Source organism: Carlito syrichta, unplaced genomic scaffold, assembly GCF_000164805.1.
Source record: "Carlito syrichta isolate Samal-C Ts95f unplaced genomic scaffold, Tarsius_syrichta-2.0.1 Scaffold304409, whole genome shotgun sequence".
Lineage (NCBI taxonomy): Eukaryota > Metazoa > Chordata > Mammalia > Primates > Tarsiidae > Carlito > Carlito syrichta.
Window position 1 is genome coordinate 259,661 of NW_007248505.1, and position 67,302 is coordinate 326,962.

A 67,302-nucleotide genomic window follows, 5' to 3' on the forward strand; every position below is an offset into this window, starting at 1 on the left:
TTCCCGTGCGGTGTCACCAGGGGGCGGGGAGGGCGTGGGGGCGGTGTGGGGACGTCCCCTCTTCGGGGCAGGCCTGGCCGGACCGGGAGCCGGTCGTCTCTCCTCGGGCGCCTGCGGCTCCGCCCTGAAACTTGGTGCGAGGACCCGCAGACCCTGGCAGCGGCCGGGTGTTGAGTTGGCTCCCTTACAGGCCTGGGGGCTAGTCTGCGCCCTCAGCTCTTCGAGGCACGAATCTCTCCAGGGCTTCCCATATATCATATGCAGTAACGTGCATGCCACATACATGTGTAAAGGGTAATTCATAAGACACCCAGAGAAAAACGAGCCGTGCCGTCACCCTAGGACTTCCCCACCCGTACCCTGAGTTCCTTTCTGAACATTATTCTCTTCCTAGCCTGGCTTCTGTGATAATCCCTCTTGCTTTCCCTTACAGCTTATTCAACTAGGTACGCATGCATGGATTTCTTTTGCCTGTTTTTGAACTTTTGTGAATGGGATCATAGTGTGTTTGTCTTGTGGCTTTCAATTAATATTGAATTTGAGCACTATATACTATAGGCAATTTTCATTGCTGTCTAGTGTTCCACTATGTGAATATAACTGTATTCATTCTACTGTTGGACTTTTGTCCTGGTTTGGGGCTACTGAGCAGTGCTAGCCGTTCTTTCACCGCAATGTACAGCAAATGTGCTGGAGCTTCCAAGACATACGCCCTGGAGTCCTAAGAGAATTGTCGATTCATAGGATGTGCATACCTACCAGATAATGCCAGAATTTTATTTGTAGTGCCACAAAGTTAACATCTCAGGACACATCTTCGCTTTGGTTTGCAGTTCCTGGCACCTCCCCCATCCTCGTTTTCCTTGTAAGGTTTTCTCACTGAGCACTCAGATCTACCAAGACAGCATTTTTTGATGATGCTTTACAGAGTACCAGCAGTTCATATCTGATATACCATTTTGTGAATGTAAAAAAATCACACGAAGTCTTCTCAGTGGTCTTTCTTTTTTTCTTTCCCCTACTGAGGATTCCCCCCCTCCCACCGTGGTCTTTCTTTCAAACATTCTCCCCTATACCAGGTACGGAGAAACCTTTAGAAATTATAAATATGTATCTCACCTACCTGTGATTTCTCTCTTGGTTCCTCTGGATCTTTGTCAAACCAGAGTCCCTACATTCCAACCCGATTGTTTCTGTAGAATCCCCATCACTTTAAGTGGCCTACATACCCTTGTTAGGCAAGTGAACGAAGTTCAGAAGTATAGTTAACACTGACTTAAGTCTGACTATATACAGTTTGTCTTTGGTTGTGGAGACAAAGTGTTAGGCTTCTGTGGAATCACTGTAGCATGATTAGCATCTTTACTCCAGCCACTCAGATTTTCATGAGTTTAACACAATTGACCTAAAGCCTCCTTTTACAAACTGGGCTGCTTATCTACAGTTCTTTCTTGTGTAATGTCACAGTGTTCTCGAGGTTTCATTTTGTAGCTCCAGTTACTCTTTATGAAGAAAATTATATTGAAAGCTTCCTAGATGTGACTAATTGTCCAGAAGCCATAGGCCATCAAGTTTCTACATGTATCTGGGTTTAAAAGACAGAGTTTCTCTCCTTTGTTCTAGGAAGTCTTGGAATTTCTTATTTTTCTCTGTGTGGTTTCTTTTTACTTCCCTGAAAGCTTTTAGAAATGACCAAGGAGAGATGAGTTGAACTTGTCTTACCAACTCTCATGAGGCCAGTTCTCATCCACAACTGCTTGTCAGATTCAAGTGGACACTGTACTGTCCTGTGTGGCAGTGCTCCCAAGTTTATTGTCTTCTCAGGAAACACATACTTAGAACTTTGATTAAAGAGAGTTTGAGATGCTATATACTGCAGCTATAGGGAGGCATGGCTATGTTTTATCATTGTTCTGTTGATCACTTGACAGCTGTTAATAGTAATCAAAATGTTTTATGGCTTTTGTTTATGAGAATCTATATATACAATGTACCCAGAAATATGTTAAATGCTTTACCTTTGTTGTCACATTGTAAATTCCACAAGGCAATGATTTTTTTTTTTTTTTTTTTGAGTTGGAGTCTCACTCTGTCACCCAGACTAGAGTGCAGTGGCCGCTTCCAACCACTGTAGCCTCGACCTGCTGGGCTCCAGCGATCCTTCCACCTCAGCCTTCCAAGTAGCCAGAATTACAGGCATGCGCTACCACACCTGGCTGATTTTTTGATTTATTGTAGAGATGAGGTCTTGCTGCCCAGGCGGGTCTCGAACCCGCGGGCTCACGCAGTCCACTCACCTCAGCCTCCCAAAGGCGTGGGATTACAGGCTGAGCCACCGAACCCAGCTGATTTTTTTTTTTTTTTAAAAAGAGAAAAGCCTTGCTCTGTTGTTCAGGCTGGAGTGCAGTGGGGTGATCATAGCTTACTTCAGGCTCAAGTGAACCTCCCACCTCAGCCTCCTGAATAGCTAGGACTCAGGTGCACACCACCACAAAAGGCCAATTTTTAAATTTTTTTGTAGAGATGAGAGTCTTGCCAAATTGCCCAGGCTGGTCCAAAATTCCTGGGCTCAAGCAGTTCTCTCTTCTTGGCCTCCAGAGTGCTAGGATTACAGACAGATGTGAGTCACTACACCTGGCCCTTTTTTTTGCCAAAGAAGTAGAAGTTTGATATAGTTGAACCTAGTATATGAGGAAGCTGAGACTCAGCTTTTACATAAGTCCATGGTTGTCTGACTCCAAAGCTTATGCCTCTTTACTATATTGAGCTAGTCCTCTATAAGACTTAGTAGCCAGCTAAGCAAAAAAAAAGCCAGTTCCTCTTCAGGCTTACACTACATGGTTTCTGTTTCCAAGATCTATGGTGTCTTGTTTTATAAATCTCAAACATTTATAAGCAGTACTGGCAACTCTTATTTTCATATTTGACAGTATCCCATGAAATAGATTAGATATATTCTATACATTTAATAACCTTGTTTCTGGGTTTCATGTAAACAACATTTAGTGGCACCTACAATATGTGAGACCCTGTGTACTATTCAAGGGAATAAGATGTCCCTGATTGAAAGGTGTTTTTTTTTTTTTTTTGAATGCAAATTTTACATATTTATAGAGTATATGTGATAGTTTTATAACAAGCATACCATGTGTAGTGATCAAATCTGGGATAAGAAAAATGACAACAAAACCTCAAGATAACATGAAAAAAATAAATAAATAAATCTAGTGAGATGTCATTTTGTATGCTTGGAACAAAATGCTTACCGTTCTGTGATTAATAATAACCATAAGTTTTGAAGGTGAAGCGACTAAGCACATTATGTATATATTCTGATACCTATATAAGCATTATTTTTAGTCATGTCTTAAAAAAAGAAAAGGGGGGCATTCATGATGGAACGAGAGAGTTTAGCAATTGACTTGCCATGTGGTCCAAGTGGATGCCTCCCATTTGCCCTTCACTGAGATCTTCAGAAGGCACTACCAGAAAACTGAAAGTGACCACGTGGTAGGTGAGAATGAACTTTGAATGAGCACTGAAGTCTAATTTGCATCTGAAGGGAGGATGCTAGTATTGACTTTATTTTTATTGTTAAATACAAACTTGAAAGAAATCAGACCATAGAACTGTGTCCTAGGAAAGGTAAAAGTCTGGCTCTTCGAGTCCAGGCCCCCACTCATAACTGCTTTAACCTTTGGTTTTTATCTTGCCTGACTTTTTTCTCTTCCAAAACTCTGAATCAGAGAAATGTAGTGGTGGAAGGAACCAAAGAAATCAAGTCCAACTTTAACATTTTGAAGAAAATGAGCAGTCCTGATTAAGTGGGGTTACAGTTGTTAACCTAAAATAATTTAAAAGGTCAGAATCTAGTTTTTAAAAAGTGTAAATTGTAAAGACTGAGGATGGACCACCCACCAAAATATGGATTTTTAAGAATGGAAGCCAGTGTTCTAAAGTGTAGAAGTTTCAGATTGTTTATGTAGACAAAGTTTAGGGACATTTAACAGAATTTTAATATCATTTTACGTAAGGCTTATTGTAATGATCTGGTTAGTTGAGATGGTCTTTTGGGGAGGTAAAGATATATTTAACAGTTAACACTAAAGATGTAACTGTCCCTGTTTAAGTACCATCTGGTCTGAGTCAAGTACAGGACAATAAAGGAGGCAGTTAATCTGTAATAAAGATCAGTGATGGGAAGGGGGAATCTGGTCTCTGGTCTTTTTTAGTGATTATAGAACAAGAACAATGAGGAAGAGAGTTAAGCTATATCTAAGAAGCAGAATTGCAAACATGCTACATGACTCAGATCACGGTAATTTCTCTCTCAAGGTTCAAAGTGTTTTTGAGGTTCCAACAGCTCTTAAATGTTACTTATTTTTACCCAGTTGTAGTAGCAGAATTGGAACTAAAATCCAGGGCTCTTACTGTCTAAGCTGCAACTGCTTGGGCTTCAGTTAGAGCTTGTGCTACTGGACAAAATCAGCACTGTGTAGTTCTAGACAAGCACCAATTATGAAAAACAAAAGTTGGAGAACTCAAGTCCAAGCTGATTTTAGAATTAATTTTCTTTTTCTTTCTTTTTTTTTGAGTCGGAGTCTCCCTCTATCTCTCAGACTGGAATGCAGTGGCATGCTCATGGCCACTGCAGCCTCAACCTGCTGGGGTTAGGAGATCCTTCTACCTCAGCCTTCCAAGTAGCTGGAACTACACGCATGTGCTACCACTCCCAGCTAAACTTTTGATTCACTGTAGAGATGAGGTCTTGCCATGTTGCCCAGGTTAGTCTGTGGAATTCATTTTCAAGACTGAGGTATTATGACATCTCAAGTAGGAAATTTTGTTTCTTTTTATTGTTTTTGCTTTGTAGATGTAAATCAGACCAGTCTCTTTCCAAACTGAGTCATTAGCTCTTTGAGCCACTGGCTCCTACTTTTTTTTTTTTTAAGTAGTAGTCTCATTCTGTTGCCCACCCTTGAGTGCAGTGGCATGCTCACAGCTACCTCAGCCTCGACCTGCTAGGCTCAGGTGATCCTTCTGCCTCAGCATTGCTAGTAGCTGGATCCACAGGCGCACACCACCACACCCAGCTAATATTTTTGACTTATTGTAGAGACTAGGTCTAGCCAGGTTGTCAAGGCTGGTCTTGAACCCCTGGACTCAGGCAATTCTCTTGCCTCCACCTCCCAAAGTGCTGGGATTACAGGCTTGAGCCACCGTGCCCAGCTTTTTACTCCATTTTTAAGAAAAGCTATGGCAGAAATTGTACTCTTGAAGTCCCCAAGACATAGGTCAAACACCATTAGTAGATCTTCATGTGACAACCCTAGGTTTACTTGGGATTTTCACATGACAGAAAAATGCAGCAGACTTCTTCTGTTCTTCTCAACAACACTGGGAACCTCTGCTGTTAAGTAATGCAAAGAAAATTATATGACCATGTATAACAAAGTATCCTGGATCTCTGACCTCTTGGAAGTGTACATGAAACAATATCTTAAGGGTACAATTGCATAGAGGTCAGTTTATATATATATATATATATATGTATATATATGTATCTATGTATGTATATGTATGTATAATTTATACAGTAGAATTTAGTCACATTACCACTGATTACAACTAGAAGGATCTATGTAATGCCTGTTTTTAAAAAGTGCAAAGTAGTACTCTGCCTAAATGTGTAGCATAGAGGAAAATGTGAGTAGTAATAATTACAGTATATTTGTTAACTTGAAAAGCACTTTTGTGCCGGGCTCAGTGACTCAGCCTGTAATCCTGCGCTTTGGGAGGCCAAGGTGAGTGGATTGCCTGAGCCCGCGGATTCGAGACCCTCCTGGGCAACTTGGCGAGACCTCATCTCTACAATAAATCAAAAAAGTAGCCGGGCGTACTAGTGCGCGCCTGTAATTCCAGCTACTTGGATGGCTGGGGTGGAAGGATCGCCAGAACCCAGCAGGTTGAGGCTGCAGTGGCCGGGAGCGGCCACTGCACTCCAGTCTGGGTGACAGAGGGAGACTCCAACTCAAAAAAAAAAAGCACTTTTGCATCTGTTAATTTGGTTTAAGTCTCACTACTCTGAAGTAATTAGAGGCTGGGTATCCTGATGCAGGAAATAACATTTTGGTTATCTGAGCAGATGCAGGTAGTTCTCATTGCCCTTAGGGCTTTTGACACAGCTATTGCATCTCTAATTTAAAAAGAACAAACCTGATAAAATAAAAATCTAAGTTAACTACATGACCCTCCCCTAAATTATTTGAGGCTCTTTTTCAGGTTCAGTTGATGGTTCATTTGACTGTTCTTTTGAATGTGAAAATACTGAAATTAGAGCTTGTTCTCTGAATTTCTTAGTATGCACCTTCATAATGGGTATTTAAAACCTGTCATTAGAAAGTTCATAATGTATCAGGCTATTATGATATGTAAAGTTGATGAAAGCTGTCTTTGATCTATTTGTTTGCTTAGATTTCTTCCCTGAGAGGTAATTTTCTTACTAGCAGCCAGTTCAGATTCTTCTCAAAGATGTTAAGACTTACATTTAATGGTTAATGATGATATTGGATTAAACTCTTTTCAGTTCTATAAGTTACATAAATTCAGAACTTAATTTTAATTAATATGTATACCTAATTGAATATTTTCTTTATTTCCCTTTAGGTGTCTTATAAGACTTTGAACTTTAATGTTTTGTCATCTGAAAAAAATGAATTACCTGTGATATTTGGACTTTGTTGTAGTTGGTCTATCTCCCCTTATACCTATAGGATTGGGTACTACCATTTTTGTCTAGTTGAGAATATGGGAAGGAGAGTTTCATATCCTCCCTTTTCTCTTCATAAGGAAATGCAGCCTCAGAGTGATTCTATATTCTAGACAGTTCAAAAAATTTTGAACCATAAGCTGTGCTTAGTTTCAGGTGAGGCTAATGGTTTTTCAAACACTAGAACGTTTAATTCAAGTAGTTTTAGTATACATATAAATGTCCTATAGCCTAAACGTCTTTTACTTTTCAAATTACTCATAAGTTTGGTAAGTCATTTATTTAAACAAATATATATTAGGTCCTAATGTGTACAGAGTATATGCTAGGCATTCTAGGAATATTTTCAGAAGACTACAATATATTTCCTTTGCCATCCATATATGGGAAATTCCATGAGACATACATGTTCATTTGAGGGAGGAGAGAAATATGATCTACTTGGAGAATGTATTTGGTACTGAGGAGTAAGAAAGGAGCAGTTAAGCAAGGATGTCTTTTCTTAAAATTAAAGAAAAACTTGGTTAAGTTGGAAGTTTTTTTTTTTTCTTTTTTGAGTAGGAGTCTCACTGTGCCACCCAGGCTGAATGGCAGTGGCACGTTTCCAGCTGCCGCGGCCTCAACCTGCTGGGCTCAGGCGATCCTTCCGCCTCAGCCTTCCAAGTTGCTGGAACTACAGACATGCGCCCCCATGCCTGGCTAATTTTTTGATTTATTGTAGAAATGAGGTCTCACCAAGTTGCCTGGGCTGGTCTCACACCCATGGACTCAGGCAGTCCTCTCGCCTCCCAAAGTGCTGAGATTATAGGCTTAAACCACCGCGCCCAGCCCGAAGATTTTTTTACATTTGTTTTTTAAGACTATAAATTACAGTAATTGTTTTTCTTAAAAGAAATAAAATTTTGTGTTCCCCAAAATAATGTATCAATAATGGGAGAATCTTCACCAGAGTTGTACTTAATGCTGCCTACCTTAAGTAGGTGGTACAAAAATTTAAATATATTAGGAGTCAGTTGTATTTTATTGCTTTTATTAGTATATTTCATTTTCACTGTGTTATTTGTAACTTTTGTCTTGTTTCTTCATATTTTAGACCTGGAATGGCCAAATATCAAGGGGAAGTTCAAAGTTTGAAACTGGATGCTGATTCAGTTATAGAAGGAGTAAGTGACCAAGTACTTGTGGCGGTTGTGGTCAGTTTCGCTTTGATTGCTACCCTGGTATATGCACTTTTCAGGTGAGACTAAAGGGCAAAAGAATTGAAATATTATCTTTTTCCAAGTGCTGACATTTTGATGCCTCGTGATGTATAATACTTAATATGGAAAGCAAATAATGGATTTCAGTAATTGTAGATACTTACTAAGGTATTTTATTTTCCATTGGCGTTTGAATGCTGACATATATTTTTCCTGTCATTAACTGTCTTATCAGATAATATTTAAATTCATCATCCATATTTTGAATAAAATGTAAATATTTTCCAGAATATCCCAGTTTTAAAAATTTAATTTCATAATTGAATCTATCAATTTGTAGGTAATATAGATAATAAGTGCAAAATATTTAGAGTTTTTAAATGGAAAAACTTAGGCAAAAAAGACTTGGAGAGTGTAAAGGGAATTAAGGTTAGAATTTATTTAATTTTTTAGGGACATAGTCTTGCTATATTGCCCAGGCTGGACCAAGTGATCCTCCTGCCTCAGCTTCCCAAGTTGTTGGAACTATAGGCATCTGCTGCTATACCTGACTCTAGAATTTATTTTAATTATTCTTAATTAACTGATTATTGTAGGATCAGGAATAATATTTAAAAGTCTCAGATGTCTATATACCAATATGTACAAACCAGGTAATAAAGTAGAAATTTCAGCATTAATACGTGAAGATAAATAAACTTTTGTATAAATCATTGAAGGCAAATAAAAAAGCATAAAGTAGAAAAAAGGTTTATTCCAAAAATTACAAATCAGTGTGTTTCCTGTAAAAAATATACAATGGATTATTAAACAAAATGTGAACACTTAGAAAAATGATAATTAATTTGTTACTCTATTACCTCTGCATTGATAGCCTCTTATTGGTTAATATAGCTTGATTTCAATAGGATATTTTACAAAGTGGTAATCCAGAATGATACTGGTGATATACCTGTGGATATAAGGTAGAAAATGATGATTAGATGATAGCAGAGTTAAGTGACTTCATAACTGGTTGGCAGGTTGTTCTTAGGGGTCCTAACTCATGTTGTAATATAAATCAAAAGGGAAGGTATATTGCTGCAAGGCTCTGTCCTTGAGCCTGTTCTTTTCATTCTTAATGACAATTTGGATAAAAAAGACATAAGAAGCATTCTTATTAAACTGTCACTTGGAAAAGATAGCTAACATGTTGGTACAATAGACTCAGATTTATAAATGGTCAAGCAATATATGTTTGGTCAATTGACAAGGGTGACAAAATCACTCAGTAGGAAAGATTTCAACAGATGGTGCTGAAACACTGGATAGCTACATGCAAAAGAATGAAGTTGGACCCATGCCACACCATATCAACTCAAAACCTAAATGTAAGAGGCAAAATTATAATACCTTTAGAAGAAAACATAGGTGTAAGTCATCACGACTTTGGATTTGGCAAAGGATCTGAGATATGATATCAAAAGCATAAACAACAAAAGGAAAAGTAGACAAACTGGACTTCATCAAAATTAATAACTTTTACTCATCAAAGGACAGTATCATGAAAGTGAAAAAGCAACCTGAAGAATGGGAGAAAATATTTGCAAATTATATATTTGTTAAGGCATTTGTATCTGGTATATATAACAAACTCATAACTCCACAATAAAATGAGAAATAATCCAATTAATATATGAGCAAAACATCTGAATAGACATTTCTCCAAAGAAGATATACAGTGTCCAATAAGCACATGAAAAGATGTTTAACATCACCAATCATTACAAAAATGCAAAATCAAAACCATAATGGGATGCTACCTCACACCCATTAGGATGACTACATTAAAAAAAAAAAAAAGACAAGTGTTGGTGAGGATGTGGAGAAACTGGAACCCTTCGGCACTATTGATGAGAATGTGAAATGGTGTAGCTACAGTGGAAAACATTATGGTAGTTCCTCAAAAGTTTTTTTTAAAAAAAACAATAAACGTGATCCAGCAATTCCGTATTTGACCATATAACCAAAGGAAATGAGAGCAGGAACTTGAAGAGATATTAGCATACCCATGTTTAAACAGGGTTATTCACATTACCACCAAAAAGTGTGTCTAAAAAGTGTCTATCAGCAGATGACTAGGCAAGCAAAGTGTGATATATACACATAATGGAATAACATTTAGCCTTAAAAAGAAAGGAAATACTGCAATTCTACCAAACATTTAAGGAAAAACTAACACCAGTCCTTCTCAAACTTTTCAAAACTTGAAGAAGAGAGAATTCTTCTTAACTTGTTCTCTGAGGCCAGCATTACCATTATACCAAAGCCAGATAAAAATGCTACAAGAAAAGAAGATTATAAGCCAATATCCCTGAAAAATATAAATGAAAGAATTCTCAACCAAATAGTAGCAAACTGAATTCAGTAGCACATTAAAAGGATACTATGCCATAAACAAGAGGGCTTTATCCTTGGGATGCAAGCATGGCTAAATATATGTAAATCAAGAAATATGATACACCATATTAACAAAATGAAGGACAAAATCACATGATTATCTCAATAAATGCAGAAAAAGCATTTGCCAAAAATTCAACATACTTTCATGTTTTAAAAAACTCTCAACCAATTAGTACAGAAGGAATGTACTTCAACAAAATAAAAGCCACATATGATAAAACCACAGCTGACATCATATTCAATAGTGAAAAGCTAAAAACTTTTTCTCTAAGATCAGGAATAAGATAAGGATACTCACTTTGTCACTTCTATTCAACATAATCCTGGAAGTCCTTGCCAGAGCAATGAGGAAAGAAAAGGAAAAGTCATTAGGAGTAGAAAGAAAGAAGTAAAATTGACTCTCTGAGCAGATGACATGATTGTATATTCAGGAAAATCTAAAGACTTCAAAAACTTTTAGAACTAATATATGAATTCAGTAATAGGATGAATTCATGTTGTAAAAACTAGATTTTTTTTTTTTTGAGTTGGAGTCTCACTCGGTTGCCCAGACTGGAGTGCAGTGGCATGCTCCCAGCCACCACAGTCTCAACCTGCTGGACTCCGGTGATCCTTCTGCCTCAGCCTTCCAAGTAGCCAGAATTATAGGCACTCGCTGTCAAGCCTGGCTAGTTTTGGATTTATTGTAGAGATGAGATCTTGCCAAGTTGCCCAGGCGGGTCTCGAACCCGCCGGCTCAGGCAATCCACTCACCTCGGCCTCCCAAAGTGCTGGGATTATAGGCTGAGCCACCGAGCCCTACCTAAACTAGATATTTACATGCAAAAGAATGAAATTGGACCCTTATCTCACACCAGCCACAAAAATCAACTCAAAATGGATTAAGGACTTAAACATAAGACCGGCAACTACAAAACTATTAGAGGAAGGCCCAGCGTGGTGGCTCACAACTATAATCCCAGCAGTTTGGGAGGCTGAGGCGAGATGATTGCCTGAGCCCAGGGGTTCAAGATCAGCCAGGGCAACTTGGCAAGACCTTGTCTCTACAATAAATCAAAAAATTAGCTGGGCACAGTGATGTGCGTCTGTGGTTCCAGCTACTCGGAAGGCTGAGGCGGAAGGATCACCTAAACCCAGCAGGTCGAGGCTGCAGTAGCTATGAACATGCCACTGCGCCCCAGCTTGGACAAGAGAGTGAGACTCCAACTCAACAACAACAACAAAATAAATAAAAGAAACAAACATAGGACAAAAACGTAGGGAAAAACTTTATGACATTAGTCTGGGCAATTATTTTTTTGCTATGATCCCAAAAGCCCAGGCAACAAAAGCAAAAATAGACGAATGGAATTGCATCAAATTAAAAAGCTTCTGCACAGCAAAGGAAACAGCAGAGTGAAGAGACAACATACAGAATGGGAGAAAATGTCTGCAAGCCATATACCTGATAAGTGGTTAAAATCCAAACTATATAAGGAACTCAACTCAATAGCAAGAAAACAAATAACTCAATTAAAAAGATAATAATTGTTAGGGTACGATTAGGGTGAGGGTGGATGGAGAGGCGAGGGGATGTGCAACACCTGTAACCCAGAGATCCAGGTAATGCAAAGAATTGGAACATGTGAAGAGGTAAAGAAAGAAAAGTTGATTTGAAAGTAAATTAGAAAAAGAGAAGGGAGAGAGAAGATTCACTTCCCCAAGGTGGGGAAGAGGGCCAAAGCCAGGAAGTGTGGTGACAGCCATAACTCAAAGAACACGTGGCCACGCCAGAGTCTAGCAAAGCAGTGGCCACTGGCTGCTTGTGGTTGAGTCCTTTTAACCATTCCCCTCAATGGGGGAAGATCATTAAGGTGATTGGGTAGTGGTCTGTCTACTTTATCACAAAGGGGCAGGCAAGCGCAGGTACTGACGTCAGGTGGTGGACAGCAGGCAGGTGGGTGGGTTAGTCACATGATTGCTGCCTTGGTGGGGTTTATCTGTGTCACATAGGTCACAAAGGGCTGATTAGGTTAATTTGGGGATTTGGGGCCGGAGGGGTTTTTTCCTGCAAGAAACTTGTTAGACATTTGCACTTGTTAGACATTTGCAATTCATAGATTCCTTGACCAAAGGTGGTCATATTATCACTTTTATGACTTTGGCCAGCCAAAGGGTGATCTTTGACCTTCAACCTTCACAAGAAACCTAAAAGTTTACTAGAGATTATATGCTAAACAATGAATTGAAAGTTTGGGCTGTCCTGGTCTTAGAGATTTGCCAAGGGGGGATGGGATAGGCTACTGTTTGTCCTGCAGTAGAATGTCTGAATGCTTTCTAAGGGTTATGCTGAGGCAAAAAGACTAAACTAAGAATAAGCTAAGTTTCTTCTAGGTTTCTATAGGTACCACCTTTCAATAATAGCAAAAACATGGAACCAACCTAGGTACCCATCAACAGTGGACTGGATTAGAAAATGTGGTACATATACACCATAGAAAACTATATAACCATAAAACAGAATGAAATCATGCTTTTTAAAGTAGCATTGATGCAACTAGAGGCCATCTAAGTGAATTATTATAGAAACAGAAAATTGAATACTGCATGTTCTCACTTATAAGTAGGAGCCAAACACTGGGTATACATGAGCATAAGGATGGGAGCAACAGATGCTGGAGACTCCTAAAAGGGTTAGGGAGGAAGGGGGGGTAAGAGGTGAAAAACCGCCCATTGGGTACCATGCCCTCCACCTGGTATCAGTAGAAACCCAAACCACACCATTAAGTGATATATCCATGTAACAAACCTGTACATGTACCCCTTGAATCTAAAAGAAAATTTTTAAAAACACAATGGACCTGAATAGACATTTCTCAAAAGATACACAAAAAGCCAAAAGGTATATGAAAAAAATGCTCAACGATACTAATCACCAGGGACATCCAGGTTAAAACTATAATGAGATATAATTTTGAACCTATTAGAATAACCATTATCAAAATGATGGGGAAAAAGATGAAAACTAAGTGTTGGTTTGGATGTAGAGCACAGGGAACCCTGGTACACTGTTGGTGGGAGTGTAAAATGGCACAGTCACTATGGAAAACAGTATGGAGGTTCCTCAAAAAGTTAATAAATAGAGCTACCATATGATCCCAGCTATCGCACTTCAGGGTATATATCAAAAGAAAATTAAGTGAATATATCAAAAGACACCTGTACTTCCATGTTCATTGCAGCATTATTTATAATACCTAAAATATGGAATCAGCCTATGTGTCTATTAGTGGAAGAATGGATAAAGAAAGTGAACACAAGCCAGGCTCGGTGGCTCAGCCTGTAATCCCGCGCCTTTGGGAGGCTGAGGTGAGTGGATTGCCTGAACCCACGGGTTCGAGACCCACCTGGGCAACTTGGCGAGACCTCATCTCTACAATAAATCAAAAAATTAGCCGGGCATGGTTGCGCACGCCTGTAGTTCCAGCTACTTGGAAGGCTGAGGCGGAAGGATCGCCAGAGCCCAGCAGATCGAGGCTGCGGTGGCCGGCAGTGGCCACTGCACTCCAGTCTGGGCGACAGAGTGAGACCCCAACTCAAAAAAAAAAAAAAAGAAAGTGTACACAATGAAATACTAAATACTATTCAGTCTTAAAAACAAAGGAAATCCTGCCATTTGTAACAACATGGATAAACCTAAAGGACATTATAGTAACTGAAATAAGGCAGGCACAGAAAGAAATTACATAATGATCCCACTTATGTGCGAAATTTAAAAAATTTGAACTCATAGAAGCAGAGAGTGGAATGGTGTTTGCCAGGGGCTGGGAAGAGTTTAGTCGAAGGGTACAGAGTTGCAGTTAGGATGAATTAAAAAGAAAGAAAAAAGGAAAAACATCACAAAACCATTTGTGAAGCAGCCAATTATGTTTAAAAGTATCTTTATAAAACTAATTTCATTTAAAAATATTTTTTCTGTTATTTGTTTTCTGATTTCTCTACTATAAGTATTTATTACTTGAATAATAAAAGTTTCCCCCCACAGACTGGACTGATATAAAGTCCAAACTAAGAAGTTTCCATTTAATAAGGCAATTGTATGTACATACCAAAAATTTAACAGTATAGGCTGTTGTATCTAATCAAATAACCAGCATAAGGTCATATCAGTTTGGGACAAGCATTTTAAACTGGAAAACATTCAGGAGATCATCAAAATGGATAAAGCTACGGAAACAAATCATGTAAAACACTTGAAGGAATGGATAAGATCTAGCTTAGGGAAAGGTAACGTTTACATGGTAAAGCTGTCTTCAAAGATGATGAAGCCTTGCTTTGTAAATAATTCGATTTACTGAGTGTGGTTTCATAGGCAGAACCAATGGGTGGAGATAAATGTTGAGATTTTGGCTCCACTTAAGAAATACCTTTTCGGGTTACATAAGGTGCTCCCTATTGCTTGGACATTGCCTTCAGTCTGTCATATGATTGGGTGAGAGGTCAGTTTAGATTGCAATCCAGCCCTTTAGAGTCCTAAGTAGTTGGCAATTGTAGTCTTGCTACTTCAAGGAGGTAATCAATTAATGATGTCTTGGGGGAATAGTAGCATATGTAATTTAAAATACAGACAAATCTCTTTGTTTGTAATTTCTTTGATTATTTCAATCATTATAATTTATTTTTTGTGTGGTGGTAAATATACATAACAAAATTTACGATTTTAACCATTTTTAAATGTATAATTCAGGGACATTAATTACATTCACATCGTTGTGTGACCATTTTCACTATCTACTTCTGGAACTTTCTCATCATTCCAAATAGAAGCTCTGTACCCATTTAAATAATAACTCTGGCTGGGCATGGTAGCTCACTCCTATAATACCAGCACTTCAGGAATCCCAGCACTTTGGGAATCCCAGCACTTTGGGAGGCTGAAGCAGGAGGATTGCTCAAACCCAGGAGTCTGAGACCAGCCTAGGCAACATAACAAGACTTTGCCTCTACCAAAAAAAAAAAAAAAATTAGGCATGGTGGCATGTTCCTGTAGCCCAGCTACTCCAGAGGCTAAAGTGGAAAGATCACCTGAGCCAAGGAAGTTGAGAGTGCAGTGAACCATGAGCATGCCACTGCACTCCAGCCTGGGTGACAGTGAGACCTTGACTCAAAAATAATAATAGTAACTCCCTATTCCTACTCCCAACCCTAGAAACCTCTGTTCTACTTTGTGTCTCAGAGAATTAGCCTATTTTACATACTTCATGAAGTAGAATCAAGCAGTATTTGTCCTTTTGTGTCTGCCTTATTTCATTTAGCATTGTGTTTTTAAAGTTTATGTTGCAGCATGAATTTGAATTTCCTTTTTATGGCTAAATAATATTTCGTTGTATGTATATACCATATTTTATTTATATATTAATCTATTGATGGGCATTTGGGTCACTCCAACCTTTTGGACATTGTGAATAATGCTGCTGTGAATATTGGTGCACAAGTATCTGTTTGAGTCCATATTTTCAAGTAGAATTTCTGGGTCATACCGTAATCCTATGTTTGACTTTTTAAGGAACTTACAAGTGTTTTCCTTAGCAGCTGCCCTATTTTACGTTACTGCTAGCAAGGCACCATGGCTCCAATTTCTTTACATCCATGCCAACACTTATTTTTGTAATTCAATAGCCATCATCATAAGTATGAATTACCTCTGAAGTACCAAATCAAACTGTCATTTTGATGTATATTTCCTTAAGCATCATTTCATACTTCTCTCATCATCTTTTTTTTTTTTTTAAAGAGAGATGGGGGTCCCACTATGTTACCCAGGCTCGAGTATAGTAGCAATTCACAGGTACAATCCCACTATTGATCAGCATATAAGTTTTGACCTGTTCTATTTCCAGCCTGGGCCAGGTCATCCATCCTTAGGCAACCTCGTGGTTACCTGCTCCCAGGTGGTCACCATATTGATGCTGAACTTAATGTGGACACTCAATTGGCATAGCCCAGAACTGGGCTCAAGCGATCCTACCCCCTCAGTATTCCTACTAGCTGGGACTACAGGAGCACGCCACTGTACCTGGCCATTTGTCTGTCTTCTATGGAGAAATGGCTATTCAAGTCTTTGTCCGCCCCCTTAATGGTTTGGAGTCTCACTCTGTCGGGCAGGCTAGAATGCAGTGGCACTCTCACAGCTACTGCAGCCTCGATCTACTGGGCTCGGGCAATTCTTCTGCCTCAGCCTTCCAAGTAGCTGGAACCACAGGCACATGCCACCACACCTGGCTAATTATTTATTTAATTATTGTGGAGAAGAGGTCTTGCCAGGTTGCCCAGGCTGGTCTCAAACCCATGGGCTCAGGCAGTCCTCTCACCTCTGCCTCTCAAAGTGCTGGGATTACAGGCGTGTGTTACTGCGCCTGGCCAGCATAATTCTTAAAGGCCTTAGGATTTTCAGAATGATCAGTAAGCACTGGCTTCAACTTAAAGATACTAGCTGTAGTAACTGTTAACAAGAAAGTCAGCCTGTCCTTTGTAGTTTTTTTGTTTTGTTTTGTTTTTGAATCAGAGTCTCACTCTGTCGTCCAGGCTGGAGTGCAGTGGCATGTTCACAGCCACCCCAGTGTTGGCCTTAAGCCTCAGCCTTCCAAGTAGCCAGAATTACAGGTGTGCACTACCACACCCAGCTATTTTTTTTTTTTTTAATTGTAGAGATAAGGTCTCACCAAATTGCCGGGGCTGGTCTCAAACCCACGGGCTCAGGCAATCCACTCACCTCGGCCTTCTAAAGTACTGGGATTACAGGCTGAGCCACCAAGCCTGGCCTGTAGTTTTGAAGCCACTCATTGACTTCTCTCTACCTATGAAAGTCCTATTGTTATCTTCTTCCAATGAAAAGGTATTTTTCCTACATTGAAAATCTATTGTTTACTGTTGCCACCTTCATAAGTGATCTTAGCTAGATATTCAAGATAACTTGCTATAGCTTCTGTGTCAGCATTTGCTGCTTCACCTTGCACTTTTATGTTATGGAGACAGCTTCTTTCCTCACACCTCATGACGAACCTCTACTAGCTTTCAACTTTTCTTCTTCAGCTTTCTCACCTCTCTTAGCCTTCATAAAATTAAAGATAGGGCCTTGCTCTGGATTAGGCTTTGGCTTAAGGGAGGACCACTGAAGCTTTCTCCATATCAGCAATAAAACTATTTCACTTTCTTATCATTTGTGTGTTCACGAGTGTAGCGCTTTTCATTTTCTTCAAGAAATTTTTCTTTGCATTCACAGTTTGGCTAACTGACCCAAGAGGACTCACTTTAGGCCTGTTTTGGCTTTCGATATACCTCCTTCACTAAGCTTAATCTTTTCTAGCTTTTGATTTAAAGAGATATGCAACTCTTCCTTTCAGTTGAATGCTTACAGGCCATTGTAGGGTTATTAATTGGCTTAATTTTTTTTTTTTTTTTTTTTTGAGTTGGAGTCTCACTCTGTCGCCCAGACTGGAGTACAGTGGCTGCTCCCGGCCACCGCAGCCTCGACCTGCTGGGCTCCGGTGATCCTTCCGCCTCAGCCTTCCGAGTAGCCGGAATTACAGGCATGCGCCACCACGCCCAGCTAATATTTTGATTTATTGTAGAGATGAGGTCTCGCCTGCCCAGGCGGGTCGTGAACCTGCGGGCTCAGGCAATCCACTCATCTTAGCCTCCCAAAGGCGTGAGATTACAGGTTGAGCCACCGAGCCCAGCTAATTGGCTTAATTTAAATATTGTGTCTTAGGGAATGGGAGGCCTGAGGAGAGGGAGAGAGACGAGAATGGCCATATGTGGAACAATCAGAACGTATACAACTTTATCAAATAAGTTCACCATCTTATATGGTGTAGAGTGTGGCACTGCAAACAGTTTTAATAGTAACATCACAGACCACTGATCAGAAATTGCCATAACAACTAAAATAACAATGGAAAAGTCTGAAATATTGTGAGAATCACCAAAATGCAACACAGAGATGAAGTAAGCACATGTTGTTGAAAAATGGCACCAATAGACTTGCTCGATGCAGGGTTGCCAAACACCTTCTCTATTAAAAAACAATATCTGCAAAGGGCAATTAAGTGAATTGCAAAAGAACCCAAGGTTTTCCTGTATATAATTTCCCAATACTATCTCCCATTCTGTAGATTTTCTTTTCACTCTCCTTAATAGTATCCTTTGATCCACATATTTTTTTATTTTGATGAAGTTCAAGTTATATATTATTTTCATTCATTGCCTTTGCTTTTGTCTCATATTTAGGAAATCTTTGCTAGCAGGGCATGGTGGTGGCATGCACTTGTAGTTCCAGCTACTCGAGAAGCTGAGGCAGGAAGATCACTCTAGCCTAGGAGTTTGATGCAGCCGTGAGCTATGGTTGTACCACTACACTCCAGCCTGGCTTGACAGAGCAAGACCCTGTCTCTAAAAGATAAAATAAAATAAAATAAACTATTGCCAAATCCATAGCCACAAAGATTTCTTCTGTTTTCTTCCAAAACTTTTGTTTTTTAACTCTTAAGTTTAATCCTTTGGTGCATTTTGGGTTAATTTTTGGACATGGTGTGAGGTAAAGGGTCCAATTTCATTCTTTTACATATGGATATTCAGTGTTCCTAGCACCATTTGTTTAAGGACTGTACTTTCCTTATTGAATGGTCTTGACACCCTTGTCAAAAGTCACTTGATCATTGTCTTAGTGAATGGATTGTTATAACAAATAACCATAGATTAAGTGACTTACATAACAAACATTTATTTCTCACAATTCCAGAGACTAGAAAGTCCAAGATCAAGGGGTTATCAGATCTGGTATCTGGCAAGAGTCTCTTTCCTGGTTTGCAGATGGCTGTTTTTTTATTGTGTTTTCACAAGGAAGAGAATAGAGCAGGAAGCAAGCTTTCTCATGACCTGTTTATTTCCCAAAGGTCCCATATCCAAATACCATTACATTGGGGCTTACAGACAATATTCAGTAGCTTGGGCTGTTTATTCTTATTCTATGTCTATACTTTGATTTTTCAAATATTCTATTACCAAATTTAAGAATTCCTACATCTTCTCTTTTATAGAAAGAAGCCAAAGGAAAGAATTTCCAGTCTCATGGTTTGTGCCTGTACTATGAAACATCATCACTATATTTTCCCAATGAAAAGAGAATGGGCCGGGCTCGGTGGCTCAGCCTGTAATCCCAGCACTTTGGGAGGCCAAGGCGAGTGGATTTCCTGAGCCCACAGTTCGAGACCAGCCTGGGCAACTTGGCAAGACCTCATCTCTACAATAAATAAAAAATCAGCTGGGCATGTTAGTGCGCATGCCTGTAGTTCCGGCTACTTGGAAGGCTGAGGCAGAAGGATCGCCTGAGCCCAGCAGGTTGACGCTGGGGTAGCCATGAGTGTGCCCCTGAACTACAGCTTGGGCAATAAAGTGAGATTCCAACTCTACTTATTGTAGAGACGAGGTCTTGCCAAGTTGCCCAGGCTGGTCTTGAACCCATGGGCTCAGGCAATCTTCTTACCTCTGCCTCAAAGTGGTAGGATTATAGGCATGAGCACTGTCCTGACCAGCATAATTCTTAAAGGCCTTAGGATTTTCGGAATGATCAGTGAGTACTGGCTTCAACTTAACGATACTAGCTGTATTAACTGTTAACAAGGGAGTCAGCCTGTCCTTTGCAGTGTTTTTGTTTGTTTGAGTCAGTGTCTCACTCTGTTGCCCAGGCTAGAGTGCAGTAGCACACTCACGGCCACCGCAGCCTCGACTTACTGGGCTCAGGTGATCCTTCCACGTCAGCCTTCCAAGTAGCTGGAACTACAAGGACATGCCACCATGCCTGGCTAATTTTTTAATTTGTTGTAGAGATGAGATCTCGCCAAGTTGCCCAGGCTGGTCTTGAACCCTTGGACTCAGGCAGTCCTCTCGCTCAGCCTCACAAAGTACTGGGAGTACAACCATGAGCTACCATGCCTGGCTAGAATGGTTTTCTACTCAAAGAAAAAAGAAATGCCATTTAGCTAAGTATTCGCTAGTATTTAAATGAGGTGGTTCCTGTGATAGATTGCACCTTGACAGAGTCCTTTCATATAGAGGTAGCTTTCTTTCATAGATCATCTCTTCAGTCATAAGAATGTAATTTATTTTAAAATAACGACTTCATATCAAGATTGATGGAGTTTAAGCAGTTCAAGTAGTTTTTTTTTAATATATATTTTTTATTTTAAATTGTGGGGTACAATTAAGTGTTAGGTATACAAATATCCATTGTACAGATACCCTTGTTGATGAGGCAGGTAGTTTCATTACTTTATGTTGATCATCTTCAATATTTGACTTTTTTTTTAGTTGGAGTCTCACTCTTTGTTGCCCAGGCTGGAGCTCAGTGGCATGCTCACAGCCACTGCAGCCTTAACCTGCTGGGTTCAGGCAGTCCTTCCGCTTCAGCCTGTCTAGTAGCTGGAACTACAGACACATGCCACCATGCCCGGCTAGTTTTTGTGATTTATTGTAGAGATGAGTTCTCACCAAGTTGCCCAGGCTGGTCTTGAACCCCCAGACTCAGGCAATCCTCTTACCTCAGTCTCCCAAAATGCAGGGATTACAGGCTGGCCACCACACCTAGCCCAATAATTGACTTCAAATTGCTTTTATTCTTCTTTACACTAATGATTATATTTTGTTAGCTCTCTTTTCTAAAGTTTGCCTCTTTTACTAAAAATTGAACAATTGTAGGATGGATTTCTTTAATTTTCCCTATCCTATTAAGATATTAGAGTTTCTTACCTCAACTTGCTGGGGTCAGGTGATCCTTCCACATCAGCCTTCCAAGTAGCTGGTACAGGAGCGCGCCACCATACCTGGCTACTTTTTTGATTTATTGTAGAAATGAGATCTTGCCAAGTTGTCTAGGCTTGTCTCGAACCCCTGGACTCAGGCAGTCCTCTCGCCTTTGCTGGATATTGGCTTACCTAGAGGGTAAAGGGTCTTCTATAAAATAACCCTGGGATTATGTAGACCTAAAATATTATTGTTTAAGACATTTATGTTTAGACAAAAACATCTACAACCATATTAAATTAAGCTGTGATTCAGATGTAAATCTTCATTTCCACCCCCTAACCTGACCAACACATCTAATTTTCAATATTCCCATGTCTTATCCCATCCATTTTTATCTGCCACTAACTTCTTGCCTTTGATTCTCCATTCTAATTGTTAATGTTAGAATGTTAGTGATATTTTAAGTTTTGGCTTTTCTACGTTATAGTACATTTTAATTTCTACTCTGTTTCCCTCTCGTCATGCCCCAAAATTTAGGAGAAAGACCTAATGAGCCGTGAAAAAGTGTTCAAATGCATAATAATACAATAGAATGATACAGCTGCTTATTTTGGAGGAATTTCACAAAAGAAACAAGTGTGTTAACTGTTCTTTTTATTATTTGTAAACCTGCAATTACAATAAATTTCCAAGGTACTAGGCCTCTTGGTTTGTCATCGCCACTTAAACCTAAAATCATCTAATGATCAGTGATCTCAGAAGAATCACCATAGAATATCCTTTAATGTAAATCCTAGAATTGGAGTATAGTTGTATGCCATCTTTTACATTTACTAAGTTACCGCTAGTTCTAAGTAAAAAGTAGACCTATAAAGAAAATGGATTCATCTGATAATATTTTTTAGTCAAATCTTATTATATTCTGTTCAACAGAAATGTACATCAAAACATTCACCCAGAAAATCAAGAGCTTATAAGGGTACTTCGAGAACAACTTCAAACAGAACAGGTAAAGTATGTGTATTTATGTAAGGAGTAGAATTCCCCTTTCATGTGAAATTGTGATGAAGCATTAATAAATTACTTTTTGCGCCGGGCTCAGTGGCTCAGCCTGTAATCCCACGCCTTTGGGAGGCTGAGGTGAGTGAATTGCCTGAGCCCGTGGGTTCGAGACCTGCCTGGCAGCGAGACCTCATCTCTACAAAAAATAAAAAAATCAGCCGGGCGTGGTGGCGCATGCCTGTAATTCCGGCTACTCGGAAGGCTGAGGCGGAAGGATCACCGGAGCCCGGCAGGCCGAGGCTGCGGTGGCCGGGAGCGGCCACTGCACTCTAGTCTGGGCGACAGAGTGAGACTCCAACTCAAAAATAAATAAATAAATAAATAAATTACTTTTTGGAAACATGGGCTTCTTTCCTGCTTCAAATTACTTTATATTATTCTACAGATTGTATATTTTAATTTTTTATTTTCATTTACCATTTCCATCTTTTGCTATTTCAGATTAGGCAAGTTGCCTAATCTATTCAGATGTTTTCATGTTTGGTTTATTATTAATTTACTTTGAAAGATAACAGTTTTCCTATTATTTATTAGTGCAGAAATAATCACTGTCTAATTAGCCTTAATAAAATGTAGTAGAAAAACTAATTTTTCTTTTTTTGAGTCAGAGATCTTGCCAAGTTGTGCAGAGTGCGCCAGGCTAGAGTGCAGTGGCACACTCAGGGCCACCGTAGCCTCAACCTGCTGGGCTCAGGCGATCCTTACGCGTCAGCCTTCCAGGTAGCTGGAACTACAGGCATGCACCACCATGCCCAGCTAATTTTTTTGATTCATTGTAGAGACGAGGTCTCGCCATGTTGCCCATGCTGGTCTTGAACCCATGGGCTCAGGCAGTCCTCTCACTTCAGCCTCCCAAAGTTCTGGGATTACAGGCATGAGCCACTATGCCTAGCTAAAAACTAGTCTTTCTGACATATGCTGTGTAAGATCTACAGAGAAATGACTAGAACGGCAACTGATTTTTGTGAGTTTTTTTCCTTCAGTTTCAAAGTTAGCAAAACTAGTTACAGAAAAAAACTTTTCTTCAATGTCTCTTATTTGTTTTTTACCAGATGGACTCTCTAAGAACCAGAAATATAAGGTTGAAATAAGTAGGATATTGTACACCTTCATACTGAGATAACTAATATCAAAAATTAAAAATTCAGCTGGGTGTGGTGACTCACACTTATAATCCCAGCACTTTGGGAGGCCGAGGTGAGAGGATTGCCTGAGCCCATGGGTTTGAGACCGGCCTGGGCAACTTGGTGAGAACTCATCTCTACAGTAAATAAATAAATAAATTAGCTGGGCATGGTGGCATGTGCCTGTAGTTCCAGCTGCTTAGAAGGTTGAGGTAGAAGGATTACCTGAGCCCAGCAGGTTGAGGCTGCGGTGGCCATGAACATGCCACTGCACTCCAGCCTGGGTGACAGAGTGAGATTTCAACTAAAGAAATTAAAAATTGCTTTCCTACCAGATCAAACTTTAGTTAATAAGAGTTTTATAGTTTATTTATTCTCCAGATATCTTTTAAACATCTACTATAGGCCGGACATTTTCTAGTTACTGGGAACTGAATTGTGAACTAAACAGACAAAAATTTTCACCCTCGTGGAACTTAAATTCGTTGATGCAAGAATAGTTCAAGCATACTAGTAGTACTCTGTTGTTATCAGTAATTCATGCTGGGATAGTGTTTTATAATTTATAAAGTGATTTCATAAACAACTATCTTATTTAATCTTCAAACATGATAAGTAAGGCAACTATCATTATTCCCACTAATATAGTAGATGACTAAAATTTGCTTAAATTTACACTAGTGATTATATGAACAGATTCAGCTATGTAGGAGTCCCAGACTGAGAGGATCTTCCAGATTTCTTTGCACCATAGTCCCATGCATCTACCTCACATCTTCCTCAGGTATAGCATATGGCTCTTAGAGTTGGAATAAAGCTAGTGGCATAACCTTCTCTGTACTGTCCAATGAACCACATGTAGCTGTTTAAATTTAAATTAGTTAAAATTAAATATAATCTGAAATTCAGTACTTTAGTCACACTGACCACATTCCAAGTACACAGTGGTCACATGTGACTTGAGGATACTGTATTGGACAGCACTGGTAATTTCTTTTTGTCAATTTATTTAAAAAATTAATGAGACAAGGAGAGAGAAACATTAAGTGCTATGCATTTTTCTTTTCTGTACCATTAAAACTGACATCAATGTCTATAACATCAAGATGTGACCTTGGATTACAGAATATTATGGTAACAGGAATTTTAAAGGAAATATGAAATTTTAATTAAGGTTTAATATTGAGTGGCAAAAATCTGATTCAATTAAGAACAGCTTATATTCAGCAAATTTGACAAATTTTTTCTGTAATTAGATGTTTTTAATGCTAACTACTTTATATATTATGTGTTTTGGGTGCTATCAAAGTGGGTTTTGATAAATAAGTATTTTATTTATTTATTTTTTTGAGTTGGAGTCTCATTCTGTCGCCCAGACTGGAATGCAGTGGCCGCTCTCGGCCACCACAACCTCGCCCGCTGGGCTCCGGCGATCCTTCCGCCTCAGCCTTCCAAGTAGCCGGCATTACAGGCATGCGCTACTGCGCCCGACTGATTTTTTGATTTATTGTAGAGATGAGGTCTTGCTGCCCAGGCGGGTCTCGAACCTGCGGGCTCAGGCAATCCACTCACCTCAGCCTCCCAAAAACGCGGGATTACAGGCTGAGCCACTGAGCCCGGCTAAATAAGTATTTTAAAAGGTATACATTACACACTAGTTTTAGATACTTTTCTAGGTCTTGAGGCACTACATTGAGTCCTACAGATAAATTCCTTGCCCTCATGGCACGTACACTCTAGAGTGGTCTTTGAAGTCTGGATGCTTCTTCTACTGGTAATTTTATTAACATTTATATTCAGTCACAACATTGATGCAACTGAGAAACATATTAGCATTTACTAAGATGACTATGAAGGATCAAGTTCAGGTTACCAGTGGTCCTAAATTTTTCTGCTTCCAAGATGACCAAATACTCGTCTCTGAAAGTTTAATTCTGGTCTTATGTGAGGTACAGCAAACATCCAACACTCTCAAGAGGAACTGTTAATACTGTTAAAAGTGAAAAAAAGCTAAGACTTAGAAAATAGTTTGACATTTTTTATTCTTAGCTTATGTATTAGCTCAGTCTTGTGTTACTGAGAATAACTTACTTATTCAAATAGAAAAGAGGAATTCCTGAGTTAATCTAGGTTTGTTTTTTTTGTTGTTGTTTTTTTTGAGTTGGAGTCTCACTCTGTTGCCCAGACTGGAGTGCAGTGGCACACTCCCAGCCACCGCATCCTCGACCTGCGGGCTCCGGCGATCCTTCCACCTCAGCCTTCCAAGTAGCTGGAACTACAGGCGCGCGCTACCACGCCCGGCTAATTTTTTGATTTATTGTAGAGATGGGGTCTCACCAAGTTGCCCAGCCAGATCTCGAACCCGCGGGCTCAGACAATTCACTCACCTCAGCCTCCCAAAGCGCGGGATTACAGGCTGAGCCACCGAGCCCAGCTAATCTAGGTTTTTAATCTTTAAATTGTGTTCAGGATGTCATGCAGTTTAAATAAAACAATATAGACCTGTAAATTTATCAAAATTATAAGACCTTAAATTATTGCATATGTAAAAGTGATGACGATTACACACTATTGGCTGTATTCTTTTTTTTTTTTTTTAAGAGATAGATTCTTGTACTATTGCTGATCCTCCTTCCTCAGCTCCCAAAGTGCTGGGATTACAAGCATAAGCCACTGTGCTTGGCCTGTATTCTTGTGTGTGTGTGTGTGTGTGTGTGTGTGTGTGTGTGTGTGTGTGTGTATGTTGGTGTCTCACTCTTTTACCCAGACTGGAGTGCAGTGGCCGCTCCCGGCCACCGCAGCCTCGACCTGCTGGGCTCCAGCAATCCTTCTACCTCAGCCTTCCATTTAGCTGGAACTACAGGTGTGCACTACCACATCTGGCTAATTTTTTGATTTATTGTAGAGATGAGGTCTCGCTTGCCCAGGCGGGTCTTGAACCCGCGGGCTCAGGCAATCCACTCACCTCAACCTCCCAAAGCACGGGATTATAGGCTGAGCCACCGAGCCCCACTGGCCTGTATTCTTAAATGTAATTGAACATAAGATCATGTTGAGAGCTATTTGTGTCAGGTATAAATATGTATATGTATTATCTTATCAGGATGTACCTGTTGCTGCTCGACAGCAATTCTACACTGACATGTACTGTCCAATCTGTTTACATCAAGCCTCTTACCCCGTTGAAACAAATTGTGGACATCTCTTTTGTGGTAAGCAAACAATGCTATCCTTGGTAAAAATGACTATTTAGACCAAGACGTGTATGTGTACATAGACTGGATTACTAATGTTCTCTTTGTCACATTTTGTATTTTGTGAGTAGGGTAGACTGCTTCTCATGTCGTGCTCTTCTTGTCAACTAAGTTTATTTAGCATCTAAATAATATACTAAATAACATGTATTTATTTCCTATTTAATGTTATTTAGCATCTGTGGATTCAAAGGTTTAAAGAACTTTTTTATTCAGCTCAATAAGCAGATACGTGTTTCTTTCTTTACATAGTAATTCAAGTATATCAGTAGCATGAGGGATTCACTGAATCCTTCCTTGTTCTTCACTTTTTGGTAGTTTCATTTATTATTCATCCTTCCCAGGTTCTTCTCTAAGAATCCTGCCCAAGACCTTCCCTTGGCTCTCACCTCTTTTTTTTTTTTTTTTTTTTTTTGAGTTAGAGTCTCACTTTGTTGCCCAGACTGGAGTGCAGTGTCACGCTCGCAGCCTCAGCATGCTGGGCTGTAGCGATCCTTCCGCCTCAGCCTTCCAAGTAGCTGGAACTACAGAAGCACACCACCACTCCCGGCTAATTTTTGTGTGTGTGTGATTTATTGTAGAGATGAGCTCTCACCAAGTTGCTGGTCTCAACCCCCAGGCTGGTCTCAACCCCCAGGCTGGTCTCAACCCCCAGGCTGGTCTCAACCCCCAGGCTCAGGCAATTCTCTTGCCTCAGCCTCCCAAAGTGCTGGGATTACAGGCTGAGCCACTGCACCCAGCCTAGACCTAGTTTTTTTGTAGTCGTTTCTTTCTGTTAAAACAGTGTGTTCAAGATAGAGTCTTATTGCTTCCAAAATGTGCCACATTTTCATATAAGGACTAATTTAAAATGCAGCGTATAGTGATCCTATAAATTGCTTTCTCCCTTTTGTCTAATTTCATTATATAAAATTATTAAGTCAGTTGTTCTTATTTATGTTGTCGAGGATGGCATAAGTAGTTGAAACCCATAGCATGCATTGCAGGGTTTCTATACCTTGTGCTAATTTAGTAATCCAATAATGATATTTCTTCATCCATTAACTTCAATCTCTTCTCTAAAGTTTATGCCTAAGTAGCTAACAAATTATAAAATATAAAACACTTATTTCAATTTCAGTCTTTTTATTATTTGCTGGAAATGCTAATCAGCAGCAAAATAATGTAAGATCAGATGGGGGAAATTAAATGCAGTCAGAGAAGGCAGATATGTTTTGTTTCTCCTCTCAAACGTAATCAATCTGACACTCTTTTCTTCCGAATCTGAATGTGACCACAGTCATCCTCTAACACAGTACCACACAGGAGAATCAGTGAGGTTTGACAGGCAGGGTAAATGTATTTGCCGGCCTAGGCTTAGGTAATTCACTGAATGGATGGTCCTGTCAGTTGAAAGATGACTGTATTGTGTTCTTGGTTTTACCTCTGGGTCTGAGGTTATAAAGTAGATTGTTTCTGATATTCTGCTCTACTTGTTAGCCACTTTTATTAGTGTCTATAGGGTCAAAGCTTAAAAAATTAGCTATTCAATTTATCAAGCAGAAATGTATTTCTTTAAATAATATTTCAAGTATATTAGTGCCATGTATGTCAAAAGCACTTTGACTTATTTCTATATATGGAACAGCAGCTCTGTTCCATCACAGGGAGTTAGGAATAATGGCAACAACAGATACCACCTTATTTGCATTTGTAACCATCATTATTTTACTTAATTCTCCAGCAGTCTTGTGAGGTCTTATTCACATTTTACAAATACAAATTCAGAGAGATTGTGACTAAGATTAAAGTTATTGAATCACCTCTCCTACCATCCTGTTTAGGTGCATATTTCTCTTTATGGAGGGGGAGAGTTGAGGAAAAGGAAAACATTAAGTGTATAACTTATATATAACAGCAGATGTGTATGAACTAAAGTGTTTGATGCGCTGGGCCATAGTTTTTTAATGCAGGCAAGTGACCGTTACATAAGATTAAATGAGTTTAATATATGTCAAAACACACTGGATGAAAAGGTAGTAGATAAATCTGAGACATCATGACAGATGGTATTAACAATACTATCAGATTAATACATTCTGCTTTTATAAAGTTCCTGTATGAAATTAAATTGTCAAAGTACCTCATAAACATCTAATTAATGTTGCAGTCTGTGAGAGTTAAGATATCAGATAAAGACTGCTTAGCTTTTAAATTTGTCCTTAATTTGGTAGACAAGTTTTTCCCCATAGTTTTTTAGTATCTAATTTGAACAACCTTTGCTTAACCCATCTGTTTGCTCCCTGGTGTCCTCACACATCATTTATTTCTTCCTCTGGCATTTGCTCTTGCTGTTCATAAAAACTGAGGTGTCCTCCCTCCTGTTTTCTGCTTATCTAGATCTTATCTATCCTACAGTTCAGTTCAAATCTTTTCTCCTCTACAAGTTACTCTAATGCATCCCTCTCTGCACTCCTTTTGTACTTAAAGTTAGTATTACTCAGTTCAAGATTTAACTACCCTCCCATTGCTTTAAGTATGTCATCTTGGTCTCCTCAGTTGCATGTTCTGAATTCTGAACGCTTATTTGATCTGGAGGAATCAGAATAAGGAACACAGACGGGCTAAGCTAGGTTGTTCAGACAAGAGAAAGGATAGAGAATCCTGGAGTGATAAGGGAGACTTAGTTCAGCACTTGGCACTTATTTCAGATTCATAATGGGAACTGAATGGTCGAAAATGCAGGTGTCCTGCAGAGAAGAAACTGAATTGACCTCTTCATCACCAAACAGTATTCAAACATATCCCCTCATATGTTATTGGCCTGAAGTTTAGTGTTTATACACTTGGTTCACCTGCTACTTCTTGAAGTCATATGAACTCTTCTTTAGGTTGTGATGCCCATCTTTAGCTGGTTTGCTGCTCATGAATACTTGCAGGCAGAAAAATCAGATCCATCTAGTTCAAGAGTTGATTCAATCATTGAACTGGATTATAAATTTTGTCAGGACAGAGAGCATATACTCTTTGTATCCTTTGATTCCTTGCTCCTACTACCTAATATTAGTTAATACTTTGATAATTTGGTTTTCTAAACTCAAAAAGTAAAATTTGTGTTTTTGTAACATATATCAAATTTGGAACAGAAAATTTATGCTCTGTTTGTTGGTTGTTATAATATTGTTTAATTGTTGTTTTACTTACATTACACAGGAAATGCAATATTTTCTGTGAAGCCTCATAGCATCAAGACAGTTAACATATATTTGTTTTTGATTGTGCAAAACTGTAGCTTAACTAGAAGTTTAAATAAAAAATGGTTTTTAATGTCTGGGAATTGTTACTAGATTTGAATTTGCCTGAAGAGTTAGTTGAAGTAAAAAATACTTTTAAGCAAGGTGATATTGTTAAAATATTTCAAATATCTGAAACTTTCTGAGGATATATGAACTTTAAAACATAAATTTAATGTTTTTTTGGGGTTTTTTTCCCATTAGGTACCTGCATTATTGCTTACTGGCGATACGGTTCATGGCTTGGAGCAATTAGTTGTCCAATCTGTAGACAAACGGTAATGTTTCATATACAGAGGTATTATTCAGGCTATTCATTTTGTACATTTTTACAGTTTTTATGTCTAAATTTTGAATTATTTTTTATCTTTTTTAGCAGAACTTCATCAAAAGCTTCTGTGACATTATTCAATTATTTATTTTTTAAAGCTATCATTAAGATACCACAAAAAAAAGGAAATTCTATTTGAAATCCTGTAGTTGTAGTGAAAACAACTGATAAATGAATCCTTTCCTTTGTAAGTCTTTGTTGAAATAGCGGCAAAAGAATAACTGGACTAGATGATCAGGCTTAAGCATATATCCTCTGTATACATTTCTTTTAGAAAAAAAGTGTTTTTCCTTTTTAAAATTATATTTAACTTGTCCTTTTCCAGTGAAGGTCCAGGTTGTTTTAAGTGATGTATAATAACTTTTTTAAATGTTTCATTTATTTTAGAGACATAAGCCACACTGCATTTTCCAGAACAGATTACACTATTAGAGTCAGTACAGAAGCCACCTCCGGTGGGAGGCAGTAGATGCTATAAATGCAAATCTGAAGATTAAAATGTTAGCACACATGAGATATGCCAGGTTATCTCAATTTCCTTGACAGACTAGAGAAACAAAATACTGAACAATTCTGAGAAACCAAAGTTCTTAGTTTTTAATATGGCAAAATAGGGCCAGGCGTGATCACTCACACCTGTAACTCCAACACTTTGGGAGGCCATGGTGAGAGAATTGCTTGAGCCCAGGAGTTTGAGACCAAACTGGAAAACATAGCAAGACCTTATCTCTACAAAAAATAAAAAATGTAACCAGGCATTGTGACACACACCTGTAGTCCAAACTACTCGAGGCTGAGGTGGAAGGATCACCTGAGCCCAAGAAGTTGAGGCTATGGTGAGCTGTGATCGTGCCACTGTACTCCAGCCTGGGTGACAGACTCCAGCCTGGGTGACCCCAACTCAAAAAGAAAAGAAAAGAAAAATAATATGGCAAAATAGAACATTCTGTCAGTTGTACACTGTTTTTTATAACTTCTTTTATGTTTATTTTTCATTTAAAATAAAAATACAGCCGGGCTCGGTGGCTCAGTCTGTAATCCCACGCCTTTGGGAGGCTGAGGTGAGTGGATTGCCTGAGCCCACGGGCTCAAGACCCGCCTGGGCAGGCGAGACCTCATCTCTACAATAAATAAAAAAAAAAATTAGCCAGGCATGGTAGCGCGTGCCTGTAATTCCGTCTACTTGGAAGACTGAGGTGGAAGGATCGCCAGAGCCCAGCAGGTCGAGTCTGCGGTGGCCGGGAGCGGCCACTGCACTCCAGTCTGGGCGACAGAGTGAGACTCCAACTCAAAAAAATAAATAAATAAAAATAAAAATAAAAATACAGTAGTCCCCTCTTACCCCTGACTGTGGGGAATGTGTCCATACATACATATACATACAAACACATATATAAATACACACACACACATATACACATATACATACAAATACACATACATATAAATATATACACAAACATATGCACATATACCTGCACACATACATCTACATACGCATATGCATAAGCACATACATATACAGTACACAAACATATACATGCATACTCACATAAACACACATATACATGCATACACACATACATGCGCACACACACTTTCAGCCCTATCTCTGGCTATTTCTTGCCATCACTGCCCCCTTGTTTTAGTGCCCAGAGGGAGGTCCAGGGCTCTCTCTTCTTTCCTTCTTGCTTCTATGTTCCCAAATTCTACCTGTTTCACATTTGACTTTTTATCACATGATCAAGAGGAAAACTGATGTTTTTGTGTTGCCTCTCTGCTGATGTGATGTACAAAACAGGCAGTCAACATTGAAGCTTATTTGCTACTACCATCTCTTACCATCTTTTGCCATTGGCTTGTAGCACTGAGACCAGGTAGAAGTTCTTGCATTAATGAATTAGTTCTACCACCTGTCCCTTCTTCTTGGCTCACCCATGCCTCTCATAGGGCATATGTATATTAGTGGTATACTTTGCACCGTCCATCCATTGACTAGAGGCTAGTAAAGTTGTCTTAATATAATAAATATAATAATAAAGCATTTAATCATAATAAAGTTGTCTTGGTTCCCTAACTGCAGATTAACTCATCCTGGAGGCAAGACTGATGGTAGATACCTGTTCCAACACCTGTTTCACTGGTTTCACCTGTTTCACTCTTTTAATAAATGGCCATGGAAATAGCAGTTGCTGCCTCCAACAGGAACACACTGCTCACTTCTCTTTCTGAATGCGTGCACACTGACACACAGTCTACCCACACATCAAGCTTAGCCCAAGTTTTATACTTTCTGGCCTCCTGGGCTAAAGAGGCCTCTTGTAGCATCACTATGACACCTACCACAGTGCCATGTAGGCTGTTTACCAGAATTGCCTCCCCTTTTATATTGGATATTGTGGTCATCCAGGAGCAGGGTCGTGTCTTCATTTTCTAATTTTTTTGTATATCTAGCACAGTGCCCAGCCCACAGTATGTGCTACATTAATGTGTACTGAAAGAATGCATTTTTATTAACAAATCTGTGAAGGAAGAGATAGCTATATATGCTGTTCCTACCACCTGCTGCACATAGTCACTCCTTTGTTTAGCTGTTTGGAACTGAAGAAGGATACAAACAACAGCTAGACGATCTAAAACTAAAGCTACCACTTCTTGCTTTTATCTCATCATACAACTCATCAGTAACTATTTTCTTTTTTTTTTTCTTTTGAGTTGGAGTCTCGCTCTGTTGCCCAGACTGGAGTGCAGTGGCCGCTCCCGGCCACCGCAGCCTCAACCTGCTGGGCTCCGGCGATCCTTCCGCCTCGGCCTTTCAAGTAACTGGAACTACAGGCGTGCGCTACCACTCCCGGCTAATTTTTTTTGATTTATTGTAGAGATGAGGTCTCGCCAAGTTGCCCAGGCGGGTCTTGAACCCGCGGGCTCAGGCAATCCACTCACCTCAGCCTCCCAAGGCGTGGGATTACAGGCTGAGCCACTGAGCCCGGTTAGTAACCATTTTCTATAAAGGTGTTATATTTTTATTTATTATTATTATTATTTTTTGAGTCAGGGTCTCACTTTGTTGCCCAGGTTGGAATGCAGTGGCACAATCACAGCTAATTGCAGCCTCGAATTCCTGGACTCAAGCAATTATCCCACCTAGGCCACCCAAAGTGCTGGGATTACCAGTGTGAGCTGCCACACCTGGCTTATATTTTTAAGTGTATTTATTTTTCAAGGTACTGTCTGTTACCTTCAGAGTATGTATGTATAAACACATTCCCCACAGCCAGGGAAAAGGGAGTACTACTATGTTTTTATTTTAAATGAAAAATAAAAATAAAGGAAGTTATGAAAAACAGTGTATAACTGATAGAATGTCCTATTTTTCCATATTATTTATTTTTTATTTGTTATAAATGCAAATGTGAAGACTAAAATGTTAGCACACATGAGATATGCCAGATTTTCTCAATTTATTTGACAGACTAGAGAAACAAAATACTGAACAATTCTGAGACACCAAAGTTCTTTTTGTTTACTATGGCAAAATAGGACCAGGTGCAGTGATTCACACCTGTAACTCCAACACTTTGGGAGGCCATGTTATGTATACGTACAACTTTTTTTTTTTTTGTCCTCTTTGCCATACTTTGTACCCTTTTTACCACAACCATGGAGGAAGCAGGGTTAAATGTATTATGTTATATAACAGTATCAAGAATTACATTTTTTTTTCTTTTGAGTTGGAGTCTCACTCTGTGGCCCAGGCTGCAGTGGCATGATCATAGCTCACTGTAGTCTTGACCTCCTGGGCTCAGGTGATCCTCCTGCCTCAGCCTCTCTAGTAGCTGGGACCATAGGCGTATGCCACCATGCCAGGCTTAATTTTTTAATTTTTTGTACGGACGAGGTCTCACTATGTTGTCTAGACTGGTCTCAAACTCCTGGGCTTAAGCAGTCCTCTTGTCTTGGCCTCCCAAAGTACTGGAATTGTAAGCATGAGCCACTGTGCCCAGCCACATTTTTTTTTTAATTGTGTTTGAGAGCTGGTCCCTAAAATAACTTAATCTCTGTATTATGGCTAGTACCAATGAAAGATCTTTCAAATAACAGTGAGAATATAGAATAATTATATTAATAGCAAAAAAGAAATTCATAATTTTTCTCTCTCAGAGTGATAGGTATATATTTTATGTCACTTTGTTCCTGAATGTTTTCTCATCCTTCATATATATGCCACTGTGTGTGTGTGTGTGTGTGTGTGGGTGTGTGTGTGTCCAAATCAAAAAAAAAAAAAATATATATATATATATATATATATATATATATATTTTTTTTTTTTTTTTTTTGAGTTGGAGTCTCACTCTGTCACCCAGGCTGGAGTGCAGTGGCATGCTCATGGCCACTGGCACACACAACCACGTCTGGCGAATTTTTTGATTTATTGTAGAGACGAGGTCTTGCCAAGTTGCCCCAGGTTGGTCTTGAACCCGTGGGCTCAGGCAATCCTCTAGCCTCTGCCTCCCAAAGTCCTGGGATTACAGACATGAGCCACCTCACCCGGCCCTTCTTATATTTTTAAATATCTGTTTGTCCAAACAGAGAACTACTGAATTTACCACTGGTGTGGACAGAAAAATATTAGACCAGGATTCAGATATGGTACCTATTATACTTCATAGGAAGTTCACATTACATTCTGCATTGGCTTTTACAGTGAGGCAGTGTTAACTTATTCCCCTCCACCCCAGGTTGCCTTTATTGAAATAAATGAGTGAAATATAAATTCAGAAGCTTTAATTATTTCGTTGAATAGTAACACAAAATGAAAAAAAACATGATTCAGAAAAATTGAAACTATGTTTTTCTGTAATATACAGGTAACTTTACTCTTAACAGTATTTGGTGATGATGATCAGTCTCAGGATGTTGTAAGATTGCATCAAGATATTAATGATTATAATCGGAGATTCTCAGGGCAGCCCCGATCCGTAAGTAATGTTATAGCAGGTACAAATTTAGAGGGAGACATTATATTGTGTATGTATTCTTACATTTTTAAACTTGAATCACCTTCAAAGTACTCTCTGTTTGATGCAATACACCTATCAAGATGCTTTTCTCACTGCTCAAACCCATTTTGAACTCATCAATTTTGATGCCTTTTAGTGTTTCTGCTTTTTTTGGTTTCACTTCTTTCATATCAGCAAAATGTTCCCTTTGAGGACATTTTTCATCCGGAGAAATAAAAATAGTCACTTGGAGCAAGATCGGGTAAATAGGGTGGAGGACAGGGGTCGTGCCATTTTTTGGTTAAAAACTGCTGTATACTTAGTGCAGTGTGGGCGGGTACACTTGTAGATCAACCATCATGAAATGGGCAAACGCATTAAAAGAATCAAAAAGAAAATTTCACTGAAGCTGAATTCAGCCTCTCACAACAACGCTAGGTGGTACACTGATGCTGATAAGTTCCTAGAACACTTACTTGGAAGAGGAAGCCTGTACTACATGGGGCCTACCCACCAAAAGATAATTCCAGATTTTTTGGGTCCCCCTTCATATTGTAATGGGATACAGGCCCTTACTATTTGTTGAAAATATTAGTGAGTTATTTTTAAGATAAGAATCAAGGCCAAGTGTGGTGGCTCATACCTATAATCCTAGCAGTTTGGGAGGCTGAGGCAAGAGAATTGCTTGAGCTTAGGAGTTTGAGACCAGCCTGGACAACATAGCAAGACATTGTATCTACAAAAAAATCTAAGAAATTATCTGGACATGGTGGTGTGCACTTGTAGTCCCAGCTACTCAGGAGGCTGAGGTGGAAGGATTGCCTGAGCCCAGGAGGTTGAGGTTGCAGCGAGCTTTGATCGTGCCACGCGCTCTAGCCTGAGCAACACAGTGAGATTCCAACTAGAAAAAAAAAAAAAAAAGAATTGAAAAAAAATTAAGCTATTAAAATGCTTCAGTATTGGCCAGGCACAGTGACTCCTCCTATAATCTCAGCACTTTGGGAGGCCAAGGCAGGATTGTTTGAGCCCAGGAGTTTAAGACCAGCCTGGGCAACATAGTAAGATCCTGTCTACAAAAAAAACCCCCCAAAATCTAAAATACTTCAGTATCATAAAAAAGTGTGCTCTTACCCCTTGCTCCTTTTTCTGTGAGATCACAGACATTTAAGGGAGTATAGTTTCAATTGTTGTGGATGCTAGTGGGTAGTTTATCATTTTTTTAAAGTATTGAAGCAGTAAGAAAAGAATCTAATTACTATTGCTTTCCATAATTTTTTGGAACTTCTATTTTTTTATCTAGCAATTTTTAAATGTATCTTCCAGTGACACCTGTAGGGTGATTCTTTTAAAATATAACCTTTCAAATTCAAGAACTAACACTGAACTTTAAAGAAATCATTTTAAGATTTTCATGCATATTTTTACATATGTTAACACACCATTGCTCACTTACTACTTTTTGTAGATGTCAGATATTTAATGAGTAAGAAAGGCTGGTATGTAATGAATTACAATATAATAAAGACATTTAAGTCTTTGATAGTCTGCCTCCTTCAAAGATAGAGTAAGTTTACATGAATACACAAATATTTCTTAGTAAACAATTTCATATTTCTTGTCTAATTAGTATAGATTTTGTATAAATGATAATACCATATTAGAATATACATATTCAGTAGCTCTGATAAAGAACAGAAGGGTATTCAAAAAAATGTGCTGTTTGTTAGGATATCTAAAGTCATTTACCATAGATTTTGTGAAAGCTGTAAGGCTGTTTTGCTTTAATTTTTTGTTATTATTGTTTTGGTTTGGTTTTTTTCAGTCAGAGTTTCACTCTGTCGCCAAGACTGGAGTGCAGTGGCACACTCACAGCCACTGCAGCCTCCACCTGCTGGGCTCTGGTGATCCTTCCGCCTCAGCCTTCCAAGTAGCTAGAACCACAGGCATGTGCCACCATGCCTGGCTGATTTTTTTTTTTTTTATTGTAGAGACGAGGTCTCGCCATGTTGCTCAGGCTGATCTCGAACTCCTGGAATCAGGCAGTCCTCTCACCTCCACCTCCCAATGTGCTGGGATTACAGGTGTGAGCCACTGCGCCCAGCTTGTTTTGCTTTAAATATTCATTTCTCCCACAGAGAATAAAAAACTGAAAATTAAGAAGTGATTCTGAAAAGACCATTCTTGTTCTTTTGTGTTCCAAAAGAATCACAATATGATTTTCTTGGTCTGAAGGAGTTTTAAAAACTGTTTTCTCCTCACTTGCTCAATTCTTTGCATTTTTGTCTCGATCTCCCTCTCAACTTATCTGGCACTTGATACATAAAATGCATACCCAAAGTTGGCTTTATGATTTTTATACAGGTTGTTAAAAATAGCAGAGGGAGTCAGGCATCGTGGCTCACACCTGTAATCCCAACACTTTGGGAGGATGAAGGCAAAAGGATTGCCTGACCCCAGGGGTTCAAGACCAGCCTGAGCAGCATGGTGAAAACTTGTCTCTACATAAATCAAAAAATTGGCCAGGCATGGTGGTGCACGCCTGTAGTTCTAGCTACTTGGAAGACTGAAGTGGAAGGATCGCCTGAACCCAGCAGGTCAAGGCTGCAGTGGCCGTGAGTGTGCCATTGCACTCCAGCCTGGGCGATAGAGTAAAACTCTGACTCAAAAAAAAAAAAAAAAAAAAAGCAGAGGGATAACCCTCCACCTCAGCCTTCCAAGGAGCTGGAACTACAAATAATTTTTGATTTATTGTAATGACGAGGTCTCGCCAAGTCACCTGGGCTGGTCTTGAAACCGTGGGCTCGGGCAATCCGCTTGCCTTGTCCTCCCAAAGTGCTGGGACTACAGGCTGAGCCACAGAGCCTGGCCTTCATTGCTATTCTTAAACTATCAAAGCCATCAAAGTCCATATGTCTTTAATGTATAATACTTATATATTGACTGGCAAGTTATAAAGGTCTTTCATGTACAATATCTCTTTTAGTTTTTAGTAGTCCTTATTGCACATAAATAATTAATTGTTGAAATATCTCTGGTAGGTTAAACAACTATCCCCAAGATCACCTGGCTAATAAGTGCTTGATTTTGGTTCCAATTCAGATCTGTCTGACTTTAAAGCTCAAGCTTCAGACTTTAATTTGATCCTGTATACTTGGTTCTTTGGTTTATTTTACTTAGAGATAACTTGAGTTTTTCATTATTATAACCCATATTTTAAGCTTGATGACACTGTAGTTACTTTTATCTGTAGTTACTTTAATCTGTGATAAGTATTAGTTTTATAAGAACTAATATTCAGAGAAATGTTTTTAAATAAAATCCATAATTAGAAAATATGTTCAATCAATATGTGAACCTTCTTAATTCATCTTAACTGGGTTTACACTTTTTAAGAAAAGTATATTATTTTGAAATCTGATACATTAGATGCTAAATCATAATATTCATTTTTTCCCCCTACCAGATTATGGAAAGAATTATGGATCTACCCACTTTACTGAGGCATGCATTCAGGGAAATGTTTTCAGTCGGAGGCCTTTTCTGGATGTTCCGCATTAGGATAATACTTTGTTTAATGGGAGCATTTTTCTACCTTATATCACCTCTAGATTTTGTACCTGAAGCCTTGTTTGGAATTCTAGGCTTTCTAGATGATTTTTTTGTCATCTTTTTATTGCTTATCTACATCTCTATTATGTATCGAGAAGTGATAACCCAAAGGCTAACCAGATAAAAAAAAAAAAAAGTTTGCTAGAATATCTGAGCTAATGTATAAAAATCAAACAAAGGACCAGTGGCAGTATAAAGTATTTGAATATTATCTTACAAACTTAAAACAACTGTATGACAAACATCTGATTATCAATTGACAAATACCTAGCAGCACATAACTGGAATTTTTATATTTTGCAGGTTCTAATGTTCAGAATTATAATGATCTAGTTATATCTCAATTTTGTGTTGTCTGTAAAGTATCTGGAAAAAATATGGAATTATATTAAAAGGAATGCTTTTATCTTTTGCTTTTCCCCAAAATTAGATTAATTGTAATATAGTAAGGAGTTGTTAAATGTAGTTTATCCAATTTATCCTCCTCAGTGGGTAGCTATATGATAATACAGAGCTATAAAGCTCATCTAAGTATTTTTGTTAAAATAAAAGATTATACAGTATTGGGGGGAAAGTCAGTGTTTCTTTTAATACTAGTTTTGTGCATTTGGAGCAGTTCTGCTTTTTTGCTCTGGTATAATTCTTTGCGATCAGCTAAAACTGAAAGGAGAAACTTGAACTTTATACTTTGATTTCATATTCTCATTTACAGAGCACTTTTTAATCAGTAGAAGATTAAAAAAATGAAAAACATTTATCTTGAGTCAGCATACTTGATGTTCAGTTATGGCATTTAAACAAGAGTTTGGTCCTTTCATAGGAGCAGATGTATAAAAGTAACATATAAAGGGAAGGCTTTTTTAGGAATCTGGTAATACTGCAGACACATCATGGTCTGATGCATTTCTCAGGGAAGGGATCTTCATATCTGTGAGCATCAAAGCCCTTAGGAAAGTACCAGGAACAGTATTTAAATCTGACAAGAGAATTACTGGTTACCTCTAGCAATGGATGGACAAATTTGATTAGTTTTGTATTGTGGAAAACTTAAAATACTGTCTCAAGATTGTAGCATATGGCCCAGATTCATCATGTCTTGTGCAGAATGAGTGGATAAGTCTGAGAAAAGTCAATACCATAGTATTAGGAGACCTACTCACTTTTCCTGGCATTACTCATTAGATAATTTAGGTGATGCCCAGGAGTCAGTGTTAGCATTGCCATCTGCGATCACTGATATTCATATCATCCAAAAATTTATTAGTGAGCCTCACTATGTGCTGACAGGAAGATGAGAAAATCTGCCACTTTCTCCCACATTAATCAAATTAGCTATCAACAAATAAGATTCTGAATGAAATTTCAATTTGCATTCTCTAATTTGGACTTAGGACAAAGCCGTTGCTTGTCATCAAGAAAAAACAATAATGGTTAAACACAGACATTATAATTACAGAAGTTTCTCACATACTTTTGTTTATCCTTGGGCCTATGTTGTGAGGAAGGCACAGCATCACCTTCCATTTCACAGATGAAATCCCCACGCTATTGATGCAAGTTGTTTTGGTTTTTTTTTTTTACTTAAGTCACCTAACAAGCAATTGAACTGGTATTAACTGGTGAAGCTCATGAAGAAAGAAAATGGGATCCTTTAGAAGTCTTTCATACTATATTATTCCTTCATTGGAGTAGGGTAGCTTAGGTGTTCCTAAGAGGAAAGGTCTAGAAAGATGACTCCTCAAGACCATGAATCCTAATTCTGCACTTCCAAATCAAATGTCTAATAGGGTGGCATACATCATAGAGAAATATTTTGGTTGCATTCACCAACTTGAAAAGTAAATGAGTAGGAGTTTATTACACCACCATTTATCAGCCTGGAAATGTATTTTCTGTCAATTAAACACTTGGTATGGGGCTATTAACAATGTTTTTTTGGCAGGATTTTATTTTCTTTGCATGCGTTCTGCTCCAGTGTCACATTTCTGGTTACAATTATTTTATTGTAATACTTTCCTGGTAGAGGTACATTGTACCAAATTTTGTAACATACAAAAACACTGTATGATCTGAAGTACTATTAAACTGAAAAGGGTATGTATTGATATCTCGGAATTTTAGACCTGCTTATTGTCATCTTTACTGATCACTGATGATTATTTGCAGAAGGAATCTGAGAGAGTATTTAAAGCAAGTAGAGTCAATCAGTGTTTTAAATTTCATGGTAATACTTCTGTGGTTCAGAGTTAGATCATATAAACCAAAGCAAACATTTGGATTTTTTAAAACAACAATATTGTAACTGTCACTAAAACAGATGGTCCAACCTAAGGAGCAGATAATAACTTGGGCAGCTCTGTGGGGAACAAGATGGGGGAGATAACTGTTCCAGCTGCCCACGAAAACAGTGGTTTCACCTACAATTCTCAGCATTTGAGAGGAAAGAAAGGACTGTGTGGAGCCCTTGTGGCCGTGCAGATACCTACCTCACAGAGTCGTCATGGAAGACTGGCGGTTTGGTTCAAACTTTGTGATTAAAGAGTCTGTCAAACATTTTATTCTTCTGAATAAAAGCAACATATCTAAAATTTTTTAAAGGTGTTTTCTGTTTCTTTAATATTATATGCCTTAAAATTCATAATTTCTGAAAGCATTTAGTATAATTGTAATGAGTTTCTTTCACTAAAGGACATTCAGTACTTCATCACATTTCTAGTTAGTTTTGGATATATACTGCTCTCTGCAGCCTCCAACTCCTGGGCTCAGGCAATCTGCCTGCATCAGCCTCCCAAACAGCTGGGACTTCCAAGTGCACACTACAATACCTGGCTAATTTTTTGTTTCTGTAGAGACGAGGTCTTGCTATGTTGCCCAGGCTGGTCTCAAACTCCTGGGCTTAAGTGATCCTCCTGCCTCTGCCTCCCAAACTACTGGGATTACAGATGTGAGCCACTACATCCAGCCAATTTTGCTTAGATATTTTTAAATTCAAAAAGTAAAGAATTTGTCTTTAAGGAAAATTATTTAATCTGGGCAATCTGGTATATTAATTCAACGATAAGGATGCAATATAAAATAGAGATTAGGTCTCTGTGCCAATTTATCAGATCTGTTTGACTATTTAAATTGTTATTTGGTAACTGAAATTTCAGAGTCTGTGCGCACATGTTTGCGTCATTGCCTTCCCCTCCTCCCCCTACTCTTTGAAACATGAAATGTCCTCTAAGGCCCTTCCATATTGCTAAATGACCCATAAACCTGGGGCTGGGCTAGAGCAAGAAGCATTTTAGGGGTTTTAGCCTAAGACTGGCCAAGGCCAATAGGTTTTAAGGTCTGCTCTGGGCCATATGATCGCAGAGATAAGGATAATCTTTGACCTTTTGTTGTTTTGTCAGAACCAGACCATCTTCATGGTATCTGTATTTAAGCATTGGATTCTTGACTAGACAAATTTGAGGTGTTATCAGTAATTGTCATCCTTATCCCCCTTCGCACTCTGACTTGTTCATATCCCACAATGGTCAGAAGAGGAGTAGATGCCCCGTCAGGAAGCACTAAGCATATTGGGACATTATTCTTGCTAGCACTGCCTTGTTCTCTCTTTCAGACAAGTGGTATTAACTGAGCAGTCTTTTTTTGTTGTTGTATTTGTTTTTTGAGTCAGAGTCTCATTCTGTTGCACTCTCTCATGGCCACCGCAGCCTTGACCCACTGGGCTCAGGCAGTCCTGCATCAGCCTTCCAAGTAGCTGGGACAAGCTGTAGGCCTTTTGAGGGAATGTAGTATGTGATGCAAGATAGAGTTAAGGGCTACAAGATGTTTAAAGGCACTGATATCTAACTGCTTATACTTACATTAACTTAAAAATACAATTTTTAATTTTTTGAGGAACTCCAAGATGAAAACAATTTTTAAAAAAACTAAAATTACTTAATTCCTGCACCCTTAACATAAGGACTGCAGAACTCTATTCTACATCAACTGAACACAAATCAATTACTTTAATTAAGCAAAGTCCTTGCTAGATGAGATCAGATCTACAGTAACCCTTCTAATAGGTCTTGGAGAAAACCTAGAATGTATGTCTAAATGAAAATGATCCTAATGTTTTTTCACTAATTCTCGATATTAGGGCTGTAAGGGACTTTAGAAACCGGCTGTTTTCTCTGTGAAAATCAGGTGTAAGCTATGGACAGCTCACCAGAAATATGCACATATACACATACAGTCACCCCTCAGTATCCACTGGGGATTCATGCCAGGACTCCCAAAGACACCATTCACAAGTGCTAAAGTAAAATAGTGTGGTATTTGCATATAACCTATGTACATCCTTCTGTATGCTTTAATCATCTCTAGACTACTTATAATAATATAAATGCTATATGATTGTTGTACTGTATTTTTAAAATTTGTATCTTTGGTGTGTGTTTTTTTGTTTGTTTGTTTAAAATGTTTTTTTGAGTCAGCATCTCACTCTGTTGCCAGGCTGAAGTGCAACCACCACCCTGATAAGTCAGCCGCCATTAGCATCAAGACAAGACCCTCTACCAGCAAAAAGATTGACTTGCTGAAGGTTTGGTTGGGTCAATAGTATTTTTTTAGCAATAGGTTTATTTATTTATTTATTTTTCTTTTTTTTCAAGTCTTGCTGTGTCATCCTGGCTGGAGTGCAATGGCGTAATCATAGCTCATTGAAGCTGTGAACTCCTGGACTCCATCAATCCTCCTGCCTCAGCCTCTCAAGTTGCTGGGACTACAGGCAGGAGCCACCATGCCCAGTTTTAGCAAAAAAGTTGTTTTGTTTTTTGAGTCAGAGTCTGTCACCCAGGCTGGAGTGCAGTGGCACACTCACAGCCACCACAGTCTCAACCTACTACTGGTCTCAGGTGATCCTTCCATCTCAGCATTCCAAGGAGCTGGAACCACAGGTGCACACCACCTCGGCTGGCTATTTTTTTGTTTTTATTTTTAATTGTACAGACGAGGTCTCACCAGTTGCCTAGGCTGGTCTCGAACCCCTGGACTTGGGCAATCATCTTGCCTCCGCCTCCCAAAGTGCTGAAATTACAGGCATGAGCCGCCATGACTGGCCAGCAATAAAAGTATTTTTAAATTAAGGTATATACATTGTTTCTAGACATAATGCTGTTGTATACTCAATGTATATTGTGGACATAACTTTGATATGCCCAGGGAAACCAAAAAGTTCATGTGACTTGCTTTATTGCTGTGGTCTGTAATCAAACCTGAAACACCTCCAAGATACAACTGGTTCTGAAACTATTTTAGATAAATGGTTTTTGGATTCCCTGGAACCAGACACTTTCTGAAGAGTAATTTAGGTCAGACCCTTTATGCAAGCTGCTGAAATTTCAAGGTTAGGTAAGACACAATACCCGTCTTCAAGCACATCTCAGTTCTCATTAAGATAGACACATACACTGACCTTACAATATTGTTCATAATTGTTCACAGAGATAATATGTGCAAGATTACACTAGAACAAGAGGCGCCTGGGTTGAGGAGGCTTGGAAGAGATGGTAAAAAAAGCTTGCTGAAGAAGATAACACTCAGACCACAATATTAAGGGTGAACAAATTAATGGTGGGCATTGCAAGCCAAGCCTGAAGCCACAAAAGAGTCTGCCCTCTAAGGCAAAAAACTGGAACAGTGTGAGGGAATGTGGAGGGAGACGATGATTGTTAAAGCTCACGTAAGAAGTTCGGATTGTATTCAGTAGAGGGATTCAGCCTCAAGAGATGAGCAGGGGAGTAACCATCAGTTTCTATGGAGGACAGACTAAAGACAGGCAGAACCAGAGACCAGGACAGTTGCGGATTGCTGCAAAGGTTTGATCAAGAACAGTGAGGAGACGGAGAGGGATGGATTTCAGAGGTATTCATTTATTCTATAAAGTTAACCAGGACATCAAAGGGTTTTGTAAGCTGACTCCAAGTTTTCTAGTTTAGACAACTGTTGAACAGATAATTCACAGATGATAAAAAAAGAGATTTACATAGGAAATAAAAGATGAGAGAATCAGGCATGAGTAAGATCGAGGAACAGGGTGTTGAGAGCAGAGGATGGAACTCTGGGACACACCAACATCTAAGGGGCAGAAGGAGAGCATAAGGGCCTTGGAATTACCCCAAAGCCCGCTCTCTGGGTTTCCGGGCTCAGCTCTACAGAGGAAAGAGGCAGGGAAAGAGGAGGAAAGACTCTCCCTGTGAAAACGCCGCGACACCCGCGACACCCAACACGCAAGCGGACAGCCCGCCGAGCCGGTGACCCGGCAGTGAGCAGGTGTGGCCAGTGTGTGTCATCCGTCACTGCTAAAAGTCTGTCCTTGCAGTCACAGAGCGCTGGGAGGCCTGAGGAGACAGGGAATGGGACAAGATCAACAGCCCGGAAGGGACTTCCACAAAGTATTATGAATCATATCCCACCTGTGGCCGCTCTTTTAAAGATCTGGGCGCCATTAGACACCGACCTCGGCTCTATACCTGTCGTCCAACAAGCCCCATTTGTTGACCCCTCTCAGTCACCCCCGTCTCCGGATTAATGAGCCCGTGGGAACACCGCAGCAGGGAAAGTCGGCCCCGGAAGTCGGCCCCGCCCCCCTCAAGCGGAACCTTACTGTTCTCGGAAGTCCCGCCCATTTCCGCAACGCCAAACCCGATGCCGGAAACACCAGGCCTTAGCCAATAACTTGCTTCCTAGGAAACGTCACCTCTGATCCCCCGAGACTAATCAGAGCGAGAGGGACGAGCTCCTCGCGAGAGGTGAAGTTGAAGCTGCCTCCGCCATCTTGGAGATGGGAGTCGGGCGATGGCTGTGGTCCTTCTGCTAATGCAAACAACAAAACAGGCCCACTAGTCGCCCCCAATAGGCTATCATCACTGTAAGTGTTGGCCAAAGCCACACAAGGAGCGAGGGTGTCAAGCCGCGGGCGGCGACACTGAAAGCAGCTTCATCCGCCTTGTGGGGCGGCAGAAGTGAAGTGCCTGCGGACCGGAAGCATGGTGCAGTCCTGCTCCGCCTACGGCTGCAAGAACCGCTATGACAAGGACAAGCCTGTTTCTTTCCACAAGTGAGTGCCCTACGCGCCTCGCGGGACCGGCCCCGGCTGGGCTGGGGCGCGCGACCGGTTAGGCTGGGGGCGGAGCTAGGCGCGCGTCCGCGTGAGACCTAACGCGGAGGGCGGAACCAGGGCGGGGCCTGGCGCCCCCTCGGGGCGCTTGCTGGGAAGTGGGGGCGTGTCCGGCCGGATCAGCGAGGGAACTGCTTGGGCTTCGCGGCCGTTGTCGGTGTTTCTCGCGTTTCAGGAACCAGCCGTGGGCGCGGGTCTCCTGTGTGGCCTCGGCTGGCGAGTTCCGGCGGGGGCGGTGCCTGGAGGCCCCTGGGATCGTCTGGGTTTCGCCACCCCCGGGAGCGTAGAGAAGCCGGGTTGTATTAACTCCTTAGGAGTAAATCTGAAATACAAGCAAAGCTCTTTGAAAAGACCAGAAAATCCGTTTTCGTTCTTGCTGTGGGTGGGAGTCCAGCATCATGGCAATCAAGGACTGATTTTGACCAGAATGTCAGGGAGGATTTTTAAGCCGATGTCTAGGAACTAGTCTTTAAGGACCCCCAAGTTTTAGAGAAAGCTTCTGCTACTGCCAAGGTGAATCGTTATCTTGCCAGCACTCAGGAGTGATGACGTGGGCAGCAATACCAGGACCGCGACCCAGCGCCTGGTGAAGGTCCTGCGGGAGCTGGACCAGGCCCTCGGAGGAGCCGCCGGGCTCCATGCGCCTTCATCCAGTAGGCAATGAATGCAGCTGAAGGTCCTAGGAGGACAATAGTATTTCGGAAATGGAAGAGAAAACCGCAAAATTCAAATTACTTAATGATAAACGCCTGCGGAATGTGACAAGATGACATTTCATTCAACTAAATTTGCTCTTAAAGCTTTATGTATGCTAGTTTTTCTTTGCAAGAATTCCCGACTGTGCACGGATGATAGCTAAGAAATCAGACCAGCAGTAAATTATATGAATTATTCATAGCTAAATAATTACAAAAGTTTAAATATTGCTTCATTTTTTTGGTGGGGCCGTTGATGTTTCATAGGGCATGTAGATGCTTTTTTTTTTTTTTTCTTTTTTGTGTTGGAGTCTCACTCTTGTCGCCCAGGCTGGAGTGCAGTGACATGCTCACCGCCACCTTAGCGTCATCCTACTGGGCTCAGGTGATCCTTCCGCCTCAGCCTTCTAAGTAGCTGGAACTACAGCACCATGCCCGGCTAATTTTTTGTGATTTTTTTTTTATAGAGATGAGGTCTCACCAAGTTGCACAGGCTGGTCTTGAATCTCCGGGCTCAGGCAGTCCTCTCGCTTTGGCCTCCCAAAGTGCTAGGATTACAGGCTGAGCCACTGTGCCCGGCCGTAGATGCTTTTTTATACGTTAGGTTTCATGTGAGAAGGACCCAAAGAAATAAGAGTACGTAGAGCATAGAGAGATCCCCCGAGTACTGACATTTTCCCTTGGAGAAGGGGCTAGCACGCTTGCAAAATTGAGTTCAGCATATCCTAATATAGCCTCTGGGTCTATTGGAATTTCTGAAAACGTGTACTTTCAAAATGTAGGAGTAGGTCGGGAAATGGTGATGGGATTACATACACTTAGACCCACACCTCCCCACCTCCGTTCTGATGGCAGCCACAGGGAATCTAAAGCTTTGGAAAAAGCTTCATTAGCACTGGAACTAGTTAAGTATGGCATTCACACATCAGAATACTGTGTTTCTGCTGGATTTTAAACAGTGGATTGAATCAAAAGGGCTAAACTGATGCTTATCCCTTAAAGAACAGTTGTAAGAGGAATAGATCTTGAAAGAACCTCAGAATTTTTAGTCCTTGGACCAGAAAGCCCTAGGTACTGAATTTTACCAACAATTGCTGCCATAATTTGTTCTATTACCGACCTTTCCAGCAAGGATTTTCTGAGGGTGCCTCTATGTAGTGGCACTAGAAAGAGGGGCTATCATAAACATCTGTTAGATCTTCACAATAATAAAAGAGTCAGGCTCTAGCATACATAACATGGAAGAGAAACGTGGAACATAGATTTGAAATATCCTTCTTTGTTTTTTCTAATCCCTCCAGTTTACCAATCCTTGACCTGGAAAAGTAAAATCATAATAAGTTTAAACTCTAACTGCGTCTCTTTATCCAGACCTAATGGACACAGTTGGTTAAGAGATAAGTCAAAATGGTTGATTTTATTTATTTATCATATATAATTTTTTTAATTCAAATTTAGCTTATTCATATTTGTCAGACTGATTCTAGGAGAACTAAAATTCTCTTTTGCCCAGTACATAGACATAAATGTGCATTTTTTTGTCTTTATGTGCCGCACACAAAAAAATTACTGGTAAAAATGAATACAGTGTCTGGGTGCAGTGGCTCACACCTGTACTCCCAGCACTTTGGGAGGCCAAGGCAGGAGGATTCCTGAGCCCAGGAGTTTGAGACTAGCCTGGGCAACATAGTGAGATCTTGTCTCTAAAAAACATAAATAATTGAGTAGGGCACAGTGGCATGCACCTGTAGTCTCAGCTACTCAGAACGCTGAGGCAGGAGGATCACCTGAGTCCAAGAGGTTGAGGCTGTGGTGAGCCATAATTATGCCACTGCACCCCAGCCTAGGTGACAGAGTAAGACCTCAACTCAAAATATATATATATATGAATACAGATTTAATCTGTAGTATATATTTTACTTCAATTATTTAGTGTCCTCAGTATTGAAAGTTAAACATTAATAAATTAGATGAACAGACAACTAGAGTTAACCTTTAGTCAAATATTCCCTAGAATGTTAACACCAAAGTTCTTTCCTAAACTGGAAAGTTTGGGTAACTTAATTTTTTATTTTTTAAAATAAGCTCAGAGAACTGAATGATATCTTCTTCTTAGGTTTCCTCTTACTCGACCCAGTCTCTGTAAAAAATGGGAGGCAGCTGTCAGAAGAAAAAACTTTAAACCCACCAAGTATAGCAGTATCTGTTCAGAGCACTTTACTCCAGACTGCTTTAAGAGGGAGTGCAACAACAAGTTACTGAAAGAGAATGCTGTGCCTACGATTTTTCTTTGTACTGAACCACATGACAAGGTAATATGTGTTTTAAAATACTGAATTGTTTTCTATTTATAAAATCAATGTGTTCATTGTGGAAAATTTGGAAAATTTACAGTTAAAATCAAGAAAATAACCTGGATCCTTTCACTTGGAAATAACCATTGTTAACAATGCTGTACTTTTCAAAAACATAAAATGCAGTTTATTAGTAACTTATGTAAAGATCACTGTATATCCCAGCTTGTATATTGATAAGTTTGGGGGTTTTTTAATCAATACAGTTGAAAGCATTTTTAAAAAATACTTAGTATTTAATTAAATCTAATGAATCATTTTATCTCTTTTTTGTTTTCCTCTTCTACTTCAGATAGAAAAGTTTAATTAAAACTGAAATGATTTTTCTCATTTTGGGATGTTTCTATACCATGAATTCACAAAAAAAGTCAATATTTCTTAAATTCCACAGATTAGTTCTTTTAAACTCTTGTTTCAGTTACTAAATTCACACATACTCTGTATTATTGTTTTAGAAGGAAGATCTTCTGGAGCCACAGGAACAGCTTCCTCCGCCTCCTCTAACACCTCCCATTTCCCAGGTAGATGCTGCTATTGGATTACTAATGCCACCTCTCCAGACCCCTGATAATCTTTCAGTTTTCTGTGACCACAACTATACTGTGGAGGATACAATGCACCAGAGGAAGAGGATTCATCAGCTAGAGCAGCAAGTTGAAAAACTCAGAAAGAAACTCAAGACTGCACAGCAGCGATGCAGGAGACAAGAACGGCAGCTTGAGAAGCTGAAGGAGGTTGTACACTTCCAGAAAGAGAAAGACGACACATCAGAAAGAGGTTATGTGATTCTACCCAATGACTACTTTGAAATAGTCGAAGTACCAGCATAAAAAAACGAAATGTATATTGATTTTTAATGGGGCAATACCACATATCCTCTCCTATCCTTCTAGAAAGGAGTTTCATTTGGAAAAAACCACACTTGATTACTAATATAAAAACAGTTCAGAATATTTTTTTAAAAAATAAATTCGATATATACTGTAAAATTATACAATTTTTTGTTTGTGATTTCAGGGTTTTTACATTTTAACAAAATATTTTAAAAGTTATAAACTAACCTCAGACCTCCAGTGTAAGTTGGTTTCAAGATTGAGTGTTTTTGTTTTTTTAATATTTATAGAAATTATGTAAACATAAAAGTAATGAGAATGATGCAGTAAGGATGTTAAGTTTAAACTGTTTATTGAGGGAACTTCATTATGTTGTAAATCATCAGTATGGGTCAGATCATGGACAAACTTCTCAGAATATATCATATATTCAAACTTCTCAGAATATATATATACAGTTAAACTCTCTTACATGTAAAGTCAGAAGTTTCGTTTATTTTTCTGAATCAGTTAACAAGGATAAATTGGCAAGACAACACTTAAAAAAAGATTTGGTTGTCTTCAGAGCAGAAAATGAAGAGTCAGTCTTTATCTAATCTACTAACTTTATAAGGAGTAGATTTTTTTTAAAGGTGGGCTCTATTTGTCCCCCACTGTCAAGTATTGTAAACTAGTATTTGCAGTGGAAGAAATATTCTTCAATAAATAAAGCAAGGCATTTTATCAATGAAGTAATTAAAATTGGGGCCTGATCCGTGATATGCATTTTTCTCTCATCACTCTCTAGTTAAAGGACATCCATTCCCCATCTGTAGTTATATCTGCATCCAATCTCTCACAAAAGTGTTATGTTAGTAGAGCTTGATTTATATCATAATATGGTAGTCTTACACTTGACTGATTAATTTTGGTCAAGGCATCATAAAAATATTATTTCCTCACTATGAACACAAGTTAGAAATTATCTCACATTTACTTAAATGAGTGATTTATATTCCAAAGCAACCTAATATGTAATGTTTACTTTAATGAATGTTGAGATTTAAACACTGAGGTTTCTATTTAAACTGTGAGTTGCGTTCTGACTTTATGAGAAATTTTACATATATTTGTAATGAAAATATGTTCTGAGTAAACAAATATTGCTATAGGAATTATCTACTTAGATTTAGAATAACTGATCCAACTATAATAATTACTTTTATATTTGAAATTACACTGAGATAGTTGAAGAGTAATAGATCTTTCAAGACAGTATTAAAGATATAAAACAATAATGTTCAAAAGTGTCTTTGTAGATCTGGTTTTTATTGTCATTCATTGCCAAGCTGCCAGTGGGTAGCAGTTTGATTTGTAGAGAGTCAATGTTTAGTGAAACAGTATCTCAAAAATAGAAGTAATGATTAGAAGATTACTTAATTACATGTCAGATAACATCACTTAGAACTAACTCTAGTGAATCAGAGGACTTTTACTGGTTATGCAGTCATGGAACTCATAACTGTTTTAAGAAATGGCCGGGCCGTGGTGGCTCAAGCCTATAATCCCAGCACTTTGGGAGGCCGAGGTGAAGGGACTGCCTGAGCCCATGGGTTCAAGAACAGCCTGGGCAACTTGGCGAGATCTCATCACTACAATAAAATCAAAAAATTAGCTGAGCGTGGTAGCGTGCATCTGTAGTTCCAGCTACTTGGAAGGCTGAGATGGAAGGATCGCCTGAGACCAGCAGGTTGATGCTGGGGTGGCCATGGGTGTGCTACAGCACTCCTGCCTGGGCAACGGAGTGAGACTCCAATTCCAAAAAAAGAAAAAAGAAGCTATAGAGTGTTCAAGTAGCTTGTTTTTGCATTTCATCTCTCTAGCAATTTCTGGATGATATATGGATAAATATTTTGAAAAGTGTAACTCTTCACTTTAAAATGTCCCCTGCATAAAAGACAAATCACTACGTGTCCCCAAAACCAAGAATCCAGGTTAAATTATAAAAGTGGTAATTGCCTTTGGGATGCTGAGGTGAGTGGATTGCCTGAGCCCGCAGGTTCGAGACCCACCTGAGCAGTGAGACCTCATCTCTACAATAAATCAAAAAATCAGCCAGGCATGGTAGCGCATGCCTGTAATTCCGGCTACTCAGAAGGCTGAGGAGGTGGCCACTGCATTCCAGTCTGGGCGACAGAGTGAGACTCCAACTCAAAAAAAAAATAAATAAATAAATAAATAAATAAAATAAAGGTGGTAATTGTAATTACTTAGCATCTTAGCATTATTTTATTTTATTTTTTGAGTCGGAGTCTCACTCTGTTGCTCAGGTTGGCGTGCAGTGGCACACTCATAGCCACCGCAGCCTCGACTTGCTGGGCTCAGGCAATCCTCTCACCTCAGCCTTCTAAGTTGCTGGAACTACAGGCACGCTCTACCATGCACAGCTTATTTTTTGATTTATTGTGAAGACAGAGTCTCACCAAGTTGCCCAGGCTGGCCTCAAACCCCTGAGCTCAGGCAATCCTCTCACCTTGGCCTCCCAAAGTGTTGGGATTACAGGCTTGAGGCACTGCTCCCGGTCATATCTTAGCATTATTATTTAACCTGAAGCTACTTTACTTTCATAACAGACATAAATTCCCATTTGGAGAACTGAGCAAGCAGCATGTATACCAACTGCTTGTATTTAAATAATTTATGATAGTAGTTTAACAGGGAGTTTGAGATGCAGGTGCTTATTTATGAATTTGAGATGTAACATTTGTTGAATGGTTTTAAAATTCATTTTGTCTGTTGCTTATAACATTGCCAAGGAAAGTAAAATATTTAGGCCAGAATTTGTTCTGTTCAAGCATAGTGAAACTCAGTCTGAAACAAACAGGGGCAGGGTCTCAATCTGAATCAAATGGGGAGAAGATTCATGTGGATTGTAGCATATTCTGAAAATTGAAATTGATAGTAAGCATATATAGTCAGATACTAAAAGTTCCATTTCTGTGTGACATAATCTGGCAGTAGTGGCAAGAAGTAATTGTTTCTTAATACTAGAACTGTTGGGAGAACTTTTATAATGGAAAGGGATTTAGAAATTATCAAACACTAGTCTAACCTCCAAACCCTGTAGAACCCTCTTCTATAACATACTTGCTAACTGGTCATCTATTTTCTGTCTTTAAGCATTTATTCTGTTAAGGTTATTAAAAATGGGTTTCTAGATTAGAATAAAATCAGTTGCCATTCTTTTTACCCTTTATGATATAAGTATAAACCTCATTTTTGAACTGCTGCTTAGTTTGAACTGTCACATTCCAAATTTAAGTTTTAGATTTTTTAAAATGTAAATGTTTACTAAGTGTTTATCTGTTATGTGCACTAAGAATAATTATGTTGTTGCAGTAAGAGCATATTAGCAAAACTTTGGATTTGGATATCCGAGTATATAGGGAATATTTTTCTTTTAACTATAATTTTGTGATCACTTTCTTAGAAGCATAACAATAATGGTGACGGCAAATGAAAAATTTCACAATATGTACTTTTTAGCTTAAAATAATATTCCATGATAATCTTTTATTATTAAAAATTGTGCATACACGTATGTAACACCTATGGCTTTTATAAAGTCAGTGGTAAGCAACATAATATATTTTAAAATGCATTTGAGCTACATAAAGAAAACTCTGTTTGTGTTCCAGAATTTTAAAAAGATAGTTCACCCTGAATAGCATTTAAAGAAAAAACAGATTTACCTGCGTGGTTATTACTCTTTCTTATATTGGAAGAGTAATGTACATTGGATGACCAGTAAATGAAGAACATTGTGCTTGGCTGATGGTAACTGGTGTTTCTGGGCATTATGGTTTTATGTAATCTTGTGTTTTAAAATAAAATCACTCACATGAAAGAAAAATACCAAGGAACAAACAGTGATTTGCAAATAAGCAAAAAAGCAACCATAATTATTATACTTAAAGGTAATAGAAAAGTTTGCTCAAAGTAATGTTCTCTTATAATTCCTTGTGTTGATATATTTTTTTATCTTGAATATGGCTTTATTCTACTGAGATATTTCTGAATGATAAATATTTTTAAACTCAACTATTGAGAATTTTTATTTGTTCCTTTCTAAATTCATAGTGTTTTGTGTCTTGAGATTATCAAAACTTCATTTTTAAAATGTCCTAAGGGATACAAATAAACTTTATTGTTTTAAACCGTCTTTTGTGAGGTCAACTATAGAATATCAACAATAATGGAATAAAAAAATGACTTCCAGAATGACTTCAGAGGAGCTCTGCTGACTCACTTTCCAGTGTACTGGCAAGAAAAGAAAAAGCTAAACAATCACTTAAAGTACTGCAAATTGTCCTAAGGGATGCAACAAATGAAGAAACATTCAAGAGAATCTACTAAATCTCCATAAAAACATAAGTCTGTGGCTTTTATTCTGCAACCCATGATCTTCCAAATCAACCCTGCCCATTCTGACTCAGTGCTACAGAAGCTCTACTCTAAGTGCGTATGTCCAAGAAGATAGTGCTCCCCCCAGCTCCCAATCACAGGCTGTGTTATATCCCAGAGAGCGGCAGGTTTCCAGTATTTCTCATGCCCCTCCAACCTTGTATACAGAGGTGATATTCAAGGAGAGTCTAACCAAAGGGTCAAGGACTGCCTCCATACAGTTTCCACTCAAAGTGGAGGCTGTAAGTGAGGTGGGCCAAGAACACTGGGGCCTTGATCACCTTCTTCCTACCTCATTCATAGAGTGGATTTTCCATGCCAGGAAAGACAAACCAAGAAGACTAAAGGCTATTGTCCCGAGCCCTGCTTATAAAGCAGACACATCACTCCTACAGAAGCAGGCCACTGTCCTCACCCTACAGAGCAGTGGCTGAGATTTTTCCTGGGGGATATGCATATTATAAGAACAGCTCTGAAGCTCTCCTGAAAGGAGCTGACTTTGTTTGGAATAATGTGGGGGAAGTTCAAGCCTAAGGGTGCTCTCAAAAACAATAGAGAATTTAGTAGTAAGAATTTAGTAGTAAGCAATTAAGAGGAAACTGATAACCCCAGAAAGGCAGCAGATAGATTGTGGGCTAGCCAACTTACCAGAGAGAACCAAAGAGCGATAGCTAAGAAGGGTCCTCCTGGGGTCAGATTAAACCTCAAAAACTTCCCCCAGCAAAGGGGGTCCAAATTTAATTGGATCAGACTGTGGAGTAATTTATGCCTCCAGGCATTGTAAAAATGTGATACCAACAACCTTTACAGAGATTAGGGAAATAGGCAGTCAAGGAAGTCCTGCTAAAATCACTGTTGTTCCAGATGACTGTGCATGTCCAAGGCTGCATCAAGGGACTGACATCAGAGATTTTTTTTACTGACTAAATTAGTCTAGCCATGTAATTAAATAAATAAGCAAACAATAGTAACAAACCCTGGGGACTGGGGTGAGTGGGTGGCTAGAATCAGTTTTAGAAGTCCTAAAATATATCATCTTAAATGTCCAGTTTGCAACAAAAAGTTATGAGATATGCAATGTAGAAAATATATAATTCATACACAGGTGAGAAAAGCAGGCAACAGAAATTATCTGTGAGAGGGTCCAGATGATGGACTTAGCAGACAATGATTTCAAGGCAGCCATTAGAAACACGTTTTAAAAACTAATGGGGGCTGGGCATGGTGGCTCATGCTTATAATCCTAGCACTTTGGGAGACTGAGGCAGGAGAATTTCTTAAGCCCCGGAGTTTGAGACCAGCCTGGGCAACATAACAAGACCTTGTCTCTACAAAACAAAATATTAGCCAAATGTGGTGGCATGTGCCTGTAGTCTCAGCTAATTGGGAGGGTGAGGCCGGAGGATTGCTTGAACCCAGGAGTTTGAGGCTGTGATGAGCCATGATTGTACCATTACACTCCGGGCTGGGCAACAGTGAGAGCCCCCACCCCCAACTTTAAAAAGCAAAACAAAACCAAAAAAAAAAACCAAAACGAATGGAAACCATGCCTAAAGAAGTAAAGGAAGATGTGATGACAATATCTCATTTTAAAATATCAATAATAAGCCGGGCTCGGTGGCTCAGCCTGTAATCCCACGCCTTTGGGAGGCTGAGGTGAGTGGATTGCCTGAGCCCACGGGTTCAAGACCCGCCTGGGCAGGCGAGACCTCATCTCTACAATAAATCAAAAAATTAGCCGGGCATGGTAGCACATGCCTGTAATTCCGGCTACTCAGAAGGCTGACTCGGAAGGTTGAGGCGGAAGGATCGCCGGAACCCGGCAGGTCAAGGCTGCGGTGGCCGGGAGCGGCCACTGCACTCCAGTCTGGGTGACAGTGAGACTCCAACTCAAAATATATATATATATATATATAAAAATAAGGAGATACACATAGAAAAGGGTCAAATTGTACAATACCAGAATGAAAAATTCACCACTGTCTGGGTAAAGTGGCTCATGTCTGCAGCCCCAGGGCTTTGGGGCCAGGAGTTTGAGACCAACCTGGGCAACAGTGAGACCTCATCTCTACCAAAAACATTTTCTAGGTGTAGTGGCACATACCTGTAGCCCCAGCTACTCAAGAAGTTCCGGTGTGAGACTCCCTTGAGCCTAGGAGTTCAAGGCTGCAGGGAACTATGACTGCACCACTCCTCTCCAGCCTGAATGACAATGGGACCCTGCATCTCAAAAAATTAAATAAACACATTTTAAAAATTCACTAGAGAAGTTCAATGGTAGTTCAAACTGGTAGAAGAAAAATCAGCACAGTTGAAAGTAGAGATTATGCTGTCTGAAAAACAGGAGAAAAAAATGAAAACTAAACAGAGCCTCAGAGAAATATGGAACACCATTAAACACATCAAATATGCATAATGGGAGTACCAGAAGAAGAGAGGGCAGAGAGAGAGGGAAACATAAAAAAAGTTTTGAAGAAACTCCAGCAGCTCAGCGAATACCAAGTGGAATAAATGCAGAGATCCACACCCTGACGTGGTCAAAATGCTGAAACCCAAAGGCAAAAATGTGAAAGCGGCAAAAGAAAAATAGCTAGTTATGTTCGAAGAAACCTCAACAACATTGACACCTGGGTTCTCATTTTAGAAAATGAAGGCCGGAAGGCAATGGAATGACATATTCAAAGCTAAAGGAAAAACTTGTCAGCCAAGAATATATATATTTTTTGAGTCTAGGTCTCACTCTGTACCCCAGACTGGAATGCAGTGGCAAAATCACGGCTCACCGTAGTCTCAAACTCCTAGGCTGAAGCAATACTCTGACCTCAGCCTCCGGAGGAACTGGAACTACAGATGTGCACCATCATGCCTGGATAATTAAAAAAAAATTTTTTTTTGTAGAGACGAGGTCTTGCTCTGTTGTCCAGGCTGGGCTCAAACTTCTAGGCTCAAGCAATCCACCTGCCTCAGCTTCCCAGAGTGCTGGGATTAATGCCATGAGCCAATGCTCCCAGCCAACCAAGAATCTTATGTGTAACAAACTATTTTTCAAAAATGAAGGTAAAGAAGGAAAATTTGGGGAAGATGGCAGAATAAGAAGCACCAGGAATCTGTCTCACTACCTACATAAAATGGGACTGGCAGAATTTGTCTGATGTAACTATTCTGTAACTCTGGATCTATTGAAGGCTTTCAGTTTTCAGGGAAAAACCTTGGATGACAAACTGTGATTTTTTTTAGTTGATTTCAGCTCTTGGCTTGGTGGCTACTATCCATCCCCACCCCTAGCTCCATGGCAGACAGTGCACAAGTTGCAGGAGCAGCTTACCTGTGGTTTGTGGGAGCCAGGGAGGGCAATAGGAACCCTGTCCTCCAAATATCAAGGATTTATATCTGATCACTGCTGTTTCTGATCATGCAAACACAGAGGTGAATAACCACTGTTGCATCCACCTCACAGACAATTGCAAACCCCTCTGCCTATAGCTGAAGTAACTTCCAAAGGACCTGAGGTGTTGGTGCTTTGTCCCTTTCCCCTTAATTTTTCTTTTTTCTCCCCCATTTTTGGGAGCCAGGCATTAAAGACTAGGACATTCAAAAGCAATTGCACATATGAGGAGGATTAGAAAGTCTCTATGCATACTCAGGGAAAAGTGGAAGCTCAGAAAAAAACACAAAAGACATTAAGGTTATACCTCAGGCTATTCCTTGGCACAGAAACAGCTTACAACAATAAACATCAAAACAAGGCAAAAATAAAAATTTGCAAACTTTGGGGAGTGGGAGAACCTGATTTCCATGGTTTACCACATTATTAGATTCAAATGTCTGGTTTTCAATGAAAAAGTCACAAGACATATAAAGAAAAAGGAAAGTATGGCCCAGTCAAAGGGAGAAAATAAACCAACAGCAACTGTCACTGAGAAAAACCAGATGGCATACTTTAAAAAAAATTTTTTTAATTTTAAAATTTGTTAAAGTTGTGGAGTACAAGTGGGGATTTACCACATAAGTAGACTGCATGCAGGGGAATTTTCGGCTTCCAAGAGTGGGTCACTCACCCAGTGTGTTATCATGTACCCTTCTCCCTCCTTCCCACCTCCTCCAGCAATGTCCAGTGTATGCTGTTGTCACCCTTGTGCTGGTGTGACTGGTGTTCAGGGCCTGCTCATGAGTGAGAACGTGTGGTATTCTGTTCTTTGTTTCTGCAATAGTTTACTTAATATTATGATCTCCAGCTGTGTCCCAGTTGCTGTGAAGGTCATGATTTTGTTCTTCTTTATGGCTGCATAGTATTCCATTGTGTATATATACCACATTTTCTTTATCCAGTCCACTTCTATGGGCATCTGAGTTGGTTCCATGTTTTTGCTATTGTGATTAGCACTGCAAATAAACATGCAGCAAATAAACATGGAAACACGATTTTTAGTTCTTTGAGAATCACCACACTGCTTTCCATAGAGGTTGAACTAGTTTACATTCCCACCAACAGCGTAGAACCATCACCTTTTCTCCACAGCCCCTCCAGCACCTGTTGTTTTGACTTATTAATGATAGCATGTAGCATACTTATTAAACAAAGACTTTTAAATAATTGTGTTAAAGATGCTTAAAGCACTAAAAGGAAGACAGAGAATGCCAAGAAAATGTATGAACAAATGGAAATATCAATAAAGAAATAGAAAACCTAATCTATAATACTCAGTGATTTACCACAGAAACAAAGAACTGAGTACCATATGTTCACACTCATAAGCAGACCCTGAACAAATATTATCCATAATACTATAAGAAAGGGATTGGCAGTAGCCAGAAACTGCTGGGGCACATGACATTAATAAGGGTACCTGATCTCAAACCAGGCAAAGTGGGGACCAAAGATAAGCCCAGACTTTACCTGTATGATGACTACTTATATACCTAATCCTGAATTACACCCCACATCTTTAAAATAAAATAAATTTTTTAAAAAGCATTAAAGAAATAGAAAACCTAAAAAGAAACCAGAATGAAATTCTGATGCTGAAAAGTGTAATATTTAAAATAAAAATTTACTAGGAGAATTTAAATTTGGGCAGGCAAAAGAAAGAATTAGCAAATTTGAAGATAGGACAATTGAAATTATTAAGTTTGAGTAACAGAAAGGAAAAACACTGAAGAAAAGCAACCAGAGTATAAGGGACCTTATTTAAAAGTGTGGGACACCATCACATACACATATGGAAGTCCCAGAAGAAGAAGAGTTAGAGAGAAAGGAACAGAGAATTTATCTGAAAAAATAATGTCTGAGTTGGTCACATGCAGTGGCTCATGCCTATAATCCCAGCACTTTGGGAGGCTGAGGTGAGAGGATTGCCTGAGCCCGTGGGTTCGAGACCAGCCTGGGCAACTTGGTGAGACCTCATTTCTACAATAAATTAAAAAGAAAATTAGCCAGGCATGGTGGTGCATACCTGTAGTTCCAGCTACTTGGAAGGCTGAGGTGGAAGGATCACCTGAGACAGTAGTTCAAGGCTGCAGTGGCTGTGAGCGTGCCACTGCACTCCAGCCTGGGTGACAGAGTGAAACTCCGACTCAAAATAAATAAATAAATAATTTAATAAAATACTTGAATATATATATATATATATCTCCAATAAGCTCCATGAACTTCAAGTAGAATAAACTTAAAGAGACTCACACTAAGACATTATAATCAAACTGTCAAAAGACAATCTTGAAAGAGCAAGAGAGAAACAACTTATCACATGTAAGAGATCATCAATAAAATTATCTGTAGATTTCTTATCAGAAACCTTGAAGACCAGAGGCTAGAAGGCAGTGAGCTGATATATTCAAAGTGCCAAACAGAAAAAAAAGTTGTCAATCAAAAGCTATATATATGTAAAAACTGTCCTTCAAAAGTAAGGGGAAAATAAGGACGTTTCTAGACAAACAAAAGCTGAGTGAGTTTGTTTCCACTTGATCTACACTGTGGAAATGCTCAAGGGAGTCTTGCAGGTTGAACTCTTCATGAGTTTGCATGTCATCCTTGTGCAGAGGCCATGCTAATCTTCTCTGTATCATTCAAATTTTAGTATATGTGCTGCCAAAGCGAGCACTGCAGATTGAAATGAAAGGACACTAGGCACTGACATGCAGCTGTTAGGAAGAAATAATCTTGGTAAAGGTAAACATATGGGTAAAAGCTGGTATTGTAAAAGCTAATATTATTTTAACATTGGGTTTTAACTCTACTTTTGTTTTTTACATTATTGAAGAAACTAATACACTTACAATTATTAGTCTAAAGGTTAGTATTATTGTAACTTTGGTTTGTAACTTGACATTTTGTTTTCTATATAATTTAAGAGACTAGTGAATTAAAATAATTATGAGTTTACATTTTGGACACACAGTGTATAATATGTAATTCTGTGACATCAATAAATGAAATGAGTGGGGATGGAGCTGCAAAGGAGTAGGTCTTTTGTATGTTATCGAAATTAAGCTGACATACCTTCAAATTAGAGTATTATAACCTTAGGATGTTAAATGTAATTTCTATGGTAACCACAAAGAAAATAGTTATAGAATTATACACAAACGGAAATAAGAAGGGAAATAAAATGTTTCATTATAAAAAATCAACTAAACACAAAAGAAGATACTAATGCAGGAAATGAGGGGCAAAAATGTTATATGACATATATAAAACAAATTGCAAAATGACAGAAATTAGTCCTTCTTCAACAGTAATTACTTTAAATGTAAATGGATTGAACTTTCCAATCAAAAGACAGAGATTGGAAAAATAGGTTTTTAAAAAAAATCTAAATATATGCGATCTAAAAGAAACTCACTTTAGATGCAAAGGCATAAATAGGATAAAGTAAAAGGATGGAAAAAGATATTCCATGCAAATAGTAACCAAAATGAGCTGGAGTAACTATATTAACATCAGACAAAATAGACTTTTAGTTTAAAAAAAAATTACAAGAGAAAAGTAGGACATTGTTCTATATAGCAAAATAAAATAAAAAGTTCAATGCAGCAAAAGACATATCAATTATAAACATTTATGTACCTAATAACAAATCATCAAAATACATGGAACAAAATTTGACAGAATTAAAAGGAGAAATAGACTGGTCTACAAAATTGAGGATGAAGTGGAAACATTATTAGAAAAACAAAAACTGAGACTCTGATGCTAGCCAAACCACCTCTTCAGGCTGAAAGCAAGTAATTCAAAAAAAGCAAAGATTACCAGTAAAGATAAATTATGCAAGAAATTATAAAAGACAGTATATCTGCATTTTTTTCTCTTAACTTATTTAAAAAGCAAATGTAAGAAACTTTGTATATAATTGTAGGGTTGGGCCTATAACACAGAGAAATGTAATATATTTGATAATAAAAAGAGGATGGGAAGCAAGCTATATTGAAATAAAGATATGACACCAGGTGGTAACTTAACTTCATAGGAAGAAATGTGGGGAAGAAGAAATAATAAATAAAAGGTTAATTACCCAAATTATATACTTGTTCTTCCTTCTCTGAGCGTCCTTAGAAGACATAAAAATGTTTACAATAATAATTATAACAATGTATTGCTTTGTAATATATATAGATGTAACATGGTAATAATACCATAAAAGGGGAGAAGAGGTAATAGAACTATATAGAAGTATTACTTCTATATCATTGGTAAGTTGGAATATTATTAATTTTACATCATAGTCGTTAAGTTATGAGATATCAGGAAAAGAGTAAACATTATTCAAGGACTTTACCACCTCTTCTGGAGAATGAATCAGTACATTTTCAGTTGTACACAGGATAGTTGTATCATGTTAGGTGGAACTTTGACCTTGTTACTGTTTTTATTTGGAGATTAGGTATGGTTTTTAAGACAATGTATGTCAGTGCCAAGTTGACGAGGGGTGGATTTGTAATGGTTAATTTTAGATGCCAACTTGACTGGGTTGAGGAATACCATTCAATCAGCTGAAGGCTGGATATAACAAAAAAGCAGAGAAAAGGGTAATTTGTTCTCTCTTCTGGAACAGGAGTGCCCACCTTTTCCTGCCCTTGTTCATCAGAATTCCAGCTTCTTGGACCTTTGAACTCCAAAAATTGGCATCAGTTTGCCTCCCCAGGTTCTAGGTCTTCACATTTGTACTGTGCTATACCACTGACTTCCCTTATTCTGCAACTTGCAGACAACATATTGTGGGACGTCTCAGCCTCCATGATCATGTGAGTCAATTCTCATAATAAATCCTCACACTATCTCTATCTCTATCTATGTATCTCTATCACATATGCATCCTATTGGTTCTGTTTTTCTGGAGCATCCTGACTAATACAGTATCTTTGTAAAAAATCAATTGACTGTAAATATGTGAATTTATTTCTGGGCTCACTATTCTGTTCTATTTGTTTACGTGTCTCTTTTTATATTTTGAAATCAGGTAGTGTGATGCTTCTAGCTTTGTTCTATGTGCTCAAGATTGCTTTGGTTATTTGTGGTCTTTTGTGATTCCATGTGGATCTTAGGGTTGTTTTTCTGTTTCTGTGAAAAATATAATTGGAATTTTGATAGGGTAGGGATTGCACTGAATCTGTAGATTGCTTTGGGTATTCTGGACATTTTAACAACATTAGTTCTTTCAATCCATGAATGTGAAATGTATTTCCATTTATTTGTGTCTTCTTCAATTTCCCTATCAATGCTTTATAGTGTTCAGTGTACAGATCTTTCATCTCTTTGGCTAAATTGACTGTCAAGTACTTGATTTTATTTTTTGGTAGCTATTGTAAATGAGATTGTTTTCTTGATTTTTTTTTTTTGGATAATTCATTGTTAGTGTGTAGAAATGCTGATTTTTAATGTTGACTTTGTATCCTGCAAATCTGCTGTATTCATTTATTAGTTCTAATGATTTTTTTTTTTTTTTTTTTGAGTTGGAGTCTTACTCTGATGCCCAGACTGGAGTGCAGTGGCCACTCCCGGCCACCGCAGCCTCGACCTGCTGGGCTCCAGTGATCCTTCCACCTCAGCCCTCCAAGTAGCTAGAACTACAGGTGCGCACTACCATGCCTGGCTAATTTTTTGATTTATTGTAGAGATAAGGTTTCGCCAAGTTGCCCAGGCAGGTCTCGAACCCATGGGCTCAGGCAATCCACTCACCTTAGCTTCCCAAAGCATGGGATTAGAGGCTGAGCCACCGAGCCCGGCTATCTAATGATTTTTTGATGGAATTTTTAAGAGTTTTCTGTATATATGATGATTTTATGTCTTCCTTTCCAATTTAGATGACTTTTATTTCTTTTTCTTGCCTCATTGCTCTGGCAAGTGTTTCCAGTACTATGTTGAATAGAGGTAGTGAAAGTGGGCATCCTTGTCTTGTTTCTGATCTTAGAAGAAAATCTTTCAACTTGTTATCATGAGTATTATGTTAGCTGTGGATGTGTCATATATGGCCTTTATTGTGTTAAGGTACATTCCTTCTATACTTAGTCGGCTGGAAGTTTTTATCATAACAGAATGTTGAATTTTGTCAAATGCTTTTTTCTACCTCTAATGAAATGATCATAGATGGTTTTTATCCTTTATTCTGTTAATATGGTGTAACATTCCTTATTGATTTGCATATGTTGAATCATCCTTGATTGTAGGAATAAATCCCAGGGGATCATAATGTATGATCTTTTTAATGTGCTGTTGAATTTGGTTTACTAGTATTTTGTTTAGGAATTTTGCATCCATGTTCATCAGGAATACTGGCCTACAATTTCCTTGTAGTGTCCTTGTCTGGCCTTGATATCAGGGTAATGCTGGCTTGGTAAATGAGTTTGAAAGTATTCCTTGCCCTTCAATATTTGGAAGAGTTTTTTGTTTTGTTTTGTTTTGTTCTTTTTGAGTTGGAGTCTTACTCTGTCACCCAGGCTGCTGTGCAGTGGCACACTCATTGCCACCACAGCCTTGACCTGCTGGGCCCAGGTGATTCTTCTGCCTCAGCCTTCCAAGTAGCTGGAAACACAGGCATGCACCACACCTGGCTAGTTTTTTTATTTATTGTTGAGATGAAGTCTCACCATGTGACCCAGGCTGGTCTTGAACCCGTGGGCTCAAGCAATCCTCTCGCCTCTGCCTCCCAAAGTGCAGAGCCACTGCTCCCAGCCATATTTGTCATATAAGTACATTAGTTGGGGGTCTCACTCTGTTGCCTGGGCTGGAGTGTGGGGGCACAATCATGGCTCACTGCAGCTTTGACCGCCTGGACTCAGGAGATCATTCTGCCTCAGCCTCCCAAGTAGTTGGTACTATAGGCACATGCCACCACAACTGGCTAATTTTTTTTTTGTAGAGACAAGGTCTCACTGTTTCTCAGTCTGATCTCAAACTCCTAGGCTTAAGTAATCCTCCCGTCTCAGCCTCCTAAAATTCAGATTACAGGCGTGAGTCACTGTGCCTGGTCTGTCTCAGATATTTTAAAAAATCTCAATCTTAAAATTATTTCTTCAAAGACTTAAAATATCTTCAAGACATCAAATATCCTAAAACAGAATAGAATATATGGCCCCCTACATTTTTTGCTTGAGTTATTATATTCCTTAAAATATAAATGACCCTGACCAGGATTATGCCTGTAATCCCAGCACTTTGGAAGGCTGAAGCTGGAGGATCACCTGAGGCCAGGAGTTGGACACCAGCCTGGGCAACATAGTGAGACCTTGTCTCTAAAAAAAAATTAAAACCTTAGCTGGAGAAACCAATTAGTTTGTAATTTGGAGTGATTTTCTGTATAGCAGAGACTTTGCTTTTGACATAATTTAACAAAATATACTGTTGGGGAAAAATGTTTTCCCCAAAATGATAAGTTTTTAAGTAGTGATGTCAGGTTAATTTGAAAAACCCCATCACATCGTAAAGGCAGTATGAAGCCAATTGTCTTAAAAATACAAATAACATTTAGGAAGCAAATAGACTGTTTTTAAAAAGTAAAACATATTAGAATTATGGGTTTAGGATACCTTTAGGTTATTAGATTGGCATTATTTTGTCCTAAGAAAAACAACTCAGTGGTTTAGAGAAACTTATGTACCAAAATTTTAGTTTCTGCAGATGCTAGTAACGTAAGCATTTTTTTGGATGCCGATTTCACAGCCAGGTTAGTAAACAAAATGTCTTAACAGTTTGATGACACAAGCTACTGAAGAGGATCAGGAATATTATTAATTCAGCAGTTAGTTTCTCTTTTGTGTTCAAATTAACTGCCATGGGGCCATGAGTTTTAAAGTAAAAAATTTCTTGTGAGGGATCATTTTGGTATTTGGTCTTAACCAAGTAAGATTAGAAAAAGGTATCAACTCCATGCCATCTCCCATAATACTTGTCTAAGAAAACTTGAAAGTATAAGGTTTAAATGTTAATTTATTTCACTTAAATATATCTTTTTGTATTATTTTTGTGACATGTCTCTTTCTGGTTAGTGGGCTGTTCTTCTAGACATTATGTACCACTGCTTCTGTTTATTCATTCATATGCTTTTGTGTCCCATAAATTATTTTAGAAACATGTTGATAAAACTCAGGATATTAACATTTTTGTTGAGACTAAAAAATGGCAGTCACTGAAGTAGGAAGTCTCTGGAACCTGGCTTATATCAATGTTAGTAGTTTAGATTGTCCTTGTCATCTATCCTCTCACCTCCATTTTTTTTTTGAGTTGGAGTCTCACTCTGTCGCCCAGACTGGAGTGCAGTGGCCACTCCTGGCCACCGCAGCCTCGACCTGCTGGGCTCTGGCGATCCTTCCGCCTCAGCCTTCCCAGTAGCTGGAATTACAGACACGCGCTACCACGCCCGGTTGATTTTTTTAAAAATTTATTGTAGAGATGAGGTCTCGCCAAGTTGCCCAGACGGGTCTCAAACCCACGGGCTCAGGCAATCCACTCACCTCAGCCTCCCAAAGGCGCGGGATTACAGGCTGAGCCACCGAGCCCGGCTCCGTTTTTTTTCTTTTAAACACAATTCTAGCTCAAATTTGTTGGCTATTGTGTATTTATTTGTGCCTGGGCTGGTGACAAGAGACTGAGTCATAACTGATTTAAAAGTTTGTGTTACCAGGTATCTTGTTTGAACATGGTCATTTTTGGTCACGTTACTGTTTCATATTAGGACTTGGGATAATGTAACCTGGATGTAATTCAAGTTGCACCCTTGGTTGGTGGAAGAGTGCTGATTGTGCTAATCTCCTGAGTAGAAGACATCATGGTGCCCTCCAACTCAGCAAAGTCATTGTTAGGGTCATGAGGCCCTTCTGAATGTGAGACAGGAGCTGGGTGCTGTTCCGATGAGATGCTGTCTGAAGAGGGCTAACTCCTTGTAGCACTAGGAAACAAGATGGAAGTTTTTATTTTGGTCCCACACCAGTTTGCTTTGGAATAGCAATCTACTCATAAAGTTTGAGAGATGTTTGGAATAACTAGGACAAACCCACAGCAAGATCCTACTGAATCTTTAACAGCTGGATGATGTTATGCAATTAACTTAATTGGAGATGCATTTAGGTCACTGGACTCTTTAAGCACCTATAATAGGTGCTACAGACATTTAAATCTCTTATTTACTAAAAAAAAAAAATCTTTGAGAAATTGATGTCTCCATTGAATTTATGGTTACCAGTTACATGAATTGACTTAAGTATCTTGAAAAAGAAATCTTAGGGAAATCATCAGAGGTGTGCACTGAGTATTTCACAACGCAAGATTGGAACTTTGGGAAAAATTGATTCAAGCTTTTATATTACCTATGCAAATCAAAAAACTTCAGCACAAGCAAGCAAGTATGCATAGAACAAAAATGTTCACCATTGTCTTGACTATCTTTCTGAAGTGGTTGGGAATAGATTTAGCAGTATAAAATTGAGGGAAACCAAGTATGGGGAATGAGTAAGTTTAGAGCTTTGGGAGTTATAAAGTGACTTTTGTA

The 67,302-nt window shown here is 38.9% G+C and overlaps 2 protein-coding genes across 2 annotated transcripts; both read left to right on the forward strand.

Moving 5' to 3' along the window:
* The first annotated feature begins 7,863 nt into the window (after positions 1 to 7,863).
* Positions 7,864 to 39,402, forward strand: RNF170 (ring finger protein 170). The gene is made up of 6 exons (XM_008059879.1): positions 7,864 to 8,006; positions 22,126 to 22,201; positions 26,482 to 26,590; positions 30,109 to 30,182; positions 35,104 to 35,214; positions 38,699 to 39,402. The coding sequence occupies exons 1-6, from the start codon at positions 7,870 to 7,872 to the stop codon at positions 38,966 to 38,968; spliced, it is 777 nt and encodes a 258-aa protein (XP_008058070.1). The 5' UTR covers positions 7,864 to 7,869; the 3' UTR covers positions 38,969 to 39,402.
* Positions 39,403 to 45,605: 6,203 nt separating this feature from the next.
* THAP1 (THAP domain containing 1) lies at positions 45,606 to 50,198 on the forward strand. Its single transcript, XM_008059880.2, has 3 exons — positions 45,606 to 45,937; positions 48,809 to 49,004; positions 49,502 to 50,198. Exons 1-3 carry the CDS (start codon positions 45,867 to 45,869, stop codon positions 49,874 to 49,876), a joined length of 642 nt encoding a protein of 213 aa, XP_008058071.1. The 5' UTR covers positions 45,606 to 45,866; the 3' UTR covers positions 49,877 to 50,198.
* The last annotated feature ends 17,104 nt before the right edge of the window (positions 50,199 to 67,302 follow it).

Bases quoted from the DNA above. Each gene is read 5' to 3' on its own strand.
- RNF170 (XM_008059879.1), top strand. From the start codon at position 7,870: ATGGCCAAATATCAAGGGGAAGTTCAAAGTTTGAAACTGGATGCTGAT. The intron at 26,591-30,108 runs GTAAGCAAACAA...TTTTCCCATTAG, and splicing joins TTGTGGACATCTCTTTTGTG to GTACCTGCATTATTGCTTAC. The intron at 30,183-35,103 runs GTAATGTTTCAT...TGTAATATACAG, and splicing joins GTCCAATCTGTAGACAAACG to GTAACTTTACTCTTAACAGT.
- THAP1 (XM_008059880.2), top strand. From the start codon at position 45,867: ATGGTGCAGTCCTGCTCCGCCTACGGCTGCAAGAACCGCTATGACAAG. The intron at 45,938-48,808 runs GTGAGTGCCCTA...TCTTCTTCTTAG, and splicing joins AAGCCTGTTTCTTTCCACAA to GTTTCCTCTTACTCGACCCA. The intron at 49,005-49,501 runs GTAATATGTGTT...TTATTGTTTTAG, and splicing joins GTACTGAACCACATGACAAG to AAGGAAGATCTTCTGGAGCC.